Source organism: Heloderma suspectum, chromosome 5, assembly GCF_057233095.1.
Source record: "Heloderma suspectum isolate Gila_16-S chromosome 5, 16-S_ref, whole genome shotgun sequence".
Classification (NCBI taxonomy): domain Eukaryota; kingdom Metazoa; phylum Chordata; class Lepidosauria; order Squamata; family Helodermatidae; genus Heloderma; species Heloderma suspectum.
In genome coordinates, this window is record NC_139462.1 from 23,729,040 (window position 1) to 23,801,128 (window position 72,089).

Below are 72,089 nucleotides of genomic sequence, written 5' to 3' on the forward strand. Positions count from 1 at the left end.
ACATAGCCTAAAATGTCTGGGTAAAAAAAAAAGGCGTACGCAAATGGCGGCGGCTGTGGCCGCCGCCATTTGCGTTCCTTATTTTGGGCTGTCTTAGTCTACGTAAATAATTACGTAGACTAAGATGGCGAAAATAAGGGGAACTCAAATAGCATCCACTACGCTATTTGCATTCCCCTTATTTTCGCCGTCTTAGTCTACATAAATATTTACGTAGATTAAGACGTCAAAAATAAGGAACGCAAATGGTGGTGGCCGCCGCCATTTGTGTACACAGTTCCCCCCCCCCCCGAGCCCTCCACGGCCGAAAATCCGGCTGCGGACGGCTCTGGCCTGGCTGAGCCTGGCCGGCTGCTCCGCGGAGATGCCGCGGAACACAGCCGGCCACGGAGGATTCCGGGGGGGGGAGGAACGGAGCACCTCCCCCCCCGTCCAGGATTCCGGGGGGAGGGATGGAACGCCTCCCCCCCCACCATCAACATAATCCGTGAAAAAGTAAGTGATTTTCATACATCCCTAGAATATTTCCAACAGAACAGGAAAGACAGCTTGGACATAGCTGCTGAAAAGTGCAGTATTGCTCAAGTAGCCAGCACTTTCCTTAGTGAGAAAGAACTCCCCAGGTTAGATGAAATTAAGTGGGAGGTTACATCTGGTCCTGAGGTTCCCTATCCTTCATCTAAGTTGACACATTATTTGGGGGTGGGGAGGCACACCCTAGAGTTTGGGAAGCAGAAAAACAGCCAGTCAGATTGTTGTAGCAATGTTTCCTTGAGAAGTTACGACTTCCTAAGTCAAAGAAGCTTTTAAGGAGAAACCTTAAAGGATAGCTTTGTTTTTCACCTGTCTTGGGGATCATGGAAGGTGAAACACATCTGGATGCTGTGGCTGGAGTATTTATACCTCCAGGCATCCTTCCTGGATGACTGAGGTTAAGTAGGCTTGCCTGCCTGTCCTGGCAAATTAAATAGATCCCAAAAAAGTCAGAAGAAGAGCCCCATTGTAACTTCTTGAAAGGATACCTTTCAACCTGCTTAAAAGGCACTTATTCTCCACTGCCGACCCCTTAAAATAAAGACGTTTCCATTCGGGGTGTTCCAAAGCCCCTCTGAGAATTCGAGTATGGTTTGGCTACTTCGAGAGCTGCCTCAAATATTTAGCTGGATTTTTTTAGCATTTGTGTAAATACAGAAATGGTTAATATGCAGTTCAGTCATAAATCATAGGCACCATCCATCAGCATCCTTTTCTATATACCAGTTCAGTTCACTGGCACTTGCATGAGCATTTTAAGGAGGGTTGAGCCCAGAATGTTTCTTGTGGCTTGCCCATGGTGTCATCTAACCTTTGCCACAATGGCATCAAGGCATTACATGTGAGACATTAGTGAGAGGAAACAACAAAGAGGCTTGTGGGACTTTAATGACAAACATTTATTGTGGCATATGCGTTCATGGACTAGGGCCCACTTCATCAGATGTGTGAAGTGTAATCTTCAGCTCTCAGATATTTGTATGTACATGTGTATAAACATATTTTTATATAGCCATGAAATGCCAAAAAGGCTGTGAAAAGCCAGGGGTAGAATTGGTGTCTGACATTTCTATGCAAAGCTCTGAAGTATACAAAATAAGAAGAGTCTCCATTCACAACAGCAGTAACTGTCTGGTGATAACCCATCAGCTTCCTAGGGTGCAATCCCATGGGTTGTGCCCTCAATGATTGGAAGCCCTCAAATTCAGAGGCTTCCAATCATCCAATGCAGGGAGGGAGGAGTGGTGGAGGCAATCTTTCCCTGCAGTTTTCACTAGATGGGCTTTTTTTGCCCATCTAGTGATGGCGCTTTGGATGGGGAAGGAAGGAGGCTGGAAGATACTCAGGATAACTCATATCCTGTCCTGTCCAGTCTCCTCCCCTCCCCTCCCCACCCACCAAAATGCCCCCTTTCCCCCCTCTCTGAGGTTTTTCCAACCTTGGAGGCCAGCTGGCGCAGTTCTTTCCATGCTGGCTATGAGGGGTAGAGGGGGGTGTTGGATCTCCAACTCCCCCTTCCAAGGTCAGAACCACTTTCTCCGACCTTGGAAGGGGGAATCCCCACCATCCTGTGGCACCCCCAGACGGTGTCTAGGGGCCATAGGATTGCTCCCCTAGTTTCCTAGCTTTGTTGGGCTAGGAACAGAGGAAGCTTTTTTATACTAGGTCAGACTATTTTGCCATCTAGGCCAGTATTTTCCGCTCTTACCCACAGTGCTGCTCCAGGGTGTCAGGCAGAGAAAAGCTTTCCTGTTGCCTGCTATGTGATCCTTATAACTGGAAATGCCAGAGATTGAACCTGGGACCTTCTGCATTCAGGCCATGTGCTCTACCACTGACCTGTGGCCTCTCACCTGTATTAGAAGAGAAATCCATGGTCCTGATTAAGACCTCAGTGAATAAAATCAAAATTGCTGATAAATTCTAGTTCACTGCTTTCATGAAAGAACATCCTTTTGAAGTTTTCTTTGTTCAAGAATGGTTTAACAGCAGCAAGTCATAGGAGACTGGAATGCTTTCTTGTTGGTTTCTGAACATTGCCATGTTTATGTTAGATTTGTGTCCATTCACTCCTTTGCACTGACATTAACCTGTTTGTCCTATATACATAGACGGCAGAAGGGCAGTGTTGACAGATGACAGAATTCCCGATTATGGCCTTCTATGGGTTAATAAAAGGACCCAAACTGCTCTGTTCTACAAGAAAGAACAAGCCACCAAGATAAAGGGTCTATTTCTTATGAGTAAAATCCAAAAGGAAAAAAAATCTGTTAATATATGGGCACAATGCCCCCTTACCTTACTAGACGCCAATTACAGTACAACATATATTTTACCTTCATGGCAAATTGCACATTCTTCCTCAATTTAGATGGAGTTGACATCAGCTGTTGACAAAGCAAATGATGGCTCTGTTTCATTTTACTGTTGAGCTGAGCCTGCGTTAGAAAAACGAGGGGCAGTAAAGTTGCTTAGATCTATTATACGAAATGTTGGTCAGGCAGATCAATCTTTATGGTGATTGCTAAACATTGCCTTAACAACAGATAGCCATTTGTTTCATAAACATACCTACAACATGCATTTCGAAATCAAACACTGACATTTTACATTTGAATGTTCGAAAATGTTGTATTTTTGTATTGAATTTCTGCAAAATTTCATTTCTATTCTAATTCAAGCTCAATTCCGCACACACCCTCTCTGTTTTCATATCACAGTAATAAAATGCTTTTAAAAACCTCCACTATTTGCCGTAGGAAGTGTGCCAAGGTCTCACTGCTGTGTCCAACTCCTTAAGGGCTCTCTGAGTTCTAAATATGTTTCTACTTTTTCTTTTTCTTTTTAACCACAGTGCTGTGGTGAGTTTTATTTTTATTTTTATTTTCAAGCTACACATGACTACTTTTCTTCCTCCCATTTTTGCCATTCCTGTATTTTTAGGGCACCAGAACCTGTCGTGATAATATTAAACTTTCAAGCTTTCAAACTATTTCTATGCACAGATGTGTTCCCATTGCTTACGGCCCCCCCTCCCACCCACCCCCAGCACACCACCAACAGAAAAAAAAGAAGGAAAAGGATTTCAAAGTGTTCTTTACACAAGATCACTCTCTCATTTTGCCTTTCAGCAAGAACTATATTTTTGGAATACCACAGGAATGCAGCCTTAAAAAAAAAAAAAAAGACTTTCCCCTCATCAAGCTCTCTTGTTGCTGCTACACCTTGTGAGTATATGGGAACCATTTTTCTGAAACAGTGGTAGCCATGCACGCCAGAAGTCCTATCCAAAGTTTAAGATCATATTTCTCTAGTGGCCACTATAGTACTTATGCAAGACCTTCCTTATTTCTTGGAAGGGGTGTGTTTTCTCTAATCCAAGGGGTGGGGACACTTCTTTTCATTTCATTTATTACATTTCTATACTGCCCAATAGCCAAAGCTCTCTGGGCAGTTTACAGAGATTAAAAACCATAAAAATACAGTATTATGCATAATATAAAAACAGTTTAGCTACAAAGATATAAACAGAGCAGACAGATGTACACACACATATTCAAACAATATCCCATGATCTGATTAAAACTTATCATATGTTGCCAAATGCCTGGGAGCAGAGGAAAGTCTTAACCTGGTGCCGAAAAGGTAATAATGTTGGCACCAGGCGGGCCTCACTGGGGAATTCATTGCATAATTGGGAGGCCGCCACCAAGAAGGCCTTCTCCCTTGTTGCCACCTTCCGAGCCTCCCTCGGAGAAGGCACCTGGAGGAGGGCCTTAGATGATGAGTGTACAGTATGGGTATGTTAATGCCAGGACAGGTGCTCCATTAGGAACGAACTTTACTCTTTGTCATAGCTAGAATTAGAGTGGCCATTTTCACATTGCCAAACAAGAGAGCAGAAGAGGATAAAGACTTGCATAGCATTTGCATATGGCAATGTATATATACAGCTACAAATTTAGAAGGAATTACTCGTGCGGATCACTGTGATGAGGGGACCTGTGTGCCTGTTGCTCAGTCTGCTGTCCTGGCGGTAACTGTTGATGGGCAAGTCAAGCCCCCTGCTCTACCTTCTTATTATGGTCCTTGAATTTCCAACTGGATTTTTAGACTGGACATGAACAGCACTTTATTTATTTATTTGTTTATTTACAATATTTATATACCGCTCCACATCAGAAGATTTTGGAGCGGTGAAGAAAAAGCTTAAAGAATAAAACACCAGGTTAAAAGAGTTAAAACATTTTTTATTAGAGGGCATTTTATCAGAGGGCACCTTCAAACAAAGGATTGTCCCCTGATAGCTCTTCAAATGGACAACTGTCCTTTGTAAAGTGGGCCACATGGCCACCCTCCCAGGCCCTTCTAGGAACATAGGAAGCTGGCATATACTGAGTGAGACCACTGTGTCAGGAACGCCTTGGCGGCCTCTCTCAGTAAATTCCAATAGCCAACTCAAGACACAGATGAAAAGGAATTCTTTTCAAAGCTTTAATCCCATTACAGCTTATTGACTCTTTCAGATGCTAATCACCAGCAGCTAAAGCAAAGAAACAGCAGCGTGGCCTACGCTTCAGGCAGGCAGTTGATCCCCGTTTGAAAGAGAGTCACTTGAAGACCGAGAACTTATGGGCTAGGGAGAGATCCTCCCTCTTTCCCTTGGGTCCATGGGAGGCGGCCATTGCTTGTGCACCAAACGGGCGCTACGCCTCCTTTCCGCGCCCTCCATCGCTCTTTGCATCTGCGTCGAGCGTCTAAGAAGCCCCCCTCCCACACTCCCTCACTACCCGGGTCACTAACTATCTCTGGAATGCCGGCAGGAGGAATCTCTGCCAGGTGCTGAGCCTGTGAGGGATGAGCTGGCTCCACTCCCACGGATGGCTGTTCCTCCTCAGAATCAGAACTGCTCTGGGGCTCTCTGGGCTCAATTTCCACCCTGACACACTGGTCCATAGGGAAGTTACAGGAGTCCAAGAAGGGGGTGGAGTCCGGCAAACATCCACTCGGCCTCCTGGACTCCAGTCTCCAGACTGAGCTAGGCAGGCGTGACAGTCCCCGCTGGTCCATCAAGCCGCCATTTTGCATAAAATTTACGCATGCAATCTTGCGTAAATGGCCGCTTTATGGCTGCCATTTGCATAAATGTCCATTTATGAAAAAAGCTGAGTCACCATTTTTACACAAAATTGTGGCTCCCCGTGTGTGGCAAACAGGGTCGGGTGGCTGGCAAGGGTCTGGTGAGCTGTGTGCAGTGCAGATGGGGGTGAGTTCAGCCATCCCTACTGGTCCATGATCTAGCCCAGTATTGTAGTCACTGAGTGGCAGAAAGTCTCCAAGGTTTCAGGCAGAAGTTTTTCCAACCTTACCTGGAGATGCTGGTAGTTGAACGTGGGACATTCTGAATCCAATGCATGACCTTGCTAAGAGGAAAGCAAGCAAAACGAGCATAAAATTAGACAAAATGGAAGAAAGTTTTACCTTTATGACCCACCTCCGTTCCTTTCCCCCTGCTCTGCAGGTCAATGTAACAGGAAGGGACACAGTTTTGAAGCAGCGTGCTGTAGTCACTCTCCAAGTTAAGACTACTTGCTGAGTTCAGATGCATCGAGAGACTAGGGATGGGCAAATGAGCAATGCTGGAGATTGCTGGGATTCTCCGAACACTATCTCGCTGTTCATCTCGTGCCTAATCCCCTTTCGCATTTGCACTTGTTGCTCACTTTGCAAGAATGGGAGATTTCCACAAATTTCCTTCATAGAATAAAGTAGGGCTGGTTTAGTCCATGGAGGAAATTTGTGCAAATTAAGAAATTTGTGCAATTTGAACTTGGAATCATGAACGAGACAAACGTGAGCACGTGTCTGACGATTTGTGAACATTTTCAGCAGACACGTACTCGGGGCTTCAAACAGGGCATGTTTGCATGTTTTGCAAGCAAAACCGAAATTCTCAAAGATCCCCAATTGAGACCATGGTAAGGAGTATCTTTTAAAAGCGAACTCTCTTCCCCACAACAAAATCCACCCAGGATTTGGTGTTTCCCACCCTGAGTTCTTTCTGTGTCCCAGGAAACCTGGAGGAGAGCCAGAATGTTGTCTCTTGATTTCTGCTTAGGGCGGCCGCTTATGGAGCACCAAAAAAGAGGAAATGCATCACCAAAAAAGATGACATACTTCAGCCCTAAGTTCCTGAGCCTTTATGAATGTGGGAATGCGTTCACAAACTTTTAAACATTTATTTTATGTTAGGGGTCTTTTGCAAGACAGCCTGACCACTATTGAGCCCACAATAGCCACATCCTCCTCTTATCAACGTCCTTGTCAATTTCATCCTCCACTTTGGCACTTCCCTTATTAGGCAACACCTTTTTTAAAAAAAGGCAGCTTCCCCTATTGAAGTAATAACTAAAGCTCCTTTTCTCCTGCAGCTGCCAGCCGCTTTTGCACCCAACCTCCCACTTCATGCTTGTCACTTCCCTCCACTGGTCTCCATTGCTAGCTGTCACATGTACATGAGGGTTACAGAGCAATGAGCATGGTCACTAAACATATGCAGATTTCAAGGCAGGCAAGTGAGGCAGCTTCCTAAAAATTTCATAGCAAAGCAGTAAAACAGAGGGGGAAATTATGCACAATCCCTAGCAGTGAACATTCGCTCCTGCACACGTATGCTGGACCAAAAAGAAATACATATGAGAATGCGTTTGGCACACTCTCTTTCCTTTCTTCAAGATTTCTATGAAAAAAACTACATCTTGAGGCGGAGGGCACTGAGAAGGGATGAGGGAGAATGGCGGCAGCACTAGTGAGATTGTGCAGAGAAGCAGGGGTTTTCGCCACTCTCTAGCCATTCTTGACAAGCCACGATAAAATTGCCCTGCTGGGTTCAGACGTCACAACAAGCCACGCTGAGAACAAGCCACTCTAAACGATCCGACTACAAGCCATCGGTTCTCAGGCTGGCTTGTTTGTGAAAAACAAGCCACAACGGCAAAACCTCTCCAGGTTTGGATGTCATGCTAAGCCACCCTGCAACCACCCACGATAACAACCACCGTGGCTTAGCGTGACATGCAAACCAGGTCAGTATGACCACCAATGGTGACTTGATGGTCAAACCTGAGCACTCCACCTTGCTGGGCTTGCTCTTCCATTGCATGTGCATAGTCTTCCATTGTAGGGACTACAGAAGCAAGCAAGCTCCCAGAGAGCGAGCGACCAGAGTGAGCCAACAGGGGGAGCAAACAGGAGTTGGCCAGGGGAGTTGCAGTGGTTGAAGAGACAAAGGAGACAAAGGAGACAGAGGCTAAGAGGTAAGTGGGCTGCAGGAAGCCCAGGGGGCTGCCCTTTATCCTTCTGATTGGCTCACTGAGCTCACCAGGTGCTTCTGAAAGCTCCAACTGAATTGGGGTGTGTGGCCTGAGTACTCCCAGCAGCTGAGTGGGCGGGAAGCTTCAGTCTGTTTCCCGCCTCCCAGCAGAGCAGAGCAGAGCAGAGCAGAGCAGAGCAAGCTGCTCCAGCTGGTCCAGGGACTACAGAAGCAAGCAAGATCCTAGAGAGAGAGCGACCAGAGCACGTGGACAGGGGGAGCAAACAGGAGTTGGCCAGGGGAGTTCGGCAGGGGAGATCAAGGGGGAGGCCCATAACATTTTTTTTCATTTTTTTATTTTTTAACTAACTTTTTTCCATTTATTTGTCTTGTAACACATACTTTCACACAAGTGGGACTCTGCTTTTAACCTCTACTGAGTAGAGGAACAGGCACAGGCTAGTCTAGAACTATCACAAAGCTAGACACAAAAAAGGGAAAAGAGGCTATGGAAGGACAAGACTCTCCAGTGGTGGTGACCTGCAAGGTATGTGCAATGTTTGTTTTCTTGCCTGAGAACAACATGGCCTACACCTGCAACAAGTGCAAGTTGATCACGCTGCTGGAAGAAAAAGTAAGTGGACTGGAGCGGCGACTGTCGACCCTCCGGGGAATAAGAGAACACGAAGAGTTCTTGGACAGAATGGGGGAACTACAGCAGCAAAGGGAAGACCAGAAGCTTGAAGAGCAACAGCAAGATGAGGCAGTGGGAAATACTGAGGTGAAGAAAAATGGAGTAGAGGATACTCCTTGGAAAAGGGTGACAGTTAGGAGAAGAAGAACTAGACACCACTCTGCACCAGTGGAAGCAGTGGAGCTGTGGAACTGATTCCAGGTACTTGCGGATGAGACTGGAGGACAGCCTGCAGAGGAAGAATCACAGGGGAACCTGCATGAGAGTGAGCAATAGGCTGAAGGTCAGTCAAATAGAGGTGATGAAACCCAGGCCTACAACAACAAGAAGAGAAGAGTAGTAGTAGTGGGAGACTCCTTGCTGCGTGGGATCGAGACCCAAGTATGTCGCGAAGACCCGTGGACTCGCCAGGTATGTTGTCTCCTGGGAGGACGAATTAGAGACGTGACTGAAAGGTTGCCTGCAGTCATAAAGCCCACTGACAGGTATCCCTTTCTTCTCATCCATGTGGGAACAAAGGATACCGCCAAGCGGAGCTACGAAGAAATCACATCAGACTTTGAAGCTTTGGGAAGGAAACTCAAGAACTTTGGGGCCCAGATAGTTTTCTCATCCATCCTTCCAGTAGTTAGAAGAGGGATAGAAAGGGAACGAAAAATACCCCGGGTGAATGACTGGCTACAAAGGTGGTGCTGACGAGAGAGATTTGGATTCTGGGACCACAGGCTATACTTCCTGGAAGATGGGCTGTTGGCAAGGGACGGGTTGCACCTCACAAAGGATGGGAAGAATGTGTTTGGCCGCAGCATGAAGAACTTCATCAGGAGGGCTTTAAACTGAATCCTACGGGGAAGGGAGATGTAATGTTGGGGGTAACAATGGACGTAGGCGCATGCACTGCGATGGAGAGAACAGCTCTGATAGCGCCCAATAATAGTCTTCAGACACATGTAGGAAGAAAGCCAGACTATGAAGCACATGGTCTTCGATGTCTATATACTAATGCCCAGAGTATGGGAAACAAACAGAACGAACTTGAACTCTTAATACAGGAGGGAAATTATGACTTGATAGGTATAACTGAGACTTGTTGGGATGACTCTCATGACTGGAATACAGCAATTGAAGGATATAACTTGTTCAAAAAGAACAGGAGGAACAGAAAGGGAGGTGAGGTTGCACTGTATGTGAAAAATACCTATCTCTGCACAGAAATACAGGAGGAGGAGCTTGGTAGCCCCATCGAGAGCATATGGATCAAAATAAATGGAGCAAAGAATAAAAGGAACCTGGTGGTCGGAGTCTACTACCGGCCACCCAACCAAGGAGAAGACAAGGATGAAACTTTTGAAAAACAAATAGCCAATGTTTCAAGGAAGCATGATGTAGTAGTAATGGGGGACTTCAACTTCCCCAATATTTGTTGGGAGACAAATTCTGCAAAACATGGCCCCTCCAGGAAATTCCTGACTTGTGTGGCGGATAACTTCCTCCTACATAAAGTAGAGGAAGGAACTAGAGGATTGGCTATCTTTGACTTGATCCTAACCAACAGAGATGACTTAGTGGATAAAGCAGCAGTTACAGGAACTCTGGGGGAAAGCGACCATGTTGCACTTGAGTTCTTGGTTCTAAGGGAAGCAAGAGCCGAGTGTAGTCAAGCGCGTACCCTGGATTTTAGGAAAGCTGATTTTAATAAACTCAGAACAATGATCAGTAAGGTCCCATGGCAAGCGATGCTAGCAAGAAAAGGAGTCCAAGATGGGTGGGAGCTTTTAAAAAAGGAAATTCTCAAGGCACAATCACAAACAATTCCAACAAGAAGAAAAGGTGGAAGACAACAGAAGAAGCCAATGTGGCTTCACAAAAAGCTTAGGGATGACCTGAAAACAAAAAAGGACACATATAGGAAGTGGAAAGAAGGCCAAGTAACAAAGGAAGAGTACAGGCAGGTAGCACAGAATTGCAGGGATGGCATCAGGAAGGCTAAAGCTGAGAACGAGCTGAGGTTAGCGAGGGATGCTAAAAACAACAAAAAGGCTTTCTTCAGCTACGTGCATAGTAAAAGGCAGAGGAAAGAAATGATTGTTCAGCTATTAAATAAGGATGGCAAAAAGATAACAGATGACAAAGAAAAGGCAGTGGTGCTCAATTCCTACTTTGGCTCAGTCTTCTCCCAAAAGAGGGTCTATGACCCCCCTGGCAAAGGCGAAGTACAGGCTGAAGGGGCAGGATTGCAGCTTGAGATCGATAGGCATATGGTCAAGGAACACCTAATTACTTTGAATGAGTTCAAATCTCCAGGGCCAGATGAACTGCATCCTAGAGTAATAAAGAAACTGGCAGAAGAACTCTCAGAACCGCTGTCTATTCTCTTTGAGCAATCATGGAGGACGGGGGAAGTGCCAGATGACTGGAGGAGGGCTAATGTTGTCCCTATCTTCAAAAAAGGTAAAAAGGAGGAACCTGGGAACTACAGACCAGTCAGTCTGACATCAATCCCTGGGAAAATTCTGGAACAGATGATAAAGCAATCCATCTGGAAGCACCTTGAAAACAATGCCGTGATTACTCGAAGCCAACATGGATTTGTCAAAAACAAGTCCTGCCAGACAAATCTGATCTCATTTTTTGATCAAGTAACCTCCCTTGTAGACCGTGGGAATGCTGTAGACATCATATACCTCGACTTCTGCAAAGCTTTCGACAAAGTGCCCCATGATATCCTGATGAGCAAACTAGCTCAAAGTGGGCTAGATGAAACAACGATCTGGTGGATCCACAGTTGGCTACAGAATCGGACTCAAAGAGTACTTATCAATGGGACCTTCTCAAACTGGGGAGAGGTAACGAGTGGGGTACCGCAGGGCTCAATCCTGGGCCCAGTGCTCTTCAACATTTGTATTCATGACTTGGAGGAGGAGATGCAGGGAATGCTGATCAAATTTGCAGATGACACAACATTGGGCGGGATAGCTAATACTTTGGAAGACAGAAACAAAATTCAAAGTGATCTGGATAGACTGGAGTGCTGGGCAGAAAACAGCAGAATGACATTTAATAGGGATAAATGCCAAGTTCTGCACCTAGGAAAAAGAAACCAAATGCACAGTTACAAGATGGGGGATACGTGGCTCAACCACACTACAAGTGAGAAGGATCTTGGAATTGTTGTCGATCACAAGCTGAATATGAGCCAACAATGTGATGTGGCTGCAAAAAAGGCAAATGCTATTTTGGGCTGCATTAATAGAAGCATAGCTTCCAAATCCCGGGATGTACTAGTTCCCCTCTACTCAGCACTGCTTAGGCCTCATCTGGAGTACTGTGTCCTGTTCTGGGCACCACACTTTAAGAAGGATGCAGACAAACTAGAGAGGATTCAGAGGAGGGCAACAAAGATGATCAGAGGACTGGAAACAAAGTCCTATGAAGAGAGACTGAAAGAACTGGGCATGTTTAGCCTTGAGAAGAGAAGACTGAGGGGAGATACTTGAAAGGTTGTCACAGAGAAGAAGTCCAGGATCTCTTCTCGATCATCTCAGAGTGCAGGACACGGAATAATGGGCTCAAGTTACAGGAAGCCAGATTCTGGCTGAACATCAGGAAAAACGTCCTGACTGTTAGAGCACTACGACAATGGAACCAATTCCCTAGGGAAGTGGTGGGCTATCCCACACTGGAGGCATTCAAGACGAGGCTGGACAGCCATCTGTCAGGGATGCTCTGACTTGGATTCCTGCATTGAGCAGGGGGTTGGACTCGATGGCCTTGTAGGCCCCTTCCAACCCTACTATTCTATGGTTCTATGATTCTATGTACAGGATTCCCATACATTGAGAATGAACTGGCTATTTGTGGTAGTGTAACCTGGATAAAGTAGAAAATTGGGATGACCTGTTGTAAGACTTTGAGTACATTTTTGAGAGTAATCCTTTGTGGCATAAGTAAGGTAGCTTCATAGCACAAGCACAAAAGAGCTTTATGATGCTGTTAAAGGTATGCTATGAAGGCAAGGGATCTCAACATAGAATATGTTGACAACATAGATTACGTCTTTTGTTCCCTTTTACTCTAGTGTGATGGACTCGACCTTGGGGGAGCTGGGGGTGGCGACGGCTGACAGGAAGCTCTGGCGTGGGCTGGTCCATGAAGTCAGGAAGAGTCGGAAGCGACTGAACGAATAAACAACAAAAGCAAAGGGACCCAATCTGGATTGGTACCGAAGTATGTATGGGGATAGGGGAGCTTTACCCCCCCCCCCGCGCTGTGGTCCTGATATGCTTTGGGCCTCGCGCGCCTGCAATTTATAGTGCCAAATAATAATCCATTAAAGCAAATGGATCATTCTTTAGCACTATACATTGACAGTACGGCGGGCTGATCCAGATTAGTACCACAGCGGAGAAGAAGGGTTAAAAAAACCCTATCCCCCACTCTGGGGTCTCAATTTGGATAGGGTCTCCTGCACTTACACTCATGTAAAAAAGAACAAAAGATGTAACTTCTTGCTGTGTCTTTCAAATCGCCTCTCCTGTGGCCAGTTAGGGTGGTCATGTGTCCTTTTTTACAGAGGACAATCCTCTATTTGAAGGGCTGCTAGGGGACAACTATGTCGCTGCTTGCTGTGTAGTAATGTCTACTTTGGCTCTCAGCGTTCCACTTATAAGTCTTCCACTTATGTATATTTACTATATATAACAGAGACGCAAGCCCTTCACTGTCCACAAGGCTTATGCAATATCTCAGTGGCCTAGTTGCTAAACACCACCAAGTTTTTAATCAAAAGGCTCTTCAGTGGTCATGAACAATTCTGGAGGTTTGCCTGTCTGTTTGGTTATGCAATGTTATTTCCTTCCAAGCAACACATACTGCCATCATTAAACTGAAGAATTTGTGCCCACACTATTTGACGTACAAAATGACTGCTCTGCCATATTTGCTAAGCTTGCGGCTCTATTTTAGTTAAAGGTATGAGTTTAGATGTTAAATTTCAGCACTGGTTCTTTAAAGAATTTACCTGGCACAAGGTACCTGGTATTTTAGGAGGCTTGGCTGAATATATTTCCAATCCAAACACAGCAGCATTTTGTATATGTCTGTATCGATAGGAGGCATCTTGACTTCTCTGCAGCTTGCTCTCAATATATTTAGGACAGAATCCAATATGGCACCACATGAAGTAAAGCAGGAGTGGGGAACTCATGGCCCTCCAGATATTTTGGCATACAGCCCATCATTCCTCACCATTAGCTATGAAGGCTAGGGCTGATGGGAGCTGTAGGCTAAAACATCTGGAGGGGGCTACCACTGAGAAGGCCCTTGTAGCCACCACTGGCTATGCTGGCTAGGGCTGATGGGAGTTGTAGGCTAAAACATCTGGGGGGCCACAAGTTGCCCACCCCTGATGCAGAGCATGGCAGTGGGGGGGGGCTCCCAATGCAATATGGTGTGACATCACATGTTTTGCCTTACTAATCATCACTTGGAGAGAAAAAGAGGCAGCTTCCGGTGGTGATCACGCATCAGCAGTACCATGTAGTTCTGGTCATATTGCTTATATAGATTTAGATGTATACAAAATGCTGCTGCTGTGTTTGAACTGAAAGTAGGGATGTTAGAGAATTCCGCCACGGATCCCAGGGGGGCTGAATTCCAGTGAATTCGGCCCCCTGGAATCCGTGGCAGAATGGAGTCCCCCGCCCCACCACCCCGCGAAAGCCCCGTGAAATGGAGCTTACCTGGCTGTGGCTCCGGTGGTGGCAGCGGCTCTGGCCGCTGCCGGGCTGCTGCGGCCACAAATGGCGGCCGTTGTAGCAGCCATCATTTGCATCCCTACGCCGCCCCGTGATAGGCTACGTATATATTTACGTAGTCTATCACAGCTAAAGCAGGGATGCAAATGGCATCCCCTACGCCATTTGCGCCCCTGCTTTAGCCATGATAGGCTACGTAAATATTTACGTAGCTATCACAGGCTTGCGTAGGGATGCAAATGGCATCCCCTACGCAGGACGCCATTTGCGTCCACTGCAGCCCGGCAGCGTCTGGAGGCCCCGCTGCGGGTTGGCCCGGCTGGCGGCTCTGCGGCCTGGCCGTGGAGTGGAGCCGGCCGGGCAGGATTCCGGAGGGTGGACTGGATCGCCTCCCCCCACCTGCGGAACCCGGTGGAGCCAGGTAAGCGGGGTTTCGTACACCCCTAACTGAAAGTACCTCAGGGATGGGATAATTATGTAAAACAGCATTTCCCATCACAACGAATTTAAACAGGCATTAAAAATATGCTTATTAGTTTGTCCCAAAGCTATTCAAACATTTTAATTCTTTTTGTACTGATTTTCTGTGTAAGTCCTTATCCTGAATTAATATTTATTTTCCAAAAGCCAAAAGTTTTCAAAAATGTCTCCCCAAAGCACAGGTATATTCAGCTCAGTCTCCTAAAATACTAGGTGCCTCAGGCCAAGTACATTATTTAAATAAAGGCCATAGCTCAGTGGTAGACCACCTGCTTTGCATGCCAAAGGTTGTAGGTTCGATCCCAGACATCTCCAGCTAGGGCTGGGAAAGACCCCGCCTGAAACTCTGCAGAGCCATTGCCAGTCAGTGTCGACAGTACTGAGTTAGATGGACCAATGGGCTGTCCCAATATAAGGCGAGTTTCCTATGTTCCTAACCAGTGCTGAAATTTTCATTGGAAGGCAAGTTTTCATTGTCATGAATGGCAGCTCTCCTTCCAATACAAAACACAAGCACAGCCACCCTGCACTAGATCAGGGCCATGTGGGGAGGGCATTAATTAAATCCCCCCTATTTGTTCACCATGGTCCTGATCTAGATTGAGCATCTGGGCTTGCTATTTACTTTTTAAAAACCATCCACACAATTACTAACTTCATGAATGTGTCATGTGATGTCTAGCTTGGCCCTTAGTTCTGCCTTATCTGTGAAGTAATCCTGAGTATGCATTCTTGTTTTGTACATTTAAAACACCTCAGTGTTTTACACAGGTAAATGGTGATATGGAAGACTTCTGTGTGAGAAGCAGGAATGGATGAATCTGTCAATTTCAGTTTCTCTCAGTTTCTCATTTAGGCAGTCTTAAGTCTGGTTTGTTCCGAACAATAAGAATTTTTCCGATCTTAAATTTGGTTTAGTGTACATAGGTACACTACCTCTGATACTGGAAGTTGTTGTTGTTCAGTCGTTCAGTCGTGTCCGACTCTTCGTGACCCCATGGACCATAGCACGCCAGGCCTTCCTGTCATGCGCTCTCTCCCGGAGCGTGCTCAAGTTCATATTCATTGCATCGGTGATGCTATCTAGCCATCTCATCCTCTGCCGTCCCCTTCTCCTTTTGCCTTCAGTCTTTCCCAGCATCAGGGTCTTTTCCAGGGAGTTTTCTCTTCGCATTAGGTGGCCAAAATATTTCAGCTTCAGCTTCAGTATCTGTCCTTCCAATGAGCAGTCAGTGTTGATTTCCTTTAGGATGGACTGATTTGACCTCCTTGCAGTCCAGGGGACTCGTAAGAGTCTTCTCCAGCACCACAGTTCGAAAGCATCAATTCTTCAGCGCTCAGCCTTCCTTATAGTCCAGCTCTCACAGCCATACATTACTACTGGGAAAACCATAGCTTTGATTAGACGGACCTTTGTCAGCAAGGTGATGTCTCTGCTTCTTCCTATGCTGTGTAGGTTTGCCATAGCTTTCCTCCCAAGGAGCAAGCGTCTTTTAATTTCATGGCTACAGTCACCATCTGCGGTGATCTTGGAGCCCAAGAAAGTAAAATCTGTCACTGCTTCCATTTCTTCCCCTTCTATATGCCAGGAAGTGATAGGGCCAGATGCCATGATCTTAGTTTTTTTAATGTTGAGTTTCAAACCAGCTTTTGCACTCTCCTCTTTCACCCTCAACAAGAGGCTCTTTAGATCCTCTTCGCTTTCTGCCATTAGGGTGGTATCGTCTGCATATCGGAGGTTGTTGATAATTCTCCCAGCAATCTTAATTCCGACCTCTGATTCATCCAACCCGGCTTTTCTCATGATGTACTCTGCATATAAGTTAAATAAGCAGGGTGACAATATGCAGCCTTATCGTACTCCTTTCCCAATTTTGAACCAATCGGTTGTTCCATCTCTGGTTCTTACTGTTGCTTCTTGACCCTCGTACAGGTTTCTCAGGAGACAGGTAAGGTGGTCTGGTACTCCCATCACTTTCAGAATTTGCCACAGTTTGTTGTGATCCACACAATCAAAGGCTTTAGCGTAGTCAATGAAGCAGAAATAGACGTTTTTCTGGAATTCGCTTGCTTTCTCCATGATGCAGCGAATGTTGGCGATTTGATCTCTAGTTCCTCTGCCTCTTCGAAACCCAGCTTGTACTTCCGGTAGTTCTCGGTTCGCATACTGCTGAAGCCTAGCTTGTAGGATTTTGAGCATCACCTTGCTGGCATGTGAAATGAGCGCAATTGTGCGGTTGTTTGAACACTCTTTGGCGTTGCCCTTCTTTGGAATTGGAATGTAAACTGACCTTTTCCAGTCTTGCGGCCACTGTTGAGTGTTCCAGATCTGTTGGCATATTGAATGCAGCCCTTTAACAGCATCATCTTTTAGGATTTTAAATAGCTCAGCTGGAAGACTGTCATCTCCGCTAGCTTTGTTGTTACTAATGCTTCCTAAGGCCCACTTGACTTCACTCTCTAGGATGTCCGGCTCAAGTTCAGTGACCGCACTATCATGGCTATCAGGGACATTCAGATCTTTCCTGTATAGTTCTTCTGTGTATTCTTTCCACGTCTTCTTAATCTCATCTGCTTCTGTTAGGTCCCTGCCTTCTTTGTCCTTTAACATGCCCGTCTTTGCACAAAACGTTCCCTTGAGATCTCCGATTTTCTTGAAGAGATCTCTAGTCTTTCCCATTCTGTTGTTTTCCTCGATTTCTTTGCATTGTTCATTTAAGAAGGCCTTCTTGTCTCTCCTTGCTATTCTCTAGAACTCTGCATTCAGTTGGGTATATCTTCCCCTTTCTCCCTTGCTTTTCGCTTCCCTTCTTTCGTGAGCTACTTGTAAAGCCTCATCAGACAGCCACTTTGCTTTCTTGCATTTCTTTTTCTTTGGGATGGATTTCGTTGCTGCCTCCTGAACAATGTTACGGACCTCCGTCCATAGTTCCTCAGGCACTCTGTCTATCAGGTCTAATCCCTGAAATCTATTCCTCACCTCCACTGTATATTCATAAGGGATATGATTTAGGTCATACCTGAATGGTTTAGTGGTTTTCCCTACGTTCTTCAATTTAAGCCGAAATTTTGCAAGAAGAAGCTCATGATCTGAGCCACAGTCAGCTCCAGGTCTTGTTTTTACTGACTGTATGGAGCTTCTCCATCTTTGGCTGCAAAGGACATAATCAATCTGATTTCGATATTGACCATCTGGTGACGTCCATGTGTAGAGTCGCCTCTTGTGCTGTTGGAAAAGAGTGTTTGCTATGATCAGCATGTTATCTTGGCAAAACTCTATTAGCTTTTGTCCTGCTTCATTTTGTACACCAAGGCCATGCCTGCCTGTTATCCCGGTGATTTCTTGACTTCCTACTTTAGCATTCCAATCCCCTGTGATGAAGAGGACATCTTTTTTTGGTGTTAGTTCTAGAAGGTGTTGTAGGTCTTCATAGAACCGATCAACCTCAGCTTCTTCGGCCTTAGTGGTTGGGGCATAGACTTGAATTACTGTGATGTTGAATGGTTTGCCTTGGATTCGTACTGAGATCATTCTATCATTTTTAAGATTGTACCCCAGTACTGCTTTTCCCACCCTTTTGTTGACTATGAGTGCTACTCCATTTCTTCTGGAAGTAGCTTCTAGCTATCAGGACTAGTAAACCATTATCCTCCACAAATTTCTCTAGTCTCCTTTTAAAGTTATCCAAATTGGTGGCCATCACTACACCTTGTGGTAGCGTATTCCATCGTTTAGCTATGCGCGGTGTGAAGAAGTACTTTTTAAAAAACTGTCTTGAATCTCCCACCAATCAACTTCATGGGATGACTCTGGGCTCTAGTGTTATGAGAGAGGGAGAAAAATGCCTCCCTATCTGCTTTCTCCATGCCGTGCATCATTTTGAATTATTTATTTATTTATTTATTACATTTATATCCCGCCTTTTTTCCTCCAAGGAACTCAAGGCGGTGTACATACTCCTCCTCCTCTCCATTTTATCCTCACAACAACAACCTGTGAGGTGGGTTGGGCTGAGAGTGTGTGACTGGCCCAAAGTCACCCAGTGAGCTTCCATGGCCGAGTGGGGACTAGAACCCGGATCTCCCGACTCCCAGTCCAGCACTCTAGCCACTACACCACACTGGCTCTCTTTACTTCTGGCTCGCTTTATATCCTTTCAATAGAAGCTAGAAAATGGTTGTATGTGAGCAGAAGTGGCTCCTGTTCCTGTAAAGAAGCACATTGTCTACTGACTGAACAGAGGCAGGTTTCTCTTCTTATCCGAAGCCCTGGTTTCCCTCAGAATCCAAATCTATAATTTCATTACAGCCTGAAAGCTTTCAGTGCTCCATTTTTCAATACTGTAATAACTGCTTTCACTCAAAAGTGCTCATTAGTGTATATATATATAGTCACATACCTGCAAAATCTACAATCGAATATATAATAACTATTTTATTACATTTTGTGTCATCTCAAAAAAAATTTTTTTTAGCAGAGCCAGGAAGCTTTGCAAGGACAACGGGACAAACAAATATATTTGTATTTTTTATACTTGGCTGCTATGGTTTTTAAAAGACTGTATGCTAACAATAATGAGCAATCAGACGTTTGGGAATGAGGAGAGATTCACATAACCTTTGCTTATGCCCACATATGGGATGGTTATATCTATGTCATATTAGCGTGTGAGTTAATTTATATTCCACCTTTTAGAAAAACTTATTTACAAGGTGGGCCACAATAATATATAAATTTAAGGATGAAGTGTAGCACACATGTAGACTGATTTAAGCGTTTTAATAAATTTGCTTGAGTTCTCATGGATTGCAGGTGCTATAAGTGGAACTGGGGGGTTTGAGTCTAGAAAGACAGTTAAACAGGTTGATCTGCAGTAAGCATTCTATTCTCTTAAAAATATTTAAGTTAGTAATGTAGGAAACATCATAGCTGAAGCCAAAAACACACAATCACAGTAACATTAAACAGCACAAGTTAGCAGTAATATTAAAATGGCACTCAACCCAATACAACCAGAGATCACAAAAAAGCAGCACCACAGTAACAACAGCTCAATTAAAATCCTTAAAATTATGGAAAAGACAGCAGTAAAGAATTAGGTTTTCAAAGCCTGCTCAGGGCGCAGTCCTATACCTGTTTAAGCAGAAAAAGTCCTACAGCTCCCAGCATGCTCCAGCCAGCATGGCTGGTTGGGGTATGCAGGGAGTTGTAGGCCTTTTTCTGTCTAAACATATATAGGATTGCGTCTTTTAATACCTGTAATGATGTAGCCTGTCAAATCTGAATCGGAACAGTGACCCACAAATGTGGAACCACTGCCAAATAACCCCTCTCCCTTGTGCCTGTCATCCAAATTGCTTTCACAGGCAGGCACAACAAGCTGAACCCTGGAAACAGATCTCAAAGTATGGGCAGGCTGATGTTGGTGAAGGCAGTCCTTCAACTAACTAAGCTCCAAATCTGGTTCCAGCCCCCGGTTTGGTCCTGCCTTGATCTCCTTCTCATTCCAGGCCCAGAATAAGGTGGCCACTTAGGCATCACCAAAAAAAGAGGACATGCATCACCCAAAAAGAGGACAGCAATGTCCACAATATTTTCACATGGAAATTTAAATGTAGAGGTGCAAATTTAGAAATAACGACTATTATTTAAATAGAAATACAAGACATCTCACCATGGTAGAGAAGGCTAGCTAAGTGACCAGTGTGCCTGCTCAATCTGCTATCCAGGTACAAATTGTTGATGGGCAATTTCAAGGCCCCTGGTCTCTCTTCTGATAGTTCTTTATCTTTAAACCAGAATTAGACTGGGCAGCCCACCAAACAGAGGACATGTTCAAACAGAAGACTGTTCTACGCCAAGATGTCGAAAACAGAGGACTGCCTTTGTAAAGAAGGACACCTGTACACACTAGCCCAGAATGGCAGGTACTAGTACTCAAGTATTAGCAGGCCCATCAGTTAGGCCAGACATTCTCACAAGTAAATATAAGTTAGGATAGAAGACCAATCCCACAGTTCTGGTCCACAGGGGTTCCCCATCCAGCCCACCAGCTTCAGTTACTGGCTCTGCCATCTCCCATGCCCCAGCCAATATTACATGCTAGAGAAAGGCTGCCTTTCTCCAGCGCTGAGAAGGGAAACCCTGCTCTTATCTCCCATCACTAATCAGAGAGAAGAGCTGGGTTTCTATGCTCAGTACTAGAGAAAGACAGCCAGCCTTGCTCTAGATTCGAGAGGGAAAGGCTGGCCCTTGCTCCATGTAGAGGGAGGCATAGAGAAAAATCAGATGATTTCAGGAGATGTGGCTTTGGGGGAAGAGGAGAAGCTTCATCATAGGGTCCCCAAGAGTTTCCTGGGACCCAATCCAGACCCTGGGTCCAGAACAGTTCTTCACCCCTGTTCTAAGGAGTGCGATTTCATAATCTTCACCTTCAGGGTACTTATTTCACCGCTCAGTCAGTTATATTATACCCATTGGTGGCAGTTACTACAAATTGGTAACAGAAGATTTTAACCAAATGTCAGCCCAGACAGGATGTTGATGCTGATATGAGAAAGTTGACTGACATGAGAATTGGTGGTGCCCTTTTTGGGGGTGGATTTCCCGTTATCTGATGTGAAGTTTGAGGGTACCGTTGGGTGTAGCATTGATCCTGGATTTCCTGGGAGCTGCTTGGCCAAGAACACTTTTGATAAGCTTTCATTGGTGTACTAGCTATGGTTGATCCTAAACAATAACAATCTGTGTGGCACACGCTGGCAACATCTGGCCTATTGTACCAGCTTCCTCCATCACACCTCATATGTTTTGCCTTTTATCAACTTTTTGACTTTTGTTCCGCTTTCTAATTTGTCAATGTGATTCTTGAAGTGTGGTAACAAAAAGCTAAATGCTGAATTTCAGAGGAGTCTTACAAGTGCTAAGCAAAGAGGCACTATTACTTTCTACTCCTTCCTGTTATTTATTTATTTATTTACAATATTTGTATACTGCTCCATATCTAGAACAGATTTCGGAGCAGTGAACACAAGAGATAAAACAGTAAAAGGAGAAAAAGATTAAAACACCAGATTAAAATTATGCTATTTTTAAAAACAGAATACCAATAAAAACTGTATGCAGCCCAAACTCAGTGTAAGGGAAGTAAACTTCAATGCATCTGCAAACAAAATGAAGAATGCACCCAATGGAATGCAAAAAGCTAGGTGGTCTGTTCACATGACACCAATACTGAGCCAGGCCAGCTGCATTGGCTGCCAGTACATTTCTGAGCCCAGTTTAAGGTGCTGGTTTTAACACAAGTTGCATGAAGGACTGCTTTCTCCTGTACCCCAAACTTTGAGGTCATCAGTAAAGGCCCTTCTCATCTGCCAGCCACCAAGGGCAGTTAGGCTGGTGAGTACAAGACAGAGGGCCTTTTCAGTGGTGGCCCCACACCTCTGGAATCAGTTTCCATCAGGGACTTATCAAGCTCCTTCTTTGCAGGACTTCAGGAAGGCTCTGGAGATCCAGCTGTTTTGGGTAGCCTTTCCATCATCTGTGGGCTGAAGGTTTTATTAGCGTTATCTGTTCTTTATAGCATATTCATTGACTGATTTTCTATTGTACTTGTTTTGCATAGTATTGTATTGTTTCTATCTGCCTTGAGGGTGTCCGACCCTTAAAGACATCCCCAAAACCATTATAAATAAGTAAATAAATAAATAAAGCCACTCAGTGCAAAAATAATTGATTGCCAAGCTGATTCCTGATACATTTTGAAATTTGAACATGTATGTTCTTCCTCGGGGAAGATTATTCAATACTTAAATGGACATAAAGAAGGAGAAGATGACCCTGGAGAAGATGCTGATGCTAGGGAAAGTGGATGGCAAAAGGAAGAGGGGCCAACCAAGTGCAAGATGGATGGATGATATTCTGGAGGTGATGGACTCGACTTTGGGTGAGCTGGGGGTGGTGATGGCCGACAGGAAGCTCTGGCGTGGGCTGGTCCATGAAGTCACGAAGAGTCGGAAGCGATTGAACGAATAAACAACAACAACAAATGGACATGAAAACGGACAATGTGTTGGCCCATTCAAAAAAATCCAAAAGTAACATTAACTTAATATATAGCTTCCTAACTGTTGTGTCCTCTAAGACAGAATGGGTAATCTCAAGCCTAGGGGCCAAATCCAGCCCTCCTCAGGTCCCAATCCGGCCCTCTGGGGTTCCTCAGATGGCCCCACCCCATTAACCCAACCACCAATCATTTGGTGGTTTCTTTGTGCTGCTTTTTCTGCATTCTAGAAGGTTGAAATGCCTCTCCTAAGCCTTGGTTGCTGGCAGTAAGAGCCCGAAGCTAAAATATTCTGAGAGAGAGAGATTTGGCCCCACCCCTTTTGGTTTAGGCCTCACCCACTACTGGAATGTGGCCTCTGAGAGCTTCTCCAAAATGGAATCTAGCCCCCAGGCTGAAAGAAGTCCTCACCCCTGGTCTAAGCCTACCATGGCAGCCTATTTCTTTTCCTTCAGAGATGTTGAGGCCCCTAAACATTTAAGCCCCTAGGTAGCTGCCAAGTCTGCTTATTGGTAAAAACATCAGCTCATTGACAGGGTTTCTTCACAGCCCAGCCAGCCACATCCCAAAGTTCAGTGAATGTTGAAAGTTTGCCATGCCACCACAAAGGTTTCTGGCTGTTTGTCAGCTGTGGCATAGCATAATGTCAGCATACAATGAAAAAACAGGATCAGGTACATGGCGGAAAACCCTGACACAATCTGCTTGGGTGCATGTAGAAACTCAGCATGGCTACAGCGTTCGCACATCTTAGTAACCCAAATATCATGGCTTATTAAACTAGGATGTGAACGTGTGCCATGCATCCCTGTCCTTCTGCTTCACTCCTTCCTTCACACATGCAGTAAAACAAGCTGGGATTCGGGACTTTCCATGATGTATGAACCCTGAATTATGGTTAATTGCTAGCAAACAAGCCAGTACCAGCAGCAGCCAGTTTTAAACCAGGGTTTAAAGCTGGCTTCCAAATCCTTGCTTGTTAGCAAGTATTTAACCATAGTTCCTTGTCTGCACATCTCAGTAAACTAAGTTTAAGTGCCAAATTCCAGCTTGTTTTCCTGCGCACAGAAGGGAGGAATGAATCTGGGTGCTTGCCACTTCTTCACATGCTGGCTTATTAAGCTAGGATTTTTAGCTTAGCATGACATCGCTAAGTGATGAGATGTCAAGCGATGTACACGTATGTGTAAAGAAGCCCTTCATGACTGCAAAAATCAGTGGTCATTGCAGGGTGGGGAAACCTGGTTCCCTGAATAAATGGAAGGCTTGTGACAATAGGCAGGCAGGAAGATGTGATTAGGAGCATCACAAAAATAGTTATTAAAAGTACCGGATCAAGGGTGTCACCAAAATTTTACCTTTCAGTTAGAACACACCTCCTGAATATCTCAAAAGGAAAATGTAAGTGAATGAATCTAGTAATCATAGAATCAGGGACTTGCCTGGCATTCATAATACATATTATCTTGCGAAAACAAAGTCATAAAATATACTTATCTAGTATTCTGCATGAGTGCAGAATAAGGAGAATTTCTGTAGAGTGCAAAGGCACATAATCATTTCAAGGACAAAAGGGGGGATTAGTGGGTTTTCATTTAAGACCTTGTGAAGTCAGAGTTAAGTTGCTAGGCTCGGATTGGTTGCCTAGAAGCTAAAACGCTGTTTAAATTCTTGCAAGGTACCATTTTGGGTCCATACCTCGGGGCACTGAAGCACTGCAAGCATCCCTAATGATTTTAATGCTGTTCATTGCTGTGCTGCAAAAAAGGTAAGTGGCTGTATTTTAAAATTGGAGGATTGTCATATACAATTGCTTTAAATCAAAAGCGGGTAACTAATGTAGATAAGAGCATTTCCTACTCTTATTATATCCTCTAATAAAGGAATTATTTGTAGTAGTTGCAGTGATGTTCAACCTGGTAGCAAAACTGGGATTCAAAAAGCAGGCAATTTTGTGGAGGAAAACTAAGAGAAATTAGTATTCTGTTTCTACTAGTTGCACGGGGTGCTACTTGGTGGGTTTGTAGCGTGATTACTTTCCAGGAGACTGTGTGTCAATTTCTATGCAACAGGCAGAAGTTCTAAAAGCTTCAGCTTTTCCCAGCAGGGAGATGCTGTGATGAGGTATGTGGTGTCTTAAATCTCTGCCTGCTGTGCAACAGATAAAAGCACGAGAGCCTTATCAGGAAAAGGTGGTATTCCCTGGTAATTACAATTTGGCATGGGACTATCACGATAATAATAATAACAGCTTCTGTGCTCTTGGCCAGGGGAAGAGAACATTTCTGTGGAAGAGCATATGGCCTGCATGCAAAAGGCCCCAGGTTCAATCACTAGCATCCCCAATTTTAAGATTCCAAGCAGGGGTGTTGTTCAGCACTTAAAAGATGCAGGGCCCAAGGCCATAGGATACAAATATGCATAAAATTTGCATATATTGATTTCTATCTGTATAGACCAATAATTACTAGGGTTTATTTAAATTTCACATGAGGCAAAGCTAGCCAATTAATTTCTCACCTCAAATACAATACATTCCTCGTTAATTTGCACCTTGCCCCAGACCATCCTAAAGCTATGGAGTATTTTCCCCTAATTGCAATGCAGGGAAAGATTCTGGTATGTGTGTGTTGCAGCATGTGGAGGGGGGAAATTAATCCTTCCCTCCTCAGCTGCAGCCCCCATGAAAATTGCCCCCTGCATGGAAAGAAAACACTTTCCGTTGGCACCAATGGACACTCAAGGCTCTGGGGAATAGAGATCCATGGCCCTAGGAAATAGATTTGGAGTGAAAGCCCTATAGGCCCCAGGCCTAGCAACAACACCCCCTGATTCCAAGTACCAGGCCAAGGAAAGGCCCCTGCCTGGGGAATTTAGGATGCTGACGTCATCAGTCAGCACAGACAGTTCTGAGCTAGACTGATCCGTGAAACTAGACATAATATTAGTGTCCTTCCATTTATTATTGGAATCACCACAGGCATGATGGGGAAATTTAACCCTTTACTCTCCTGTTGTGATCCTTTAAAAAAAAAAGTCCCTCCTCTGAAGCTGGTGTTTGCTTTAGGGGGAGGTCTGAAGCTGGTGTTTGCCAATGGGAGGGATTTCTTCCCAATACAAATACTAGCATCAAAGGAAGGATTTTCTTCAGGACCACAAGAGGGGAGGAAAAGGTTAAATTCCCCCTCCATGCCTGCTGTGAATCCCAGTAATTATTCACACTCCCAGCTGATGCTATTTGCAAAGATAACATCTCAGGTCAAGTCTGTCCTTTTTGTATAAGGCACCTTCATATTACACGTGTGTGGGGGGGTTGTTTTTGTTTTCTGAATGGGTGAGTTGTTTCCTCAGCAACTACACAGATTTAGTGGCAGGAAACTTACCACATTAAGCTTTAACGATTTGGTTTTGTGGCTGTTCTTTCAGCAACTGGGTACAATGATAGCAAAGAACATGAGCGTTAGAATTCATTAACACTGTTCGAATTTGTGGTCTGGACAACCTGGATGTGGCTATATTTCCACAGAAGAAACAACACATCCATGCACTAAAGTGGTTGCTTGACAGCAATTTTAAGCAGTGGAAAAGCTAGTAATAATAAAGTATTCATTGGTACCTAGCATACCCTCCAACATTTCACAGATGAAAATAGGGACATGTTTGTAATGTGGGATGAAAGGTGAAGAAGGCAGCTACAACATCCTAATGAGAGCTGGACTGGAGCGGAGGAGAATGAGGAAGAGGAGGAGGACTGGAGGAGGAGGAGGAGAATTTTCTATCCTGGAACAATGGTATATGTTGGAGGAGGTTGAAGGAGCCCTAATGAAAACAGTGACAGTGAGATGGTTTGCTAGGCATAACCACTGGTGGCCACTGCATGGCAATTGTGGGAGAAGGAGAATCCCGTCCCTATTTTTACACACCCGGAGGCAGAGGCAGGGGGTGCTGCAGCTAGTACCATGCAAGCAAGTGGTTGCTTACTTCATAGTCACCCCTGATTCAGACCACTGACATCAGCCGGGGTGACTATATTCAACAGTTGGAGCATATACTATGCTCCACTTATCTTTGCTTGCCCATCGCCATTGGGATGCTGGAGAAATCCGAGATGGACTAAAATAAGTGCAGATGTCTAAGAGTCCAACCTGTGGAATCTGATGTGGGCTGTTCTCCATGGGCCGTGCAGAGTCTGTGGATTTTCAGATCTTTTTTTTTTTTTTTTACTTTCTTGAAATGTATGCAAATTTGTTGGCAGAAAAATACGCAAGTTTCTGCTGAGAGAGAAGCTATTCTGGAAAACATATACAGGAAAAGTTGAATGGAATGGGACAATACACTAAATGTTATATACTAACATAGATTACGTAAATTGTTGTGGAATTATTTTCGTATTTTTCCACATACTGAGGAGAAAATTTTTGAATCCGTCTGTGAGCATACGCTGGAACTAACAACACTGCACAATCCATGAAACACACACAGGACAGATTTCACAAAATCCAGACACCTCTACTTGCCCATTATCCTCTCACTTCTCTGGTCCCTCTAAAAAAAATTGGACTGCTAACTTTTTTCTTTCTTCCCTAGCAGGGATCCTGTGCTTCTAAAGCAGGGCTGCAGAACCTCTGTCAGCCCAGGGCCCGAATTCCATTTTGGAAAAGCTTTCAGGGGCCACATTCCAGTAGTGGGCAGGGCTGAAGGCAAAAGGGTGGAGCTAAAAATACCAGCGTAGTTTAAAGTTTTTACCGCCAGTAGCTAAGCCTAAGGAGAGGTATTCCAACCTTTTAGCAAGAGGTGAGTGGCAGAACTGCGAACTGTGCAAAAGCTGGGAAAACACCAATCAGTTGTTGGAGGAAAGGGGCTGGGGCCAAGAGAAGGGTGCACGGCCATTACGGGAAGCCCCTCAGGGCTGGATTGGGTCCCCAGGAAGGCCAGATTTGGCGCCAAGCCTGAGGTTTGGCACCCTTGCTATAAGGGCTGCAAATAGGACAGCATGGCATTGCAGTGCTAGAAAAAGTTCACTGCTGTCTGGAGGGAGCAATCCTATGGCTGCTAGTCAGCGGCTAGACGGCCATAGGATATCTGGTTTTCTGGGAACCGACCTTGGAGCCTGCGTTCTGAGGTCAGTTCCCAGAGAACTGACTTCTGCCCCCTTCCGCGCTGCCTTGCAGGCTGCGTGGAACGGGCCCGTGCTCCACACTCGGAAGAGGAGCGCGGAGCGGCCAAAACAGGGCATTCTGGGGGGGCGTTCTGGGGCGGGGAAGGCAGAAATGCCAGTACGACAGATCCTATGTGTCATCCAGCAGCCTCCTCCCCTGCTTCACCTTCCCGTGGCTAGACAGCCAAATTCAGCTGTCTAGCCGCAAATGCAGGGCAGCTGAAGCGCGGAGGAGACGATCCCCTCCATGCTTCTCCTGCCCTGCATTGGATAGGCAGTCGCCTCCGAGTTCAGAGGCAGCTGCTGATCCCCATAGATTGCGCCCTTAGGGCATTATGTAGCTGTTAAAATAAAAAAGCACAGAAGCTCCGCCAGAAACAAAAATGGTCTTCTCCTGTTTTCTTCTCGAAAATTCTGAAAATAGATGGTACTGGAACAGGGGGTGCTTTCAGACTGTGGGCTCCTAGTGCAATGAATCAAAATACGTTATGCGGCTATTCCATCTTTTCCTCCAGAACGGATGTTGTGTGCGTGTGAGATTGGGAAAAAGATGGAAAATGTGGTGGGAAAACATGGGGTGGCGACAAATGGAAGACATTGTCTTTTAGCTCCGCTGTCAAATTCCATGAATGAGGCAGGGTGATTGCACAGTAAAAGCCTTGGGCAGTACCCAATGTTAGTTCTATGTAGAGTAAACCCATTGAAATGCGTGAGACATCAGTTAGTCACAGTTAAGTCCCATTCATTTCAATGGGTCCACTGTACATAGGACTGTCATTGGATACTACTCCTTGTCTGGAAGCACCAAGGAGGATGTCAGAAGCAAGTAAAAGTTCATGATATACACAGACGTGAGATGGAAACCAGGGGTACTAAAGAGCAAGACTGAAATAAAGACATAAAAGCTTAATACCAGATCATTAATACTGACCCTTTAGCCATCTTAGCGGGCAACTTGATGGCCTGGCAAGCATGGGTCTGAAGGACCCAAGGCCAGCGTCAAGGGTAGGCATGGTTGGGCACTTGCCGAGGGTCGGCACTCCAAAAGGGGCCCGCTCAAAAGCACCCTCTGGACTTGCTCCTCCTTTTCACCACTGCTACCTGCTTGTTCACCTGCCTCTCCCTCTGGCCCAGACAATGGTGGTGGTGGGAAGGAGGAGCAGGAGATGCCACTGCCTACTTGCTCACTGGCTCTCTGCATGTCAAGCAAGCAAATGGTAGCATTGATGAGGAAGAGGAGGAGGAGCAAAAGCAGCTGGTGCCAATGGTGGTGAGATGGTAGACTCACTGAGGGAGGGGCCCCATTGAGGGTGTCAAGGGTCTTCAAAAGCCTGAAGCCAGCACCAAAAGGACCCAAGTTCCATCTTTCCTGCAATATCTTTTTAAAATTAGATGAAGTTCTTTACTTGTGATATATTATAGTTTCAGAGTCAACGTTTTCAAAATAAAGGGCCCCTCTGAAATAAGAGAGCTATAATCTTGAATAAGGGCCGATCCTTTAAAACGTTATCCATATGTTTGAGTCCTTGTTTGAAACTGGGAGCAAAAGAACCCACTCGAAAGGGATTTATGTTGCAAATACAAGCAAAGTATATTTCTTCCATTTATATGTTGGACTTCTCACTGCAGTTTAGCTGAATTCTGATGCCCTGTTTTAGCAGGATGAGTGGCTTCTGGAAGATTGCATAAGAACATACAAGGAGCCCTGGTGGATCAGACCAAAGTTCATCTAGTCCTGCATCTTGTTTCTCACAGTGGCCCACCAGATACTTCTGGGAAGCTCATCACCAGTGCATTAAAGCAACAGGCATATCTCACCATTGCCTCCCAGTCCTTTCGTGTTGGCATACTGCCAGTGGTATACTGCCTCTGGGGGTGCAATGCTATGCATGTTTAGAAAGAAAAAGTCCCACAAAATGTAGGACTTTTTTCTGTCTAAACATGCATAGCATTGCGCCCTAATTGTCACAAAGACAGCCATCATGATTAATAGGCCTTGATAGACCCTTCCTCCATGAATTTGTCTAATTCCCTTTGGAAGGTTGTCTGAGAGCTAGTGAGCTCCTCACTAGCCACATCACAGGCAGCAAATTCCATAAATGAATTGTGCTGTGTGAAGAAATACTTTTTTATGTCTGTCTTGAGCCTAGGGATGAGCAAATCTGTTCCTTTTGGTTTTGCTCAGTTTCTCATTTTCCTGGCGCCAAGTTCATGCCAGTCTGTTTCTATATCAGTTAGCAAATTTGACTAAAGAACAAAAGCCCCCATGAAAATTCTTACACATATTCATGTGCATTTCTCCTAATATATGCATTTTTGTATGCACTTCTCCTATTGTGTGCAGGTTTTGCAAGTGATTTTCCCTAATATAATGTGTTTCTGTGGATACTTCCCCTAATTTGTACGTTTCCTTAATATACATATTTTTGTGTGCATTGTTTGAGTTCTGAATTGCATTGCAGATTTTGGCATGCAAGTGCATTCTAGGTTTGCATATCGGTTTGTGAGGTGCAAATTGGGTGCCCCCACCACAGGAATTGAGGTGGGTGGCTACTAAGGAGAGGGCCTTTTCCGTTCTGGCTGTCCTGGCACCTATGCTGTGGTCTTTTCAGCACCAGGTCAAGACCTCCTTATTTTCCCAGGCATTTTAGTATTTCAGTTTCTCTTGTTTTTAAGTCTGTTAGGGAGTGATCCTACCGGGATTGATGGTCACCTCCGAACCAGGTGTAGGTGAGGGGTAGATCTCCTCCATGCTCCTGCTGCTCTGCTTTTTCATCTAGACAGCCAATTTCGTCTAGCCATGGGACCTTGGAGCGTGGGAAGGGGAGGCCAAAGGACACATAGGAAGTGTTGTACCAGCGCTTCCGACCTCCCCTCCCTGGCCCACCCCTGCTGTTGCACAAATTATGCTTAAGGTAATTCCCTCTAGGAGGGGTATGCCAATATCCCCTTAGAGACACACAGAACTCTGAGATTCAGTCCAATGCAGTTTTATTTGGCAGGAGACAAACAGCACTGTTTGGGTGGATTCTCGCGGCTAATACCACAAAGGAGAACCACACCCTAGATTTTTTTTTGGTATAGCTTATATACATTCAGTATAATGACCTCATTAGCTATGCGGGGTGGGCCACATAATATTCATGAACTTCATTAAGCATGCGTAGTTGACATGTCTCTACGGCTGACCTGTCCTTGCAAGCTGGGCAGGAAGCGATCTAGCTGGAACTGGTTCTAACCAGCTGCAGGAGTGGCGGCTACTCGGGGGGGGGGGGGGGCTCCTCTGGCTGTACCTAATATGAAACAGACCGTTACTGTTGGTGTCAACAAGGCAGTTGATAAGACTATCTTCCTCTGGGACTTTCCACTGTAGGAGGCTGCCTCAGATGGCTGCCAGTACTTTAAGATGGTACCTCTTTGGTTCTATCACTGGGAATGCCCCGTTTCCCCTGCTCTGTGCTGCTCTTCCGAGAGCGGAGCACGGGGCTGATCCGTGCTGCCTACGAGGTGGCGCAGGAGGAGGTGGAGGTCGGTTCTCCGGGAACCAATCAATCCTATGGCCGTCTCGCTGCTGACTAGTGGCCATAGGAGTTAGGCCTTACTGTATTTTTAAATCTTTGCACTGCTGCTGGTTTTTACTTTGGTTTTATTATATACTTGTAAACTTTTAAAAGTGTTATATTATGTTTTATTATGCTGTATTTGATGGTTTTAGTTGTTGTGAAACACTGAGAGAGCTTCGGCTGTTGAGCAGTATAGAAATGTAATAAATAAATACATATATAAAATAAGTTTGTATAAAAATTCAGATGAAACTAAGTTCTCCCCCATCCCTATTTGAACCTATTTCCCATCAATTTCATTTGATGACCCCACATTCTAATATTATAGGGGGGAAACGTACCTCTCTCCAATTTTTCTGAAGTTTGGGAAATTGTATAAGCCATCATCATGATGCCCCTTCATTTTTTTCCTAAATGAAAAAGCCCAAAATATTTTAGCCTTTCCTCATAAGAAAGGTGCTCCAATCACCTGTTCATCATAGTTTCCCTGAACTGTCCCTTTATATTTACATTAATGCTTACCAAAGACATTTGATACTGACAGAACCTACTCGATTCTCTTGGCAATTGCTTGTGAATCACCCACCCATCTGTAGAAACCTTAAAAGCCAAAGTGGCTTGAAAAGAATTTTTCAATAGATATGTTGGTTTTAACCAAGAACAATAATTCTTAAGTGCTTTAAAAAGAGAATTTGGGTTTCCCCTCCTTTTTGCCATGTGGGATAGTGGACTTTCCCATCTGTCTATAAGTTTCTCCTTTTGGGCTGCAAAAGGAGAGTGTTTTCTTCACCTAAATTGGGATGTCATGACTGGAGGAAAACCCATTATTATGAGTTCTCTGCCTCCCCTGTGGTTTCACAATGCCTGGAACCCAGTGTTAGCTGAGAAATATACAGCAAAGATTGCCCTTGCTTGGTGCAGAATCACTTGGCCAGTCATCGAAGCCATGATTAACAAACTGATGTGGCTTCTCTGGTCTTGGGTGGCACATAAAGCCCTTGGCCTGGTGTCGATAATTGAGGCCTACATGTGTACATTTAGTGCTAGTCCCTTTGAGAACAAAAAAACCCAGCCAGCTGTAGTGCTTACGGTAATCACAGCCAGATGTCTGCAGGGTAAATTATATCTTTGGAGAATTGACAGAGAACGTTAATCTGTCTAAAAAGTTACTAGATTTATTCATCATGGTGTTACTCCTTGAACATCAGAGTAAGGCCCAGATCTTAGTGCTTGCAAAGAAAAGGTATTATTGCTCAGGCAGTAAGGAGCTCTGTATATATTTAAGCCCAGTTTCTTCTCAATAAGCTTATTGAGACTGGCAGGTGAGAGACAAAGAGGATTTTGATGGAATTGCATGCAAACACCGTTGTTGTTGTTGTTGTTCAGTCGTTCAGTCGTGTCCGACTCTTCGTGACCCCATGGACCATAGCACGCCAGGCCTTCCTGTCCTGCGCTCTCTCCCGGAGCGTGCTCAAGTTCATATTCATTGCATCCGTGATGCTATCTAGCCATCTCATCCTCTGCCGTCCCCTTCTCCTTTTGCCTTCAGTCTTTCCCAGCATCAGGGTCTTTTCCAGGGAGTTTTCTCTTCGCATTAGGTGGCCAAAATATTGGAGCTTCAGCTTCATTATCTGTCCTTCCAATGAGCACTCAGGGTTGATTTCCTTTAGGATGGACTGATTGGACCTCCTTGCAGTCCAGGGCACTCGTAAGAGTCTTCTCCAGCACCACAGTTCGAAAGCATCAATTCTTCGGCGCTCAGCCTTCCTTATAGTCCAGCTCTCACAGCCATACATTACTACTGGGAAAACCATAGCTTTGATTAGACGGACCTTTGTCGGCAAGGTGATGTCTCTGCTTCTTACTATGCTGTCTAGGTTGGCCATAGCTTTCCTCCCAAGGAGCAAGCGTCTTTTAATTTCATGGCTACAGTCACCGTCTGCGGTGATCTTGGAACCCAAGAAAGTAAAATCTGTCACTGCTTCCATTTCTTCCCCTTCTATATGCCAGGAAGTGATGGGGCCAGATGCCATGATCTTAGTTTTCTTAATGTTGAGTTTCAAACCAGCTTTTGCACTCTCCTCTTTCACCCTCAACAAGAGGCTCTTTAGATCCTCTTCGCTTTCTGCCATTAAAACACCGTAGTACTTGCCAAATTAAAGTTCTTACCCTAATTCCCATCAAATGTTCCAGAGAGAGGAAACAACAGATCAGGAGCCCTCACACATACAGCTGAGTTTCTGCCACCCTGGAGCATTGTCCTATATGTTAATTATGTGGTAAAAACAAGGACCCATGTAATTGTGAGGGCTTTGTTTTATGTATAGCACACTTCTGTATTTCCAAGAATTCTGTCTTCTTTTGGAGCAGCTGATATATTTTCAGACGTAGTGGCTTATTCCAGAATAGCGCTGTCACCTTACAACAGGTCCCAGGGCCTATTTTGAGGAAGGCCAATGGTTTTCCCTCAGCCATGCTACCCTATTTCACAGCAGCCTCAGTTTCACCTAGGGAGACAGCAAACATGAGATAGTGATAAAAGATGATCAAGAAATAAGATTTAGTTTGAAATTGGTGGGGAGATTCAGAGGAAAAATCTGTGTGTGTGTGTGTGTGTTGGAGGGGGAATTCTTTAAAAGCTTGTGTGTGTGTGACAGTGGACTCATGACTGTCAGCAGAAGCAGCACAGTGGTCCCTTTTCTTTTTCTCCTCTTGACAGCCTCCGGGACCCATTATTTTTCCTCTGGAATGCCACAGATGTAACATCATTTGGGGGGCATTCTGGGGAGGAAAGTGGCAACTGCCCACTAAGCCTGTCCATGCTTAGAGGTAGGAGCTATAAAATACAAGGGAGGAAGGGAGGGAGAGAGGGAGGGGACTGTTATACTGCCCACTTTGTGAGGAATTTCACCTTCCCAAATCACCAGAGTGTTCCCCAAATTCATCACTGGGGATGGGGGAACCATTTTTTTGTGCAGGAGAGGCAATTTTCAAACAGCCTTAGTAATGATACACGGTCTACTTCTTTATTATCAGCAGTATATACTCCAAACCCCTTCATGGATCACTGCCTTGTTGTGGCGAAGGGGCTTGCGTAACTCAGTGAAGCCATAAGCTATGCCGTGCAGGGCCAGCCAAGACGGACAGGTCATGGCGGAGAGTTCTGACAAAATGTGGTCCACTGGAGAAGGAAATGGCAACCCACTCCAGTATCCTTGCCAAGAAAACCCCATGGAACGTATCACAAGGCTAAAAGAGATGACGCCAGAAGATGAGCCCCTCAGGTCGGAAGGTGTCCAATATACTACTGGGGAAGAGCAGAGGGAATTTCCAAGTAGCTCCAGAAAGAGTGAAGCGGCTGGGCAAAAGCTGAAAGGACACTCAGCTGTGGATGTGTCTGGTGGTGAAAAGAAAATCCAAAGCTGTAAAGAACAATATTGTTTAGGAACCTGGAATGTCAGATCAATGAATCAAGGTAAGCTGGAGGTGGTCAAATGTGAGATGGCAAGATTGAACATCGACATCTTGGGAATCAGCGAAATAAAATGGACAGGCATGGGCGAATTTAATTCAGGTGACCATTATATCTACTACTGTGGGCAAGAATCCCTTAGAAGAAATGGAGTAGCACTCATAGTCAACAAAAGGGTGGGAAAAGCAGCACTGGGGTACAATCTCAAAAACGATAGAATGATCTCAGTACAAATCCAAGGCAAACCATTCAACATCACAGTAATTCAAGTATATGGCCCAACCACTGAGGCCGAAGAAGCTGAGGTTGATCGGTTCTATGAAGACCTATAACACCTTCTAGAACTAACACCAAAAAAAGATGTCCTCTTCATCATAGGGGATTGGAATGCTAAAGTAGGAAGTCAAGAATTCACTGGGATAACAGGCAAGCATAGCCTTGGTGTACAAAATGAAGCAGGACAAAGGCTAATAGAGTTTTGCCAAGAGAACATGCTGATCATAGCAAACACTCTTTTCCAACAGCACAGGAGGCGACTGGACATCACCAGATGGTCAATATCGAAATCAGATTGATTATGTCCTTTGCAGCCAAAGATGGAGAAGCTCTATACAGTCAATCAAAACAAGACCTGGAGCTGACTGTGGCTCAGATCATGAGTTTCTTGTTGCAAAATTTCAGCTTAAATTGAAGAACATAGGGAAAACCACTAAACCATTCAGGTATGACCTAAATCATATCCCTGATGAATATACAGTGGAGGTGAGGAATAGATTTAAGGGATTAGACCTGATAGACAGAGTGCCTGAGGAACTATGGATGGAGGTCTGTAACATTGTTCAGGAGGTAGCAACTCAATCCATCCCAAAGAAAATGAAATGCAAGAAAGCAAAGTGGCTGTCTGATGAGGCTTTACAAGTAGCTGAGGAAAGAAGGGAAACGAAAAGCAAGGGAGAAAGGGGAAGATATATCCAACTGAATGCCGAGTTCCAGAGAATAGCAAGGAGAGACAAGAAGGCCTTCTTAAATGAACAATGCAAAGAAATCGAGGAAAACAACAGAATGGGAAAGACTAGAGATCTTTTCAAGAAAATCGGAGATATCAAGGGAACATTTTGTGCAAAGACGGGCATGATAAAGGACAAAAAAGGAAGGGACCTAACAGAAGCAGATGAGATTAAGAAGAGGTGGAAAGAATACACAGAACTATACAGGAAAGATCTTAATGTCCCTGATAGCCATGATAGTGCGGTCACTGAACTTGAGCCCGGCATCCTAGAGAGTGAAGTCAAGTGGGCCTTAGGAAGCATTAGTAACAACAAAGCTAGCGGAGATGACAGTATTCCAGCTGAGCTATTTAAAATCCTAAAAGATGATGCTGTTAAAGGGCTGCACTCAATATGCCAACACATTTGGAACACTCAACAGTGGCCACAAGACTGGAAAAGGTCAGTTTACATTCCAATTCCAAAGAAGGGCAACGCCAAAGAGTGTTCAAACTACCGTACAATTGTGTTCATTTCACATGCCAGCAAGGTGATGCTCAAAATCCTACAAGCTAGGCTTCAGCAGTATGTGAACCGAGAACTACCGGAAGTACAAGCTGGGTTTCGAAGAGGCAGAGGAACTAGAGATCAAATCACCAACATTCGTTGCATCATGGAGAAAGCATGAGAATTCCAGAAAAACATCTATTTCTGCTTCATTGACTACGCTAAAGCCTTTGATTGTGTGGATCACAACAAACTGTGGCAAATTCTTAAAGAGATGGTAGTACCAGACCACCTTACCTGTCTCCTGAGAAACCTGTACGAGAGTCAAGAAGCAACAGTAAGAAGCAGACATGGAACAACCGATTGGTTCAAAATTGGGAAAGGAGTACGATAAGGCTGCATATTGTCACCCTGCTTATTTAACTTATATGCAGAGTACATCATGAGAAACGCCGGGTTGGATGAATCACAGGTTGGAATTAAGATTGCCGGGAGAATTATCAACAACCTTAGATACGCAGACAATACCACCCTAATGGCAGAAAGCGAAGAGGATCTAAAGAGCCTCTTGTTGAGGGTGAAAGTGGAGAGTGCAAAAGCTGGTCTGAAACTCAACATTAAAAAAACTAAAATCATGGCATCTGGCCCCATCACTTCCTGGCATACAGAAGGGGAAGAAACGGAACCAGTGACAGATTGTATTTTCTTGGGCTCCAAGAATACTGCAGACGGTGACTGTAACCATGAAATTAAAAGACGCTTGCTCCTTGGGAGGAAAGCTATGGCAAACCTAGACAGCATAGTAAGAAGCAGAGACATCACCTTGCCGACAAAGGTCCATCTAATCAAAGCTATGGTTTTCCCAGTAGTAATGTATGGCTGTGAGAGCTGGACTATAAGGAAGGCTGAGCACCGAAGAACTGATGCTTTTGAACTGTGGTGCTGGAGAAGACTCTTACGAGTGCCCTGGACTGCAAGGAGGTCAAATCAGTCCATCCTAAAGGAAATCAACCCTGACTGCTCATTGGAAGGACAGATACTGAAACTGAAGCTGAAATATTTTGGCCACCTAATGCGAAGAGAAAACTCCCTGGAAAAGACCCTGATGCTGGGAAAGATTGAAGGCAAAAGGAGAAGGGGATGGCAGAGGATGAGATGGCTAGATAGCATCACCGATGCAATGAATATGAACTTGAGCACACTCCGGGAGAGAGTGGAGGACAGGAAGGCCTGGCGTGCTATGGTCCATGGGGTCACGAAGAGTTGGACACGACTGAATGACTGAACAACAACAATATACTCCAAATGTCCCTATTTACCAAGGAAGTCCCTAATGTCTAGTGTGTGTCCCTGGTAAAACATTGTTCCTTCTTTTGCCTTTGGGTCTGAGGTGCAAGTGCAACAAGTGCGTTCCCTGAGTTCAGAGTTAAGGGCACGAAAGATGGCAGCCGTGAAGACTTATCCTTGGATCAAAGGGAGGAGAGACAGAACCTCTTGTTCTAACACAGGCTTCAAGGCTGTGCATGGTTCCTTCTGAGTAAATGTGAATGATCAGGCCACAAGCATTCATTCTATGAAATGGTCTTAAGTTTTAAATAAATGGTTATGGTGAGTGTATTAATGTGCCCTGCTTCTGAAGATAGTACAGGAGACACTATGGTAGAGTAATGAGTACACTATACAGCAAGGGCAGGGAAATGTTGGCCCTCCAGATGTCATTGGACTTCAACTCCAGTCAGCCCCAGCCAGCATGGCCAATGGTCAGGGATAATGGGAGTTGTATTCCACTCACATCTAGAGGGTTACAGGTTCCCCATCTCTGGTGTACAGCAAGCAGAAAAGAGCCTGCTACAATGTAGGATGATGTGTGTGGGTTCAAGCAATGATCCTTAACGTGGGGATTCAGATATTCCAGGTACAGAAATGCTCCCAATTTTAATGTAAAATGTTGGAGGAAGTGCAGAACTGGGCCCTTGGCTACTGTGAATTACATAACCAACTTGGGGACATCATTTGAATAAATTCTATGGCCTAAACCAGGGGTGTTGAACCTCTTTCAGCCTAGGGCTTTCAGAGAAGCTCTTGCAGGCTCTTGCAAAAGCCCCATCAGGATTGAACTTAAAGCCCATATCTTAGGAGAGGCATTTCAACGTGGAACAGGTTAGAACGGGATGGGGAGGTCTGCAGAAAGCCAGGAAAAACATCAAACTATTGGCGATTGGGACAAAGAGGGTGGGCCAAGAGAAAGAGGCATGGCCATTTGAAGAATCCCAGAAGGCAGGACTGGGATCCCACGTGGCCCAGATTTGGCCCTTAGGTCTGAGGTGCAAGTGCAACACTCCTGGCCTAAATCCAACACAGAGTTAAGCTCGCTTAAGCCCACTGAAATCAATGGCCTTAAGTATGCCTACATCTGCACTGCATTGGCAATGTACATCACAATGTATGTTATAGTCTGAATTTGGAATTGCAGTTCATGCATATATAAGCACACCCCACTGTATCGTCCCTGCGGTGGACGTTGAACTCTTAGGTTAGAAGGGCCAAGATAGTGATAAATCAGACTCAAAGGTTTGCTTACAAGGAGACTTTATTGAGTAACTTACAGCACACAGGCGTACCCAATGGTTGGATCAGACAGCTTCTCTGAACCACGAGCCACTGGGTACAATGTGTCTTATACTCTACAGGTTAGCAATAAGCAGTGTTTCAGCAGCATGTGCCCCTAGTGTTCATTCTCAGCATAGGCTAGAAGTGTTTGGCTCTCAGGCAAAGCCACCTGTAAACAGACTTTGCTTCCCAGGTGCATCAAAGATAAAGACTCTCCTCATTAGCAAGGAATGCACCGAGAAGGCTGTTAACGGCCTTTTGACTCATCTGCACATGCTCAGAGGCTTAGTAGCATGGGAATTGCACCAATAATGAACCTAAGCAAGCATTATGGATGTCTAGGTCCCTCTAATACTATAAATGACTTGGCTACACTCCTGGGGCCAATACACCCACTTCTCTGAGTGGTAAGTAGGGGTGTACAAACTCTGGGGTCCACGGGGGCGATACGTCCCCACCCCCGGAATCCTCCCCGGCTGGTTCCGCTCCATGGTGAGTCCGTGGAGCCGCCGGCTGGGGCCGTCCGCAGCCGGACTTCCGTCCACTGCTGGGCTGCAGCTGCAAATGGCGTCCAGCGTAGGGGACGCCCTTTGCGTCCCTGCCCTTTGCCATGATTGACTACGTAAATATTTACGTAGCCTATCACGGCAAAGAGCAGGGACACAAATGGCATAGTGGACGCCATTTGCGTCCCTGCTCTTTTTGTGATTGGCTATGTAAATATTTACGTAGCCAATCATGTCAAAGGGTAGGGACGCAAATGGCGTCCACTATGCCGGATGCCATTTGTGTCCGCAGCCTGGCAGCGGACGGCTGCGGAATGAAGGGAACGGACCCGGACCGGCCGGCGCCAGGTAGGGTCCGTCACGACCTTAGTTCGCGGGGGGGGGGAGGAGTCCATTCCGCCACGGACTCCGGGGGGATGGATTCTAAAGAATCCAGCCTCACTGGAGTCCGTGGCAGATTTCTCCGCCATCCCTAGTGGTAAGTAGTTTCAGAGGTTCAGCGCTTACCCTGGGGTTTCGGTTTCCGAGGTCACTGGAGATTTTTAAGGAGTTTTGTAATGTTTCCACATATTTACAAACCTACATGTTGAGCATAGGTGGAGGCTTCACAGCTTACATCCATTCCAACAGGCACTCAACAGATTTATGGGGTGCTGATGGCGGAACGGCATCTTCAGTGCTCCACAGAAATCCCCAGCTCTGACCTTTTTCTCAGACTATGTCAGCCGCAAATACCAAGCTGCTTGCTCTGTTCTCACCAACTTGATTAACAAAGTCCATAGCTGGGAGGAGGAGGGAGAGGGGAAGCCTCCCTTCCCAAAAGGCTATCTTCTTCCAGAAAAGTCCAGCTAGAGAGAGAGCAATCTCCATAACACAGGAACGCATTTGTCTCCTTTGCCAGGGCCATAAAAGAAATATCCAGCAGTTGAACTAGTTTCATGAACTTTCTCTTGTCCAGACCCCAATCTTTACGGTCATAGAATCACTAAGTTGGAAGGGACCTTGAGGTTTCAACCCACCCGCACCCCCGCCACCATCTCATTACACTTACATATTTTCATGAGTTATTCATTTTCCTCCTAATGGTTCATTTCTTGTTTCTTCTGGGGTAATGTAGTTCTTGTTTCTACACAGGCGATATCACCCTTTGTTTATTTCCGCTATGTTGTGAAATATCCAATGCCAGTGGTAAAATATAATATATTTTCCATTTCCTTGTAGACAGAAATCCCAAGCATGAAGAATCTGCTTTTGCTTATAAACATTCTTGGAGTAGCTATTGCTTCCCCGGTAAGTGTACGAAATATGAGTACTAACACCAGATGACTAAGGGCACAATCCTAAGCATATTTAGGCAGAAAAAAGGCTGGCTGGGGATGCTGGGAGTTGTAGGATTTTTTTTCTGTCTAAACATGCATAGGAGTGCACCCTAAAAGTTTTAAATGACCCTGTCAGCTCTTTCTTAGCTTACAAGGGTTGAACTTCCATGGCTTACAGAGGACTGACCAACAACAAGATGAAAGGTGGCTTGTTCATCACTACTGATTTTCCCATATAATATTCAGCCACAGATGCGTGTTAGGTATATTCCTGATTGCTCTCTCAGTCCATGTGGGATAATGGTGCCATTCCAAAGGCATGGCTAGTGCTCTGCCTGAACTAAGTATATGACTTGAACAACCTTCCCCCATCTGGTGTCCTCCAGGTGTTTTGGATCTCATCTCCCATCAACCCCAGCCAGTGGTCAGGAATGCTGGGAGTTGTAGTCTAAAACATCTGGAAAGCACCAGGTTGGGGAAGGATGGACTAGATTATGCCAGATTATTCTTGACAATGCCTAGGGCAGTCACCCCCAACCTGGTGCCCTCCAGATGTTTTGGACTCCAACTACCATCAGCCCCAGCTGGCATGGCCAATGGCCAGGGAAGATGGGAGGTGTATTCCACCAATATCTGGGGAGACTGGCCTACAGCAGGGGTGGGCAGAAGGTAGCTCTCCAGATGTTTTGTAGTTCAACTCCCAGAAGTCCCAAACCAGCCTGGCCAGTGGTCAGGAATGCTGGGAAGTCCAAAACATCTGAGATCTACTTTCTGCCCATCCCTGGCCTAGGGGTTTTGTGGTAGACACTAAATAGGCTCCTCAGGAGACGAATTAATGTGAACAGTGTTTCTTGAGAGTAGAAAGTTTGAAAACCACTGGAATAGTGCAAAGTGTATATTCAACAGTGCTTCTCCCAAAAGAAAATGTAGGCACTCTGGACACAGAGGAAAAGGAGGGAGACCTTAAAGTTGATTTTATTTTTTATTATTACATTTATATCCCACGCTTTTCCTCAAGGTGGTCCTCCCCTTCTTCATTTTTATCCTCACAACAACCCTGTGAGGTGGGTTAGGCTAAGAGTCAGTGACTGGCCCAAAGTCACCCAGTGAACTTCACAGCCAAGTGGGGACTAGAGCCTGGATCTCCTGAGTCCCAGTCCAACACTAACCACGTTGTGGCGTAGAAATGCCCTTTACAAATGCCCTGGCAATAAATGCCTTGATCCATCAATCTGTTCTGGGTCCAGGAGCTGCAATGCATAAGCAGAGCTCTCTCAGCCAGAACAGTCTCCCTGTTGATTGAACTTCATTTTAGTGAAGCAGGCAAATGCTGTTCACATTGCTCAGGGCATAGAGTTTGGCTTTCTCTGAAATGAAGGAGCACACATGGATCAGGGCAATAGAGCTGATGAAATCTTGTACTCCTTCTTGAGTACCTTACTCAGTGTTTAATCCTCGAAAGTATTGTGGAGAATTAGAAATAACAGTAACAGCAACAACGAGAAATTCCGAAATCATCAAGACTATTTTAAAAAATAAGAGAAAAGGGTACTCCAGGGGAAATGGGCTTAAAACTGTAAATGATGATTCTTCAAAGCGACTCAAGATCAGGCCACTTAACAAATTTCCATTTCGGCTGTCAGAGGGCTGCTTCACATAACTTTTGGATGTGTGTCACAAGCTGATTCCTTTTCTGTTTGGACTGATGTTTTCCATTAGCCTAGATTCCAGTGTTCCTTTGGTGAAGTGCTGTGTAAGAGCTTTGTCACAGGTTCCACAAACTGTGATTCAGCATACCACTGCAAACAACTCTAAAGAAGGTGAGGCTGAATTGCAGGAAGTACCCATCACTTCACTACTACAGGCACACTTGAATTTGGGCTGGTGCCTGATAGTGTCAATAGTACTAGTGCATGGATTTCATTGGATCCTTCCCAAGATGTCCTATATTTATCCAGGTATATTAAGTAACACCCTAGAGTTTTATGTTATTCCTTTGTGGCAGATCCAGAGGAGTGAAACTGTACTCAGAAGAGGCTATGGGGATAATATTAATTCTATCAGTGCAGATAAAGGAGTCTCAAAGACTGGTTCTGCACATGAGAATGGGCAATGGCAGAAGGAAGACAATGTCCACCAAGAAGGAGAAATATTTCTTAACCTCACCAAAGAGTATCTTATCGCTGAAGAAGTATCTGCAGTTGATACTATCGATTCCCAAAGAAGCTACCGGGCCCGGCATGAAAGTGAGAGCCAACTTCTCCATGAGGGCACTAGCCTTGCGCAGGCCAAAGGCAGCAGTCGGCATAACACACAGGACAGCATGGATATGTACGCTGAGTTCCCCAAAGAGAAAGATGTTAACAGCCATCATGTAGACCTTTTTAAAAAGACCAGCAATGCTGAACAAAATGGCACTGAGCATTTGAGAGAGAAAAATGCAGTTCATGGTTCAGTGTCAACAACAGCAGAACCCGTCATTGTTCAGGGAACACATATCTTTGCTGACAAGCAGCACATTAAGGGATTCCATGCCAGTGGTGAGTTTAAGGCAAAGGAAAATGTTGATGCACTGTACAGTGGTCATTACATTTTTGACAGCTACCATTTAAATGATGAAGGCATGCAAGGAGATGACCCAGGTATTGCCGATGATTCTGATTCTACTGAGGGCCAGAGCAATTCCAGTCAGCAGCCTGGGGAACCAGATAGTCCAAGTGGTTCAAATGAGGAAGGATCAAAACAACCTGACACCTCTGAAAGCTCAAATGGATCCCCTGATTCCAGCAGCTCCAGTGATTCTAGCAGCTCCAGTGACTCTAGTGATTCCAGTAGCTCCAGTGACTCTAGTGATTCTAGCAGTTCCAGTGGTTCTAGTGGCTCTAGTGACTCCAGTGATTCTAGTAGTTCCAGTGTTTCTAGTAGCTCAAGTGACTCCAGCAGTTCCAGTGACTCCAGCAGTTCCAGTGACTCCAGTGATTCTTCTGAGTCCAGTGACTCCAGTGATTCTTCTGAGTCCAGCAGCTCCAGTGATTCCAGTGATTCTTCTGAGTCCAGCAGCTCCAGTGATTCCAGTAGCCAAAGTGATTCCAGCAGCTCCAGTGATTCCAGTGATTCTTCTGAGTCCAGCAGCTCCAGTGATTCCAGTAGTCAAAGTGATTCCAGCAGCTCCAGTGATTCCAGTGATTCTTCTGAGTCCAGCAGCTCCAGTGATTCCAGCAGTCAAAGTGATTCCAGCAGCTCCAGTGGCTCCAGTGATTCCAGCAGTCAAAGTGAATCCAGCAGCTCCAGTGAGTCCAGTGACCCAAACGATTCTAGTGATTCCAGTAGTCAAAGTGAATCCAGCAGCTCCAGTGATTCCAGCAGCTCCAGTGATTCTAGCAGCTCCAGTGATTCCAGTGACCCAAGTGATTCCAGTGATTCCAGCAGTCAAAATGATTCCAGCAGCTCCAGTGCTTCTAGTGCTTCCAATAGTTCTAATGACAATAGCAGCTCCAGTGACTCTGGAGACTCTAATAATTCTAGCAGTTAAATAAACAATGTGAGAAGTCACTTAAATAGTGCTGATGACACCAACAGACCTCAGCAATAAGGAAAAAACTGCAGTCTGTGAACAAAATAAGTCAAGATGGTAGGATTATGAGCAAAATTGTGATAGTGAAATGAGAATGAGTAGTAAGCATCACAGTATCAAGGCAACATTTTGTAGTGTTCTGAAGTACCTTTCATTAATGTTTTGGTGGCTACCTTACTCCATTAGGCATGAAAGACAAATGAGATTATTCTGTTGAAAGACAAATTCCAAACCATTGGTGTCTTCCATTGCAAACGGGATGGGAAGCTCTAACAAGGAACGTTCAACAAAATTTCCAGGGATCCTTGGAAACACCAGGGCAGTTACAACTAGTTTCAATCCGTTTGTGTGAGAACTATCTAGATGTGCTCTGCACTACTAAAGATCCCCTCTTTCCTGAGATCCATCTAGAAACTGTGGTGTGTGTGATAAGGATTTCTAATACAGCGTCCCAGGATTCTTTGGGGGAAGCCATGACAGTTAAAGTTAGGAGTAATCTCCTGCGGACTCCAATGAGGCCAGATTCCCAAGAATCCAACTTGCAGAGTCCGCAGTGGATCAGCTTCGCTCGCCTCTGGGTCCTTCGGATTTCCCGTGGGGCAGCTCTCCACCATTATAAAAGGCACAATAGGCTAATGGCAACTGCCATTAGCCTGTCGTGGGAAAATTAACAGCCATAACTGGCATATTTTACGCCATTTGCAGCTGTAAAGCACCTACTTCTCTGTAAATTGTGGCCTGGATTTCCTTGCGGCAGACCCCCCTGCCCCCCGACTGGATGTTGGGGGGTTTGCCCATCCCTAGTTAAAGTGACATAAATCTAAGATAAGCATGCACTGTAGTTCTGCACACAGTAAATGCATGATGAAAGTTGCTCACAAGCCTATTGGGCATAAGAGCAGCACTGAACTGTATGGGCATATATCCTTGGGTATTAGTACCATCTCTGATGACGAAAGGTTTCTGTTATCAGAGTGGTGCCTTAATCCAAGCTATGGATGCACACAGATGTCCTCAAAATGCTACGTTCAGAGAGAAAGGGATCCGCTGTCCATCCTGAAGACGATAGACACATCCCTCTCTCTTGTATTCTCTGTGGGTTTTTTGGGCATTTGTTTTCTTTACTTATTTTGGGGATTGTGGCTTCCTTTTAGAGCTAGGGCGTGGAAACTTGACAACACAACAAAGCTAGTGTGCTGAAGCTGTTTAAAGAGCGACTGGAGGCTGTGCTGTAAATATCCTGGCAAGAACAGGGGCAAACATCACCTTCAACATGCTTAGGGAAAGTAATAATAAAAATTAAATGTCCAGATTTCTAACTCTGCCATCAACAAAGGTCATTTGTACACTTGGTTGTTTGTTTGTTTTTCAAAGATGCAACAAATAGATCAAATAGTACCCTGTCATATCTTTGGGGATGTCAGAGAATTCCGCCACGGATCCCAGGGAGGCCGAATTCCAGTGAATTCGGCCCCCTGGAATCCGTGGCGGAATGGAGCAACCCGCCCCACCACCCTGCGAAAGCCCTGCGAAACGGAGCCTACCTGGCTGCGGCTCTGGCGGCTCCAGGTTCAGAGGGACTTTACCACTGAATAACAGTTGCTGGGAGCAATGGTGGGAGAGGGTTCTTGCTGTCATGCCTTCTTTGTGGGCTTCCCAGGGGCATATGGCTGGCCCTTCTTGGAAGCAGGATGCTGAGCTAAATGGATGTTTGGTCTAATCTAACAGGACTCTTCTCATGCCAGTGAGCTATTTGCGTTCCCCTTATTTTCACCGTAGTCTTCGTAAATGTTTACGTAGACTACACGTGCCAAAATAAGGAACGTATATGGCGGCGCCCATGGGCGCCGCCATTTGCATATGCGCGGGTTTTGGTGTTTTTTTCACTCAGCCATGATAGGCTACGTAAACATTTACGTAGCCTATCACGGTGTTTTTTAAAAATCTAGCCATGATAGGCTACGTAAATCTTTACGTAGCCTATCACGTTTGTTGTTGTTGTTTTTTAACTTGGAAATGGTGGCGGTGGCAGCCGGTCAGAAGACCGGCCTCCGCTGCCACCGAACCGCCGCCGAACCGCCGCCGGAGCCGCCGCCACCAGGCACAAGGTAAGTCCCGTCCCGGGGGGGCGGGGGGGCAGACCGTTTCTCCACCAATTTTGGGGGGCTGAATGCGCTGGCATTCGGCCTCCCCGAGATTCGTGGAGAAATTCTCTGACATCCCTACCCTAAAGCTTCACCTAGTACATGAAAATGGAACCTAGCCCACATTCTCTTCCCTCCTTATTTTCTCACTCAACTGCTTAACTTCAGCAAAACTATTTAGAGAGAAAGGGCAGGGTTATGGGAAAGCCGTGGGAAAATGCAGCTTAAGTGTAGAAACTGATCCCTGCACATGGCTGTATATAATATTGAAACTCATATTTTTGCCGTGGTTGTAAAAGTTTCCATGGGTATTTGGTGAGGTTTTCTAGTACCATGCTGTATTGGCATCACCAAATCTAGCTCCAAAATAGCAGTGGTGCAAAGGCAAGCATGTGAGGCAGCTAACAGATGAATCCTAGGAGCCTTCTCTCAATGCTTTCCATAGGATCAGGGAAAAAACAGGTTCCAGAGATGGCATGAAGGGACAATTCAAGTTTGAAGAGCCATTTGGTGAAGACTTTCTGGAGGGCCCCTTCTTCTGCCCATGTGCCTTGGTGGGCTTACCTGCCTGCAGAGGCAGTGTTCCAAGTAGTCCTGGGAAGTTGGGTCTAGCCACCCTTTACATTTCCCACAATGCTCCCACAGCGTTGCTATGTCAGTGGAGAATTAAAGGAGTGGCTAGATCCAGACACACCTCATGCTGCTCAGGGTGCTGGGCCAGAACATATTTTAAGGAGGTGGGGTCCAGGGAAGACAGCAGTGGGCCCTGCCAGATGTTGGCACCCTGGCAGCTGCTCAAGGATGCCAGCTAGTGATGCCAGCCCTGGGTGTATCAACCCAGCCTTAGTTGAAGCATTTATACAGTGGCTGCCATTTTGGCATCTCCAAAAAAGAGGATGCAGATTTCCAGAATCTGGCACTGAAAGGAGACCTGTTGGATGACTTTGCAGTGCTAGGGTGGCCACTTATGCATCTCCCCGCCCCCTCAAAAGGACATGAATCACCAAAAAGGAGAACAAAAGAGGACACTGTTTTGCATAAAATTTGCATATGTGCATTTATAGGTATAGATACAAATCAGGAAATAATTTTTTATTTTATTTTTATTTTTACATTTCTATACCGCCCAATAGCCGTAGCTCTCTAATAATTATACTATAACTATACTATACTATATTATTAATAATAATTACTATAACTTAAATAGAAATACATCCCATCATAGTGGGGATGACTATAGGATGGAGACCTGCATGCCTGCTCAGTCTGCTTTCCAGAACTTCACCCCACTCCCCTCTGCCTTCTTCCTTCTTATGGTTTTTTATCTTTAAACAGAGCTTGGACCAGACAGCCCTTCAAGTAGAGGACTGTCCTTTGTAAAATAGGACACATGGCCACCGTAGCTGCCATTAATGTGATTCCACCTGTGCTCTTTCCCTCCACAGTGCCTGCTGTCTGCAGGGCAGCCCATGTGAGCACCCAGAGATACCCCTTAAGCATTATCCTAATGACCAACCATCCTTCTAAAACAGTATTTCTCAAACTTCTGACCCCCCTGAACCTGCTCCACTTTCTTGTCCATTCCTGCCCCAGCACCAAAACATGCATCTCACAGGTGAGTGTGCAGAGATCTCTGTAGTCTGTGGTTTGTATATATGACCTGCTGCATTCAGTGGTCTGTGGACTGTAATAGAGCAGGATCTTTCTGGCCCTCCCCTAAAATCATGCACAGGGAAACTTCATAAAAAGAAAGTTGCTGCCCAAACCAGGTTTAGATAAGGGACTGTCAGGATCCCATCTGACTTGGACCCTGGAAGGAAGGTTGGAATCTACTGAAAACCCTGTCCCACAGAAGACCTGGAGGAACCAAGAGGAGACCAAAGGCAGCCTGAGGATCCCTCACTGGGGGCTCCCAGTAGCCCGCATAATTTTATCCTGAACCTTGCCTCAATTCCTGACTTGCCTCTTTCACCTCCCAGGTCTCCACAGCAAAGTAGCAGAGCGGGAGGGGGGGGGGCTGTAACCCATTGGTAGAGCACCTGCTTTGCAGACAGAAGGTCCCAGGGTCAATCCCTGGCATTTCCATGTAAGGCTGGAAAAATCCCTGCCTGAATCCCTGTAGAGCTGCTGCTGGTCAGTGTCGACAATACTGGGCTAGATGGGCCAATGGTCTCACTCAGTATAAGGTAGATTCCTGTGTTCCTGTGGCCCAGCGGCAAATGTAGAACCTCTGGAGGAGTGCCCATCTGGCTATCAGATGGCTCTGTTGCCAGGAGGCTACTCAGGAGGTGAGGGCTACTCAAGAGTTGGGGCTTTCTTGGGATTAAGGGACAGACCCAGCTGTGAATGATGAATCAGCAGATGACCAGGAAGAGGAGGAGCTGGCAGGGTGTATATCAGGGGTCTCCAACGTTTTGGGGCCAGTGGGCACATTTGGAATTCTGAGAGTGTGTCATGGGCATTTTCACAAAATGACTGCCATGAGGGGGTTTCTAATTCACAAAATGGCTACTATGATGGCCCTGGCCGGTCATAGAATACCCATTTCCCCACAAAGCACAGTGGTGAGTGAGCCTAAAAGAAAAGTAACTTAACCAAGAACCTACATACGAGGCAGAGCTATATCAAGCCCTCATTCTCCCTTGGACCTTTGCTGGATTAACAGTTCCCCTGGAGCTCCTTGTTTCAGTTTCTGTACCAGTCTGAGGGTTGCTGCTGCACCCACGAATTCAATGTGGTTCAGTGGAAATCCTTGGCCAGGTGACATTTGATCCATTGAGGTCTTGGTAGAGAAAGGCGGCATCACCAATTTCAGGATTTTATCCTTCTCTGGAATACCGTGATCCGTTTCAGTGCCCCTTGCTCCCCAAGAGGAAGCACCCCACAGTTTGAGAACTTAGAGCTAAGAACATTGGTGCAGTCTTCACCCATTGTTCCTAGGCATCTGTGAAACCTGTCCTTCTACTGCGGGGGTGCACACCCTTTTTGGCCCCATGGGCCACACACAATACTGGCTCAGGGCCCAGAGGCTGCATGCCTGTACACACACATCCTAGTGATCTGGGTAGAGATTGCTGTTTCCTCGCTAGTGCTTTACCAGTGAGGAAAGAGCGATCTGTGCCAGGATTCCTGCGGGAGGGAATTTGATGGCAGCAGGTCGGAGCACCTATGGGGAAGGGCACAATTTACGACTGGGACAGGTTACATGTGACCCCTGGGCTGAAATTGTGCACCCTTGTTTTATTGCCTTGTGTATTTCTACTTCCCAGCATCCTGGTGTCATGAACTGAAACTTCTTCTGAACAGAGATTTATCAGCAACCTGAAAAACCCAAAGCCTAACCTGACCTGGGATTAGTCTTGGATTAATCAATTCTCTACCAGAATGAACCACCTTTATACAAAGCTAATTGTCCAGACCTCAATTATATTTGTGAGTCCTTCTCTTCATTTAAGATCTTTATTTTAAACAAAAGAGAGTATAAAATACATAAATGAAAAGCAATATAATTATTAAAATGGAAAATGATAAAATAAATCAAAGAGTTAACCCCAACATCCTTCACCCTGTTTTTCCCCTGTGGTGCAAAGCATGGGGACAAGTCAAGTTTTCAGTTTTCTTTCCCCTTTTCTCTTTTTAATGTTTTTCTTTTCCCCATCACTGAGGTCAACTTGCTCCATGGTCTCCCAGCAACTGGTCTTATATTTCATCGGGAAGATTGGCTTAACTAGACAACAGTCTCTGTTCCCTCTCAGAGCTTGGAAAGGAATTGCAGCTTTTTTGATTCTTGTCACTTGGTTCATTAACATTTTATGGGGGGGGGGGAAGTACAGATGGACAGAACTGTCAGTTTCTGTCCCAAAAATGAAGAAATGTGCATACTTTGGTAAAGTCTTATAAAAAAAGAAGTGAAACACAATTCTCATCCATTAACTACAGCTATTCACAGCATGTTGTACCGGCTGCCTGCCATATAGGTATTAAGCATGAGGAGCCTGGTTGAATACACAGGGATTCAAACCCAGACCTTAAAGAGCTAAGCACTCAAATTCCTGAGCCTGGATGGACAAATCTGTCAATTTCAGTTAATTCCACATTCATAATTTTCAAAAAATCTCATATTCTTTCTTTCCTGCAAATGAAGAAACTAGCAAATTCTTATCAAAGAAGAACTGAAACAAAATTTTCACCCATCCCTAGAAAAAAGTAGAGTGAAGTCTTTCGCCATGGAGTCTGTTTCACTTCCATTTGAGCTCATGCTTGCTAGAGACAATGAGTTTATCAACCATATTAACTGGCATCACATGTTCAGGGCATTAAATGGCCAAGTGGATATGCAGTTTTTGCAATGAAGGCCCCAAACATTGTTGCACAAAGCATGCATATTATTATCTGCAACTGGCTGAACTATGCATCATGTTTCCCATTTAAAAGCAGAGACCCCTCTCTAAGCAATGCCATGTTCATCTGAACTGTGTCTTGCATTCCTGTTACTATAAGCAGGTGGCTTAATTGCATAATGTCTTGCACATTTCGCCACTGCTTCTTTTATCCCCACCCCACCCCGCCCCGACGCACACAGGCAGACATACACCCCCCAGCAGGAATATTTTCAAGCCTGTTCTCTGTCCAGGACATTTACCTACAACAGCAAATATGTGGGCTTCATATGTTTTCAGGAGCAGAAAAACATTTGTGGCATTTGTTATTGCTCCCTAGCAGTAACAGAATTTGCAGACAATAGGAGCAAAAAGATGCACCCAATATTAAAAAAAAATATCTACTACAACACTCTGTATAAGTCACACTTCAGCACATGAGATTCAACTCCATTAAAAGATATCAGACAATCATGTCCACAATCCCCTGTAAAATGAATTGTATCAGCTAAAGCAAAATGACAAAATGAATTTGAGAAAAACATCAGAGGCATTTAAAGATAAGCCAACAGAGTTTCGAAAAGAGTAGCAAAAATTCTCACATTCATTCTGTATCTTCATACACTGCAGTTGCCACCCAATTTTGCCTAAAGCAAAACTTGAGGACCATGTGGAAGGTACCTGGTAGAAACACCCAAGAATTTCAAGAGAAGACAAATGAGGTGTTGTTGTTTTTATAAGACTAGCAAAAAAGGTCCGCATAGTTAAAGCAATGGTATTCCCTGTAGTAACCTATGGCTGCGAGAGCTGGACAATAAGGAAGGCTGAGCGAAGGAAGATAGATGCTTTTGAACTGTGGTGCTGGAGGAAAATTCTGAGAGTGCCTTGGACTGCAAGAAGATCAAACCAGTCCATACTCCAGGAAATAAAGCCAGACTGCTCACTTGAGGGAAGGATATTAAAGGCAAAACTGAAGTACTTTGGCCACATAATGAGAAGACAGGATACCCTGGAGAAGATGCTGATGCTAGGGAAAGTGGAAGGCAAAAGGAAGAGGGGCCGACCAAGAGCAAGATGGATGGATGATATTCTGGAGGTGACGGACTCGACCTTGGGGGAGCTGGGGGTGGCGATGGCCGACAGGAAGCTCTGGCATGAGCTGGTCCATGAAGTCACGAAGAGTCGGAAGTGACTGACCGAATAAACAACACCAACAAAGCAAAAGTTAACAGGGGGCTTTGCACATCTTGCAGTGTTCATGTGCTGTTCCACTTCCAATAACTACTGGTTTTTATCCAGACAAGTGCAGCCTCCAAACATTTGTATGATTCATCTGTGATGTACAGCAGAACTATGTGTGATTGGCTTATTTAGCTCAATGTAAACGCATACAATCGTCATTCAGATCAGAACCATGGTGCTCTGAGAGAGGGGATTTAAGCTTCACCCACCTCCTGTTTTCATGCCAGAATTCCACCCCATGTTGTTTGGCACTGAGTGCTCTCAGAACCGCCCTGGATCTTGTATAGAAACACATAAGAATACTCAAGAAACCACATAAATAAAGGGCGTTTGAGAGCATTTCATGGATGAATTTAATGTGTGAAAAGGGTCCATCCATGCCTCTATCCCATAATGCTGCATGCTGGTTTTGTTTTGGCATCACAGGTCTCCATTTGCAGTGGAGGTGCTGAAATGGCACCACTGGGTCAGGTTGACCGGAGGCTGCATTGTCCCACACTGGAATGTAGTTGCATGCAGGGGGCAACAACTGGCTGGAGGTTTAAAGGAAACCTCCTTACGAGCTAAAAATGTTCTGACTTCTGGGAATGATGTCTCAGCTGTGGCACAGTGGTTTGGCATCTCTTGTGGGTCCAGGGATATTTTTGCACCATCCCATCTTTAACTGTTATGTAAATGTCCAAGTAGAATGTTTGTTAATGCATCTCTTGCCTAAGTATAAGTTCTGCTCCATATTTCACTCGATAGACACATACAGAACTCTTTTTCACTCCCAGTCCTAAGCGCTTTTCTTAGGAGTAAGCCTGTTGATTTAAATCCAATTTATTTTTATTTATTTCTTTATTACATTTATATCCCGCCTATTTTCCTTCTTAAGGAACCTAAGGTGGCATACATAATCCTCTTCCTCTCCATTTTATTCTCACAACAACAACCCTGTGAGGTAGGTCAGGCTGAGAGTCTGTGACTGGCCCAAAGTCACCAACTTCATGGCCGGGGACTAGAACCCGCATCTCCTAACTCCCAGTCCAACACTCTATCCACTACACCACGCTGGCTCTCTTCAAAGTCAATGGTCTTCAATGGTCTTCAAAGCAAGCATGTTTAGGAGAGGAGCCTTATGCTGCAATCAAAAGCTTGCTTACTTGAAAGTAAATCCCATTGAAATAAATAGGACTCACTTCTGAGCAATGGCGATTCGGACTAGGAGACTAGCGCTCCTAAAGTATGTTGCTCCTTATTTTCTACCACATTTTTAGTATTAACATTACAGTAAAAGACGCTTGCTCCTTGGGAGGAAAGCTATGGCAAACCTAGACAGCATAGTAAGAAGCAGAGACATCACCTTGCCGACAAAGATTCATATAATCAAAGCTATGGTTTTCCCAGTAGCAACGTATGGCTGTGAGAGCTGGACTATAAGGAAGGCTGAGCGCCGAAGGATCGATGCTCTCGAACTGTGGTGCTGGAGAAGACTCTTACGAGTGCCCTGGACTGCAAGGAGGTCAATCAGTCCATCCTAAAGGAAATCAACCCTGAGTGCTCATTGGAAGGACAGATACTGAAGCTGAAGCTCAAATATTTTGGCCACCTAATGCAAAGAGAAAACTCCCAGGAAAAGACCCTGATGCTGGGAAAGATTGAAGGCAAAAGAAGAAGGGGACGGCAGAGGATGAGATGGCTAGATAGCATCACCGATGCAATGAATATGAATTTGAGCACACTCCGGGAGAGAGTGGAGGACAGGAAGACCTGGCGTGCTATGGTCCATGGGGTCACGAAGAGTCGGACACGACTTACTGACTGAGCAACAACAACAAAGCAAACTAGCGAGCATTAACAGAAAACGTGTTGCCATGTTACTGAACAAACATTGTTACAACAGTGGACAATCTAATCAAATGTGCAGCCCACGTCTATGCAAGTTTACTCAAAATTAAGCCTGAGTTCAATGGGACTCGCTCTCCAATAAGTGTGTACAGGACAGAAGTATTAGGCTGTGAACCACAGACTTGTTAAGTAAGAATATGTGTGTTTTCAGGGCCGGCCCTTTCATTAGGCAGAGTGAAGCAGCCACCTCAGGAAGCCGATTTTGGGTGTCATGAAAGGGCAGCACATTGTTAGGTATTTAATCTATTATTGTTGTATTTTTACAGCCAGGGAAGGGGACAGGCACTTGTGAGATTCTCTGCCTCAGCTGCCAAAACAACTTCACTGCCCTTGGTTACTGTGCACCTTAACCTGGTTTGGGGAGGGGGGTACCATTTGCTGCTGTACCTGAGGCAGCAAAACATTTAACACACATTTCTAGAACTAAATAAGTTTCATCTACATTTAGAGCCTTGTGATACGTTCCATGGGGTTTTCTTGGCAAGAATAGTAATGTATGGCTGTGAGAGAGCTGGACTGTAAGGAAGGCTGAGCGCTGAAGAATTGATGCTTTCTAACTGTGGTGCTGGAGAAGAGTCCCCTGGACTGCAAGGAGGTCAAATCAGTCAATCCTAGAGGAAATAAACCCTGAGTGCTCATTGGAAGGACAGATACTGAAGCTGAAGCTCCAATATTTTGGCCACCTAATGCGAAGAGAAAACTCTTTGGAAAAGACCCTGATGCTGGGAAAGACTGAAGGCAAAAGGAGAAGGGGACGACAGAGGATGAGATGGCTAGATAGCATCACCGATGCAATGAATATGAACTTGAGCACACTCCGGGAGAGAGCGCAGGACAGGAAGGCCTGGCGTGCTATGGTCCATGGGGTCACGAAGAGTCGGACACGACTGAACGACTGAACAACAACAACATTTAGAGCAATCCTGAATATGCATGTTTTCTCTGAAGTAAGCCCCACTGCATTCAACAGGGTTTACTCCCTAGTAAATGTGTTTAAAATTGCAGGATAGTACCACTTAACTGATTCAAGGATCATGGATCAAACTATAAATCCTTTCAAAGTCCTTTTGTGTCTGACCACATATTCAAAAGAACCAAAAGTGCTGGTTGTTTTGACCTTTAAAGCCTTAAATGGTTTGGGACTAAATTACTTGAAGGACCACCTTCATCCTTATCAGCCCATCCACATGTTAAGATCAGCAAGAGAAGCCCTTCTCACTTGCCTGAGGGCAATTAGGTGGGTGAGTACATGAGACAGGGCCTTTTCTGCAGTGGCCCCACACCACTGGAATATGTTACCATCAGGGGTCCACCAGACTGACTTCTTTACTCTGGCCTTCCCTTGATTATGTTTTATCAGGCTGGGTTATAACTGCAATTGCGTTGTAGGTTCTGCCTTATGCTGATGTTTGTTGTTTTGAGGAGCTTTTGCTGCTTTTATTATCACATCAGTTTTTTAATTGTGAATTTTATTATATGTGTTTTAATGTTGTATGCTGCCTTGGGAGAGCTCTTGCCCTGAAAGGTGGCCTATAAAAGTTTTAAGTAAGTAAATAAACAAACAAATAAATTCTACTGTACATTAAGGTATATTTATTTCTGTTTCACCTATAATTTTAAAAGATGTTTAAACTTAAGACAGGTATTCTCAGGAAGATGGGTAAGGTTTTGTCTTGGTAGGACTCAGTAACACAATAGCAGTTTGTAAGAGTTCTCCTGCAAACCAGACCAGTACATGTTGAAATGTGGTTCTGTTATTAATCCATTTGTATAACAGTGCATGAAATATGCTCAGATGGTGCACAACTGTAGCTCAGTGGCAGAGTGCATGGTTAATCTGCAGAAAGTCAGTCCCTACCATCTCTCCCCACTAAAATGCCTCCCCTCCACAAATGAAATTTAAAATTGCATCTATGCTGACAAGCATGATCAGTAAAAAGTAAATGCCACCCTATTATTTACCACATCAGACTTACACTTATATTCTAAGTAAGCTCTCCCTATCTAAACCAAACGATCCTTCTCTCTGTAAATGAAACAAAGTACAGCCAACTTTCAAAGATAAATTATATATTAAGCCACTGCATTCTGAATTGCTTGCTAAAGCCAGCTCTTAGTGGGGTAGTATTCCTGGATCACAATGCATTGGTAATACTCATCCATTATCAGTCAGGGGCCTGAACAATTTTCCATTTTGATACTTCTGTTGTATTCACGCACAGTGAATTAACTGCACTGCCCCTTCAAGTATTAATCAACCTCCATACTTAGCTCTCCCAGTCTTCCCTTAGGAGAAACTAGGAGAAACTATGCTGCAAGCCTGTATTAAGAGCCCTGTCAGAGAGCTGCATATAGCTCCATAAAGAAGCAACAGTCCATTAGCAAAGGCATGGAGAAAAGAGAGTATATGTTCTTTAAAGAGAATGAGAGAGAGAGAGGGAGGGAGAGAGTAAATATATGTTGTGTTGATATATGAGAGTAAATATATGCTGTGTTATCATTGTTAGTATCATTTCCAATTAAACCTCTTTAAGTTTCCAGAACTGAAATGTACATTTCCTTTCCTGATGTTGTCTAGTTTTTTTGTAGGTATCTCTGACCAGTTCATAATCACAAACACTTGAGCATATTGTTCTCTGGTAATAGGTCATGGCAGCCCTCCAGATCTCTGTGCATAGGAGATCCTTTCATTTAAGAAAATGAAAAACAGATCTATTGTTGAAGCTCTTCCAAAGAGTTGGGCTGGATCTACACTTACCGCCTTTTTTAGCTTCCAATGAGGTTTCACCGCCCGCCTTTCAGTGCCGCCTTGAATTGGAACCGGAATTTCCCACTTCCGTGCTCCCGCTTTCAATACCCTAATATCCCCGTATTTCCCCTTAATGTGCTCTGATTTTCTGCCTTCGCTACCGTATCCAGTCGTAGTCCCCTCCCCCGCCTGTCCATACGTGGTGGTGTTTGTATTTCCCTCCTGTCCAATCACAGCTCTCGACAGCCCCATGTCTTCTTCCGGCTACCGATCGCATAGCTTCCTCAGCAGCCCCTGTTTCTTCAGCAACAAGCAAAGGGCTGGATGTGCACACGCTTGTCTGATCGCGGAAGCTAAGCAGGGTCGGTCCCGGTCAGTGCTTGGATGGGAGACCGCCTGGGAATCAGTCTCCCTGCACTGAGCAAGGGGTTGTTGTATCCCTTCAAATGAGATTAAGTTTTACCCCCTCCTATCCCCCGCTCCGGATGTTTTTTTAAAAAATTCAGGCGTTATCCTCGCAGAATCGGGGCTTCTCCGTGCCTGATTCCCAGGCAGTCGCCCATCCAACTACTGACCGGGGCTGACCCCGCTTAGCATCCGAGATCAGACAAGCGCACACAGGAAAACAGCAGGAAAACAACACAGCGCTCGCGTGTGAACCGAGCTTGCGCATTCGATGAAGCACTGCAACGGGGAAAACGGGTGAGTGTGAATAATCACGTTTTAATGCGAGAGCGTTTAACCCGACGGGACACCAAATTCATTGCAATGGCGGGCGCAATGTAGATCGGCCCTTGGTTACCTTCACAACTTTGTAAATCTTATCTTAATTCAGGGCTGTAGAACCTCAGGCCTGAGGGCCAAATTCAGCTCACCTGGGCTCCCAATCTAGCACTCTGGAGCTCCACAGATGGCCATGCCCCCTTCCCCTGGCCCCATTGCCTTTCCCCCAGCTTTTGCACAGGTTTTTCCCCATTTTCAAAGGTGGAAATGCCTTTCCAAGGCTTAGTTCCTAGCAGGAAGAGCTTTAAGATAAAATATGCTGGTATTTTGGCTTCAGCCCCTTTGTCTTTGGCCCTGACCCATTTGCCCTTCAGTCACGCATACCACTGGAATGCAACCCCCCAAGAGCTTTTCCAAAATTGAATTCATCTCTCAGGCTAAAGAGGTTCAACACCTCTGTCTGAATTGGTGTAGTATGCAAACAGCTCAGTTCTTTGTGGATCTTATCATAGGATTATTAAAGGCATGTCTCACCGGGATTCAGGTGAGAGTCAGTTTAATAAACTGGTCTAGTTACCAACACTTATGTGGACTCTCAATTCAATAGTCGAGGTTTGACAGGCAAAATAATACTAAGGGCACAGTCCCATGCACGTTTAGACAGAAAACAGTTGGACAGTTTCCAGCATTCTCCAGCCAGTATGGCTGGCTGGAGAATGCTGGAAACTATAGGATGTTTTTCTGTCTAAACATGCATAGGATTGCACTCTAAGATTATTATTTATGGCAATTGCAAAAAGGTTTCTGCTCAGAAAGCTCAGAAAGGTTGGCCAGCCTCATACGCTGAAGTCAATGGAACTTGAGCAGGCACAGTAGCCCAGGTATGGGTCAGGCTAATATGTGTGCTCACTGTTCACAGAAAGTAGCAAGCTGAACTTCAGTCCTTTTCTCCACTCATAGTGTGCTGAGCTGGCATGAGATGACAGTGTCTACTTTTGATTTTGTGGGATATTTTTGGCCTGGAGCTTCAATGGAAACCCAAACTGAGCTTCAGACCTCCCTTGTAATTAAACCTTACTGCAATAGCACAATGGCCCTCATCTACGCTTTTGAAGCCAGCGCCTCATAGACCAAGCGGTTTAACTTTATGCCGCTGTTAACACTAGTATGACACAGTTACTTGGGCAGTAGGCTCCAAAAGGCAACCATGCCTTGGAGGTATGCACATTGGCAAAAAGCAGTCCTGGCCATCAGAATGGCTGAGCAAGTTCTTGGTCCAACACTAACGAATTGAGAAAAGAGTACAAACCGTGGGAAGATGCCATGGCTGGTTAATGTAAGGCAGAGCTAAGCAAACGTTTTGGGCCCATGGGCATATCTGGCAATTTGAGAAGCTGTTGTGGGCACAAAATGGCTGCCATAGCAGGTGTGGCTAGTCACAAAGGACAAGTAACTTGCCCAAATGACTATGTACAAGGCAGAGCTGCGGTCTGAGCCATACTAAACAACTCTATTGATCTCATAGTTTTGAGCACCATTTATCCCCCCCCCCCCCGTTCATTTTGTGGATGGCTGGGCATACTACAGAAGAAAGCACCAACCTGCAGCTGCCTACCATCTACATTTCCTAAGGATGTCTCTGAGCCCCATCATGTAGCCAGGAGGCATTCATGGAAAATGAAGGTGGCAGCAGCTAAAGGCTCTCACTTTGCTTAGAAGTGATCCCAGCTGCCAATAAGACAATGCCTTATTTTATTTTTTTAAAATGGGAGGGGTAGGGCATCTTGGCGAGTGCCAAGAAGAGTGTTTGGGGGGCACATTGGAGCCCACGGGCACAACATTGCCTTCCCCTGATGTAAGCAAATAATAGCATTCCCAACTGGAAGTATTCCCCAGAATAAAAACCGAGAGATTTGCCCTGGGGGTGCCTTCAAATATTACTTCAAAATGATATTAAGATCTCACTGCCAATAACTGGCATCCAAATGAGGACCAACAGTTAGAGGCCATAGTATATATAGGTTCTGGCCAACTTTATCCTATTAAAAAAGCTCTTGAGAAATGTGTTATTTTGTGCTAGAAGAATGGCCACATTCATCTGCTACAGCTAAAGGAACAAGGAGTCCGGTGACACCTTAAAAGACTAACAGATTTATTGCGGCATGCCTGCTGTCCAACTTTTTACAGAAAAAATAGTGATACGCTTGTAACACCCCAGTTCTCATACACAAGTTTACTTACGGAGCACTCCACACACATAGTGGAAGGCTCTACCCCTTCACCGGAAGGGCTCTACACATCTTCCTATATAGTTTATTAATATATTCTGAAATCACCTCTCTTAAATCACCGATTTAAAAGCCAGGAGGCCATATTGTTCTGCAATATGCTATTGGTAGTTCAGAATATATCTCAGCAGCTGCAGCCTGTGAATATGGCAGGCTGCAAACTGTTTGGTGCCTTGGTGTTCGTGTACATGCATTGACACTGGAGCTGTTGAATCTGCTTCCTGCCAAAAGATTTAACTCCTAGAGACCTTGGGAAGAGAGCTGAACCCTGAAGAATGACAACTGTAGCAACTCACGCTAAATAAAAATAAAAACATTAACAGGGCAAAAACAGGTATTGGAAGGAGTGGCTGACCCTGATAAATGTGAGCAGTTGGAACCAATAGGCATGATCTTTCCTAGGCAAGAGGCTATATATAATGCATGGCCAATAGCTATGCTGCCTGGGGATGATGGGACTTGTAGTCCAACACATCTAGAGGGTGTCAGGTTAGGAAAGGCTTATATAGGCTCTTGTCTACAAACATTCATGCCAGAATGAATTTGTTAGCCTAATCTATCTAATTTATAATTGGACCTTCCTAGACCTGTAGGCAGCAGGAGCGATTTTTTTTCACAGACAAACTCTTTCCCCCTTATCTTTCCATCATGTGATCTCCTGTTGGTCGGAGAAGTGACAACATATGAATAAAGTTCCATCAATGCAATACCATCTATGGGTGTAATTGGTCTGCTTCAACAGCAGATGGGGCTGTAACCTCTCTTGGTAGTTGGTTAGAGTTTGTCTTTTTCTCTCTGATCCAAGTCTCTGACTTCCTCTTCCTTTTGTTTTGTTTTGTTTTTCCTGCTGAGATCATGCTGTTCAATGTTGTTTTCAGCCTATTGCAGCTTTTCCCAAGCTAGTGCCCTCCAGACATTTTGGACCATAACTTGCAGCATTCCTGACCGTTGGCCATGCTGGCTGGGAGGCTGACAGACATTGAAGTCCAAAACATCTGGGAGTACCAAGCTCGAAAGCGCTGCAGTAATGGGTTTATAAAGTGCAGTTCGGCTGTGTGTGAGACTAAGCGGTTTTCGCAGCAGTAATAGCACTCCACTAACACTGTTCCTCCACAGCCCTTTTCAGGGATTCTCCCCTCATGCAATTACACTGACATGAGCTGGAGAATAGGGCGATGTTCACAGGCCCCACCCATGCCATCTTGTCCTTGCTCCCTACCCACCATCCAAGCATTGCAGGGGACAATATGAAGCGGGAAGGTCCCCCATAATTAAAAGCCCTGATTGCACAAGGTTCTAAATTGTGCACAGTGCCTGCAAGTGTACAGCAGGGTCCCTGCTTCAGACTTTCTCTCCAATGTGTGTCCAGTGAGAACACAACATAGGGTGGACAGTTATGCACCATCAAGAATGTGGAAATGCAGCATCAAAAAACGGACAAAAGAGGACACTAATTTGCATTAAAATTGCATATGCTAATTTACTTGTATCAATGCAAAATTAGAAATCATTATTATAATTTAAATAGAAATACATTTTCATAGTGCAGAAGACCTGTGTACCTGCTTGTTCAATCCAGACCGGGCAAGTTCAGGGCCTCTGTTCTCTCTTCTAAGGGGTCATTATATTTAAATTGGACTTGGACAGTAGAGCCCTTCAAACAGAGCACAGTTCTCTGGCAAATAAAGGTCTGCAAAATAAAGGACTGTAAAAGAGGACACATGGCTTCCCTTGAAATGCATCTTCAGAGGCTTAGTTACTGGGAGTAAAAGCTTTAAGGTACAATATGCTGGTATCTTTTGTATTTTTGGCCCAGCCTTTTTTGCTTTGGCCCTGCCCCTTTGCTTTTGCCCCTGACCACCAACGGAACATGCCCCCTGAGAGCTTTTCTAAAACCCAATTTCGCCCTTGGGGTGAAAGAAGTTCCCCATCACTGGTATAGCGAATAACATAGGGTATGCACCCCATGATTCACAAGACATCCCTTTTTCTTATTATGGGTGGGATGGGTCCCACGGGTCCCACCCATTGTTCCAGTAATGATGCTCATCACATTCTCTGTTCTATATATAAATTAAAGGCACCCCTAGGCTTTGACAATCCTATGACCCAAGTGACATGAGCAATCAATAGGAGCCTGGCTGGCACTATATTGCTGTTGGTTTCTTGTTTTAAGCAACTTGCCATACTGAGCCTTGCCCCACCCTGCCTGGAACCTGTCTTTGACTACATCATCTGCCTCTGACCCAATGAATCCTTGTCTGCCTGCCCTGAAATCTGAGGCTTGCTTTAGACCATATCATTGCCTTTGACCACTTTGAGCCCTGACATGGAGCTGCCCCAATAAAACATGTAACATTTATTGATTGATCCATGCAAAGCATTTCTACTCCACTCTTCAGCTGAAAAACACCCCTAGAGCGGCTTACATAAAAACCAGTAATAAATAAGGCAGTCCCTGCCCCCTGGCTTACAATCTAAAAGATACAACAGAAACGGAAAAAAGGGAATGAGGCAGGAAGAGGAAAACCAGCAAACTCAAGTACCAACCTTCTTCGGAATTTCTGATAATAATGGAACAGTTCAGGGAGAGGAAGGGCCAAATGAACCTAGTCTCTCAGCACAGCCAGGGGAGTAGGCCTTGTGTTTCTTCTTCTGTAACATCATTCACCCTCAATCCGAACAATTTTTTTTTACTGTTGTTATGGCTATATGTTTGATAAAAAATTCTAAACTGTGATTTGATCCTGGGTTGCTGAATAATTATGGCTTATTTAAGCCACAGTTTCCTGTATTCAGAAGAAATGGAAAAGTGTGGTTTGTACAAACCTGCAGCTGGAAGCTTGAAGTTGCTTCCCTCACATGTGATGGAGAGAGGAAGGGGAAGGGAAAATATTCAAGCCCATGGCTCACTGCAGCATGTACTTGGATAGAGATCATGTCATAGAAAATTGTTCTGAGGATAAAGTAGGGGGAGCCCCATTTGAATGCTGATGTGAGTTTTTTGGTGGGAGGGTAGGATGCAAATCTAATAAATAAATCTGCTTTGCAAGAAGACACATGGGTCAAGATTAAAATGGCTTATATAAATGTTCTCGGTGATGTAAAGGGTTCTTAAACTGCCCTTGGAAAGGAACTGAAAATGCTGTGTTTGCCTGTGAACTTTCCTCAGGCTGGTACAAACCACATTAATGAGATGAGATTACTCAAAATCCTTTTATTAGAAAAGGCAACAAGAAAATTCTTAGAAAAATGATGAAGGAATGTGTGGGAAAGAGGTTTTGAGGTTTTTTGTCTCTGGAAACCATTGAAGGAAGCTATAATGGTCCATAAGAAAAAAACCAAGTACATCCACAATTGGACAATACCTTTATTAGGACAAGCCAAAGTTCACAAATAGTGAACAAGGTTTTGAATCCTGCAGAAGGCTTCATCAGACTGGGTATTATTAAGGTATATGTCTGGGTAACTGAACAGGGATGCATGATCCTCTTTATTTGGTTGATTTGTCACCCTCCAAACCAACTGTAGGAGTTTGAAACCAGGTGTCCCTAGATACATCACTCATAATTCTAGAATCCCGGTCACCCAATGAAGCTGAATATTGGAAGATTCAGGGAAGACAAAAGGAAGTACATCTTCACATAGCACATAAGCAATGACATTCACTACCACAAGGTGTGGCGATAACCACCTACTTAGATTACTTTAAAAGGGGATTAGACAAATTCATGGAGAACAGGCCAGTAATGGCTATGAACCTACTAGTCATGATGATTATAGACAATTCCAGGATCCGAGGCAGCATGTCTCTCAATATCAGTTGCTGGAGAACATTGGTAGAGGGCTATGGCCTTCATGTCCTGCTTGTGGGCTTCCCAGAGACAGCTGGTGGCCAGAGTAGGAAACAGGATACTGGTGCCTTTCCCAGTAGACACCATCCAGATATGTTGGACTGCAACTCCAGCCAATGTGGGAACACATCTTGAGGGTGGCAAGTTGGGGAAGGCTGAGATACTGGACTACATAGACTACTCTTCTCACATTCTTATCAAAGTCAGGAAGGGAGTGGCCTGGGCTTGGTAATGAAAATTCATAGTAAATAAAGCATGGCATAACTTAACTAACTCAACAAATCCAGATGGCTAGTGGTCATCTTTGGTGGAATGTTGCAACCCAAAGCAACCATGTCCATTTTTATACCCAAACTGTGGAGTCCTAGTGAAGTGTTTATAAACTATTGCTGGAGAGGAAATCCACTAGGGTTGAGGAATTTGAAGTGACATAACCTTGGTTTTCCAATCCTAGGGAGTTTTCCAGTTTGATTTGGAAGCAGGACAGGCGGCTGCACTCTGTGGTTCTGTATTTCTTTTTTAACTGATCAGTAGTCCCCCTTCTGTTTGTTTTGCTAGTTTGAAGAATATTAATCAAAACATTGTCACTGTGGGATTCCTCAACTATTGATATAATCTACGCCTCACCATTTTAGGGTTCCCTTTAATTACTAGCCACATCTATGCAATCAGTAATTAAATGCATGCTTGTTGTTACCCTTACCTCAGCACTGGCTGTTGGGAAAACCAGTTAAAATTCTGCAGCTCTCTGTAGAGAAACTACTTAATCAGTTGGAGCTGTTGACATAACTGCCCTGGAGAAGCTATAATAATTTCTCTCTCTTACATTTCATCGGATGACTTGGGTTTTTTCATGCTCTGCTCTTCACTCATTTGCTCCATTCTACAGGACAGCAAAGCATTTGGGTCAACTTCACACCTTTCGTTAAAATCCACGTTGGCCAGGATTCAGCAAACATTGCAATGAGTTCCACATGTCCAAAGGTGCTTTTGAATATATGCATCTCTAACAGCATCCTCTCTATGCTACATGGTGAATCACTTTTATATTTGTATTATATTTTTATGTCTGCACATCTTACAGCAGTTTTTCAAAACACAAATATTTTGCTTGCATGGGGCTTACAATCTAAGCCTGGGGCCTTCAGCCTGATGCCAGTGGACATGTCTCTTGGCCCCTGCCAGGCTCCCGGCCCCTCCTGATTTTTATTTTACTTTTAAAAGACTTAGGGTGCAATCCTAAGTGTGTTTAGACAGGAAAAAGTCCTACAATTCCCAGCATTCCCCAGCCAGCATGACTGCTGAGATAAGTGGTTTTGTCTTTGGGGGCTCAGACCCCACTCCTGCCATTTTGTGAATGGGCAAGCCCATCACTCCATGGCAGCCATTTTGTGAGAGCACCCACAACCATCTTCCAACATTCCAAATGTGCCCACCAACCCAAAAAAGGTGGGGACCCCTGATCTAAGCAATTACATGGTTTGGAGGACACCAAATGAATTTTAAAAATGACATTGTGTAGACACATTAAAAATCTGCTCCCCTTTTCCCTCACCAGAAACAAAACAAAGATGGCTAAGGAGTAACATCTGATGAGGAGGATTGCTAAGCAAACTCCCAAGTGGCTGCTGTGGGGCAATCAAGGGGAGGGGAATTCCTGCCTTTCCCTTTAGGTTCCTAAATCGGTAGTCACCCCCTAGTGGCTGTTGACACATGCTGCAGATATTTATTTTATTCATTTATTACATTTCTGTTCCATCCAACAGCTGAAGCCCTCTGGTCAGTTCACAACAATTAAAACCATAAAATACAAAATGATAAAATATAATACAGAAGTTTAAAACTACAAAAACTAAAATAAAAATAAAGTCAAACTAAAACCTAGCAGCACTGTAAAGATTTAAAATACAGTAACATATTTAAAACAAAAGAATATTAGGCGGTGTTGCTAACCTAGGCACCCCCTGCCTCAGCCATTGCTTCATGGCATTTAAAGGGGCAATTGCTCCACTCTCTCTTTGACTCATATAAACTGCAATACAAAAATCCATCTGCCTGTATCTCTCCTGCACCTTGCAGTACTCCTCATGCATTGTCAAAGACACCTGATGCCTGCACGAGGCCTTTTGAACTGGAGAGGACTGTCGAGAGCAACTCATCCCATGGCACGGTGGGTTGGCTGCTGAAAGGAAAAATGTTGGACATCCCACTGGGTGTGCACAAGCCCCTGAATACACCTCAGGTAGATCAGGAGGCTGCTATTGTGCTCACGTCTTGCTTGTGGACTTCCCATGGGCATCTGTTTGGCTACTGTGAGAACAGAATGCTGGACCAGAGGCCTTTCATCTGATCCAGCAGGGCTCTTCTTATGTTCTTATCCCAGCCTTTATTTTATTAGTCTATTGAAAGATCAAAAAGAAGCAGAATTTTTTTTAGAAGTGCAGAAATTTTCTTAGAATCAACTGTCAGCACTATATTTATGTTCTGTACTACTGAATGACTTATTTTTCCTCCCGGCTTGATTATATGAGGTGCGGTAAAGAAGAATCGTCAAGAACTCATTACCAGGCTGCAATCCTCTACCTCCATGAGCCTTACTTCTGAGTAGACATGCACAGGATTGCACTGTTAATGTAAGAGCTAGAAACTGGATTGGCACATAAATGAAGAGACTTAACTGAGAGCTGGTTAAAAGGAATTCGAAATACCTCATTTATTTCTTGAACTGAGTCATTTAATTAAATTTCACAAAGGCAGAGAAAGCAGGAATATCATGAGGAAGTGTCTCGAGAACTGAGATCTCTTTTTCAATATACCTTAGAATCAGGGTGTTCCTTTTGGAACTTAATTATTCTGAAGTCATTGTTTTCAAATTGTATCTATATATCTTCCATTTCAGATCTTAATACTGCAATTCATTAGGAGTTCTAAGATTACTTTTTGACAGGCTCAAGCTTCCATGGAAAGAGAAACATCCAGGAAATCACGTGAGGGAAAATCCTGCCATGAAGCACTGCTGCATTGACTGCCTCGGGGGACAGGTTTTGGCAGATTTTTTGCCATTGTCAACTGTTTGTTCATCAAATAATGATGATATATCCCACCTTTTGTACACCAAAGCAGCTTTTATTATCCAGGGAGTTTTTGCCTGAGGCCTCAACATTTTGCAACCTAGCTCTGAGCCTAGGGATTGTGAGGGGGTGTATTGTGATGTGGGAGATATTGATACAACACACCTTATCTTGGTGTATTCAATGTACCATAAGAATATGGGAAGGCATGTAGGCATGCCTAATAATTATGGATATCTAATAGGCTTAGTGTTATTACTTGAATTCTGGCCTTCAGAGCAGCATATGTGGAGTTCCTTTCCTAGTCACCACCCATCCAGGTACTGTCTGGGTCAAGACATACTTAGCTACACAGATGGAGCTACATTAATCATCTTCAAACTATTCTCCTGACTTCTATTCATTTTTAAAGCTTGGTTCAATGCAGAACACCCAGGACTGAAACTTTCATGAAACATCCTCTTTTTATTCCAACCAGACACTAGAACCCAGGAGAAAGAGAGATTCCTATTTTCGGCATGTCTTACAATTACTTTCCATCATACTGGGTTCCCTATAAAAATATAACTGGTGTCTACCAGGGTTATTTGGGCAGGAAACAACCCTCCCATCTGGATTTTGCAGACAAGTTGTGTTCTAGAATCTGTTTCAGATTTGCAATTCTCCCATTTTTGCATCAAAATGATACTGTTCCATGCAAATTATTAGCAAGTTTCTTTCCGATTTGGTATGCACATACATGAAAATATTTTCCAAGCCATTTCTAATTCAGCAACTTGTATCCATCCTAAACCCCAACCTCATATATGCTAACTGCCTCTTTCTACTTGTCCAGCCAAGTGTCAGACCACCAAAGAACTTAATGATTGCTGGACGTTGTCCTGGACGTTGTCCTGTTCTTAGGTGGCCATTTCCTTCTGAGTCAGCATAGAGTCCCCAAGCCTAGAATACTGTTGGAAGGACATAGCTTCAGAAGGAGGCATTCTTCAAAGGAGTCCCAAAACCAAGGTTCACAATGTGGCCAAATGTAGTTTTTCAGGATCAGGGTTGCTCACCCCAGTGTCCTGACCAAAATCCAACTTGAGAATCAATACTCTGACTAAATAATTTAAATCAACACTGCTGCTTCATGTACATAAAATAGTCAACATCTTCTGTCCTCAGTGGTTGTTTTGCACTGTAACCGTGATGGCATTAAAGCCATATCTTGCAAATGCTGGATTCTACCTTTCCTCCTGATAGGCTTATTTGAATGATAGTTGGCCAGTTATCTTCAGGGTAACTGAAGGGTATCTAGTGCTCCTCATTCTTTGTTCTCAGTGGCTGATACTGCCACAGAATTTTGCATGCAGCAACATTTTGAGGTGGGGCCGGCCCTACCATTAGGTAGTGTGGGGCAACCACCTCAGGCAACAGATTCTAGGGGGTAGGGAGCGATGGCAAGATGTTGCAGGTCAGAACTGTGTGTTCCAGGCAGCCTGCCCTGCATCCCCTAAACTAGCCTACTGCCCTCAGGTGTGGTGGAGGATGCTATCCCATTGCTGGTGTTGAAGTAAGATTCAGCTGCTAGTCCCATTGGCTACTGTACCTGGCATTGTGTGTGTGGAGGGAATCATCTTGTCCTTCGCCTCAGGTAGCAGAATGTTTTAGGGGTCCCTGTTTGGAGGCAAATTGGGAGGTTCCAATGAAGCAGAAACGTGTGATGCAAAAATGAGTATCCGTTTCGTTGTCAGTATTTTTAACTTTATTTCAAAATAAAATTCTGTGTTAACAACAAAAACAAAAGAGTTTTAACAAGACTAGTGAAATTTGCCAGGGAAATTTCATACATCCCTGCCTAGGATACAGAGAAAACATTAATGCAGGCTGTAAGTCAAGCTGTGTGGTGGGTGGTGTGCTGCGGTCGGTTATCACCTCCCTCATGCCAGCACTGTATGACCTGTTGGGAGTCCAGGACTGCTGAGGAGATGTTCCTTACAGTGGGCAAAGCTGATAAAGACTTCCTAGGAAAACAAATTGCCATCAAATGTCAAAGAACGTGAAATGTTGAGGTGTGTTTTGGATCTCCCCACTGAGAGGAAACCACCAAGGCATTTTGACAGAAACAAAACAAAATAGTTTTGAGATGACTGGAATTTCTTTGGGGGGTTCTTATCAAAAAGAAGTACTTCTTCACTCAGTGCATAACACATGTACGGAATTTGCACTGCTGCTGTTGTGATGGCAACTACCTTAGTGTAGTGGCTTTAAAAGGAGATTAAACATTATCAATGGGGAGAAGTCTATCAGTGGTGATTAGTCCTGAGGGCTACATGGAACCTCACATTTTCGAGGCAGTACACCACTGGATTTTGTTTGCTGGGGAACAACATGAGGAGGGTCATGCCTTGGTGTCCTCCTCGAGGGCTTCCTAGCAGTGGTGCAGCTAGGGCTGGAACTTGGGGCCAAGGTCCAAGGCCCTGCAGTCTGGGGGTGGGGGGAGGGTCAGCTGGTGATGAGGGCACGATGGCAGCCAAAGCAAATGCCATTTCTTCCTGTAAGCGTGAAGGTGCTATGATTTAAGTGAGTTTTAAATCCAAAACTGCACATGCTCAGAGTATCTTCCTTTAATCAGGGTTCGCAAGAGAAATGTAAGTTGTATGCTTCACAATGGAAGTAATACACATGGCCAGTGAAAGGAGTGGTGCATAAGACCATTAAGTCCAAGGACTAAAATCTAGCTCAAGGGTCCCCAGCTTTTTGGACCTTTGGGCACATTTGGGAATTTGAGATGGTGCTGTGAGCAGCATCACAAAATGCCTAATAAGTGGATCGCCACTTTGGCGTCTGCCTTTCACATCTATGGATCTTAGGCTGCGTCTTATTTAGCAAAAACATTTGCTTCATGTCCGTTGGATACCACAACGTCTCTTCAGTAAGAGATTGTCTAATTTGGCTAATTGCTGGTGATGCAATACAGCTAATGCTGATTTTAAACATATGTTTTGGCAATGTCCAGTAGTTGCTTCTTTTTTGTGGGGAGGTTATTACACAGATACATTTTGACTGGAACAGTCTTTAATATTCACTGATGTGCACGTTCTTTTCAATTATTTACCTGCTTCATGGAAATTAACAAATGGTCAGCATAAGTGGATTCTCTGCACCCTTTTGACAGCTGAAGGACGGATATTACAACATTAGAAGGAGAAACACTCACTTCCTATAATGCAATGGACTGAGGACCTCACAGTGCTTTCAATATTTGAAAGGGTGGCATGTAGATGCCACCTTCAAATGGATACTTATTTGGATGTTTGGTTCGCTTTTGTTGCAGCCCATGTATAACTGCTAGAAAGCTATATGCACTTCATACAAATTCATGTATGTATATTAAAAAAGGGGCACCTGATATTTTCAGGTGCTCATGGGCATCTCGTTAGGAACCCATTCGCAGGCGCCATTGGAAGTGCCCACGGGCACAATGGTGCCTGTGGTTGCCACAGTGGGGACCCCGATCTAACTACACTACTGCTTCCCTGATGCATCTGCTTAGCTACACCCTTTGGGAAACTGGATGCTGCGCTACATCGACCTTTGGTTTGATCCAACTGGCTTCTTCTTATGCTCTTATGGATTGTCCACATTCTTATCAGTGGGTCCATCTTTCTTCCCTGTGCATTTTTCTTGCACCGTTGCAATCGTGCAATCGTTGCCAGCAACGATTGGCTGAAGTATGTTTTTGTGGTCTTAACTTTATTTTCCTCTGAGGTAATATATGTGAAGCTCTTTTAAGAGTAATCAGAAAGTGCCATGTAAATATGCTGTAAACCACCATGTGAGAAAATCCACACAAATATCTATTCTGCAGCAATTTATGCTTATTTAGAGCAGCTCCGTGTAGGAAAAATGGCATGTGTGGAGTGGGCAATGTCCATTGTAATTCCCATGTAAATGCATTTCACTTACTTCTATGCAATTTAACATGAGGGAAGTGTGAAGCTTCCTCTCTACCTGTTGGCCATTCTGCCTCCTTCCCACAAAAGATTTTTTTTTAAACCCAACAAATGTTCCCGATATTTAGTTTAATTTAAATCCAGACCATTATTATATAGCTTGGCATCCAGACCTATTCATCTCTGGGCTCAACCCTTCAATTAAGTGGAGTGATCCAAAACTCTGGGCACTAAAACTGCACTTTATGTTTATAAACGAAATCTGTGACTAGAAAAATGTTGAAGTTTGGAGATTTTCTGGTAAGAGTCCACTTGCTGACATCATGCTAGGGAAATTGTGATTGGCTGGTGGAGGGTAAAAATAGTGCTTATATCCCAGTAGGATGATCAAGAACAAACAGATGAACTGTTAAATCTCTGTCCCTGACTCCTCTGAGACCAGCCTGTACACTTCAGGTCAGGTCCGTCAGGACTGCAAACTGGTAAGTGACTATCAACTGTATTTGGTTCTATGCAAGCAACAACTTTTTTCCACCCTTGTTTAGTCCATGGATTTCTAACTCTGCTTGGAGGTAATCTTTCTCATTTTGTAGGTGTGAATTTATCAAGAACATGTTTTCTATTATTTAAAGCAGAGTTTTATGGCCAGCAGCCTTGCTTGCTTTAAGCTCACTCTGATTAAACACAATGAAGCTCGAATTTTACATTGTACTAGCTAGAAAAGTTCTTAGCTCTCTTACTTGGCTGGGCTTTATTTTACAGCATTGCTTACAGGGGTGGGGGAGATGGCAGAAACCCACCATTAATTTTTTTTTCAAATTCTGTATAATAAAGCTATTCTGATAAGTAAATAAAAATTGTTAGCATTTATTAGCGCTTTTGTGTATTGAAAGCACTTCACCTGCCTTATCTTAGTCATCCTTACGACAGCCCTATAAGGTAGGTTGCTCTTATCTCTATACCGCACATGGGGCCAAGTCTGGCAGATATGGTCTGCTTAGAGGCTGCTGAGGTAGTTCAAATGTCACCTCTGCCATGAACTCACCAGACGGCCTCAAGCAAGACACTGTTCGTCTCAGATCTATCTGCTGTATGACAATAATACAAATAACTATGGGCTTCTTGGGTCAGTGTTCACATTATGGAAACCAAGTTATAAATACAGATGCTATCAATTAAATTAAATATATTGGGTTAGATCCAGGCTTATTCATGGTTAGTGTAGAGACACTGAAATCAATGGGACAAACTTAGTCATGACTAACTGAAGTTCTACTGAT

General features: G+C 44.6%; 1 protein-coding gene across 2 annotated transcripts; it reads left to right on the forward strand.

The window, feature by feature from the left end:
* Positions 1-24,517: 24,517 nt before the first annotated feature.
* Positions 24,518-45,851, forward strand: LOC146343698 (uncharacterized). Of its 2 annotated transcripts, none has more exons than XM_084860224.1 (3): positions 24,518-24,607; positions 40,863-40,931; positions 42,966-45,851. In XM_084860224.1, the coding sequence occupies exons 2-3, from the start codon at positions 40,878-40,880 to the stop codon at positions 44,490-44,492; spliced, it is 1,581 nt and encodes a 526-aa protein (XP_084716350.1). In that variant the 5' UTR covers positions 24,518-24,607; positions 40,863-40,877; the 3' UTR covers positions 44,493-45,851. The 2 variants fall into 2 exon arrangements, with proteins under 2 accessions (XP_084716350.1, XP_084716351.1); XM_084860225.1 differs by lacking the exon at positions 24,518-24,607 and adding an exon at positions 24,881-24,963 and having other exon boundaries at positions 42,966-45,845.
* The last annotated feature ends 26,238 nt before the right edge of the window (positions 45,852-72,089 follow it).

What these genes read in the sequence shown, in the direction of transcription:
- LOC146343698 (XM_084860224.1), top strand. Translation starts at nt 40,878, where the DNA reads ATGAAGAATCTGCTTTTGCTTATAAACATTCTTGGAGTAGCTATTGCT. An exon ending in GAGTAGCTATTGCTTCCCCG is followed by an intron (nt 40,932 to 42,965) that starts GTAAGTGTACGA and finishes CCTTTGTGGCAG; the next exon opens with ATCCAGAGGAGTGAAACTGT.